Here is a 70513-nt window from a genome sequence, read left to right on the forward strand (position 1 = left end):
ATAATACGAGATAAAAAATGGATGATAAATGAGAGATGATAGATCAGAGATAATAGATAGCTGATAGATGATAGATCATCGATTATATATATGATATATGATAGATGATATATGATAAAAGATAGATGATAAATGATAGATGATAGATAATAAACGGTAGATGATCATCTATAGATGATAGATGATAGATGATAGATATTAGATGTTAGATGATAGATAATAGACGATAGATGGTAGACGGTAGATGATAGATGCTAGGTGATATATGATAGACCATCGATGATAGATGACTTATAATACATAATAGATGATAGATCATAGATGACAGATGATAGATGGTAAATGACGGATCAAATATGATAGATCAAAGATGATAGATTATTGATAGATGATAGATAACAGATCATATAGATTATTATGGATAGATGTCATGGGTTTCTATGCAGGTAGGACATCAAAAGATAAATACATGGTAGCCACATGAATAGGTGTATGAATAGCTTTATGGATTGCTAGAAAAGTGTATGCGATCTATCGACCATATATCCGTTGATGTGGCCATTTGGTTGTCGGTGCATCTATCGTTTATCGTTTATCTATCTTTCTACCATAAGAGATTATGTTTTTCTCCTCAGCTACTCAAGATTGCCGTGCTAATGATTATAAGGTATGTGCAGGTCGATCAGATGCTCCCATCAATTTTTACCAATTTTCCCATTTGTAGCTTCCTTTTCTCTGTACTTGTGTCTGTGTGTGTGTTTGTGTGTATGATGGTCGTGGTAAATTGTGTGGAGCAAGTGCTGTTGTTGGCGTCCTTCAATAATGCCCAGCTATGCATGCAGGGAAATTGAAAATTAAAACCGTAGCTGCCTAAACTAAATACGAAATCTGTGCATTCGTCGACTTCGTCGACTTCGTCCTTTGCCTTCATACACAGTTCACTTCTCTATTAATAAATGTATATGTATATATATATCGATATCTAAATATATATGCATATAGTTAGTGTTTTTTTTTTCAATTTACTAACGGAAATCCAAGCAGTAAAGCGCATTCAATCAACTGCTCCTAAACTTTGCTCATCCGGCGCTCAATGCCTGGACTTTCGGCAGTCGGGTGCTTGGGTAGTAGGTATTAAATTTATATGTCAATAAATCTCAAACGGAGCAAAAGGCAAGCGCGAATCGCTTGGCTTTACGAGTAGTTTGTTCCCATATCCATATCCCCGCCCACCATCGGTCCGCTGTCCACTTAGCTGAAACTTATTAAACAACGCCTGGCGAGAGGCATATGTTGGGGCAAAAGTTTCAGCTGCCGGGTCCCAGATTCGGGTCCAGTCCACAGCGCCAGCTGCAGGTGTAGGTCCAGTTGGGTCGCGTCGCGTTGCGCCGAGCTGCGTCGAGTTGGGTCGGGTCAGGTCAGGTCAGGTCGGCGCTTTGAGGCATATGTCTATAAATCAGCTAGTCTCTCCATCCTCGGAAGGGAACGGAACGGCACAACAGGCGAGCTATGAACTCAGCTTCGAGCGCTTTATTGGTTTCCCAGTATATATTTATCACTGTGTGTGTGTGCGAGTGTGCGTGTGTGGAAGATAGACAGACAACAGTTGAGTGTGTGCGTGTGTGTGTGTGTATTAAAAATGCCGGAGCAAATTGATAATCAACATTAAATAATGGCCGGGACTGCAAAAAAAGCAATATATTTGCGAAAAGTTTAATTAAATCAAATATAATAAGATAAAGAGACAAATAAATATGGAAGAGGAAATGTAGAAAAATATAACGTGGATAGGAAACATGAAGGAAAGAGAGAGAGAGAGTGAGAGAGAGGGAGAGAGAGCGAGAGAGAGAAAGGTAGAGCCCGGCTGGAATAAGTTGGAACAATCTGTGAAGGGGAAAAGATTAAATGTGCTCGGGGAGAAAGTCAATTTATAAGCAGAGTGAAGTGAATCACTATAATATGGACTAGAAGATATCCTGCAAGTTGTGCTATACTAGGCTGGCTATAATTATGGTAAGAGTACCTAAGAGTTCACATGTAATATTCAATTTAATCAACTCCAGAAAACCTTGAGATTCCTCATATCACATAAAGAGAGCACGGTTATCGTTGACTTTAAGTAAACTTTTACTGTAGGTGAAACTACATACATATATATTTCTGTCAAGTCATTCGCTTTTATGGATTTCGTAATTAATGGATTCATAGTTCCATTCTTCAAGTATAGGTTGCTTAGGCTCTAATAGTCATGAGGACGATTGATCTTGAGAAGAAATTAGGCTAAGACATTCACAGTTTCGGCACGAGGGAGAATATTCACAGCCACATTACAATTAAATGTCGACTTATCGATAACTTACACAATAGCTGCAGAGAACTATCGGATATGTTGGTCACCTTATGGTAAACATTCAAAGCAATAGAATGTCAATATAAATATCAGCTCATCTATCTATTACTATCAATAAATTTCGACTTATCGATAACTTAACCCGCAGCCATATAGAGCTATATGTACATAGTATCGCTCATTGTTGGTCAACTTATACATAGTAAACATTTATAGTAATATTCTATTACTATCTGCTCATCAATAATTGTTGAATTATCGATAACTTAAATCACAGCCACAGAGAGCTATCGGATATAGTATCGCTCATATTTAGTAACCTACTTAACATTCATAGCAATAGAATGTCAAAGTAAATATGAAAAGTTAAGCTATCTTCTGCCTATCTGTGCGTCCGTCCGATCGTCCGTCCGTCCATTTGACTGTCTAACTGTTGGCTATTTAAAAGAGTTTTAGCACACATGGAAGTAAACACATGTCAAGTGGCTTAAAGTCTTGTCTCGAAGCTAGTTCGCAGAGCTTAGGAACATGGATTAGGCAAACACACTCAAAGCACTCTCTCTCTCTTTCTCTCTCACTGTCTCTGTTTCTGTCTCTCTGTGGGTTTTGACTAAACGGTGAAGCTTCATAATTCGGCAATTCGTTTGCTGCTGGCATTAAGAGCTGCTAATTAATCAGTCAATACACCACAGAGCCCACACACACCCACCCACACACACACACACACACATATATACAGGCATACCGCAGGCCACATGCCCAACTCCCTTGGGTAACACGCATAAATCTCAGCTTTGCGAGGGAGGGGGGCGAGCAGGCAGAGGAAAGACAACGCATCGTATGAGTTATGTCAAATGCAGACTAACTGAGAGACTGAGAACTGCCGCCAGAGCTGCCATCATTAATAATATTTTTAGTTTGTCCATGGCTGGGCAGCCGGAAGCGGGAGGCGTGGCTGTAAATGGGCAGCACTCGCTCGTTGCTCTAACAAATGGTTTCAGCTCCGTCGCATGCTGCAATTAATCAAGAAGACAAAAATCTGGCAGCGCCCGCGGTCAGAGTTGACATTCCAGCCATCACATAAGGTGTGTATATCGATATTATGACGATGACGATGACGATGACAAAGATGGGGTTTCGTGTGTGCATATTATGTCAACTTAAGTTGCCTCACATGCAAAATGCCTTCACTTCAACTGATTCAGCTGCGCTTGTGTGTGTGTGTGTGGGTGTGGGTGTGAGTGTGCGGGTGTGTGTCAACTGCCTGTTAAGCTGCCTTAACCCATTTGGCTTGCAGGCAAGAGAGAGAGAGATAAAAAAAAAAAACAGTTTATTGCCTCATATTAAGCTCACATCGTACTCGAGTTAATGCAAATTTCAATGCCTTTACCGGAGTAAAATGGGAAGCAAAATGCTTTAAGGTCTTTGACGTTGCCTTTGACTGGATCAACAATATATATAGCATTTCGAATTGATTTAAGTAGACATTCAAAATTTACAGACTTTCATTGAATGAATTACAGGATATTTATATTGCATTATCGATAATTATATTAGAGTCGATGTTTCAGCTATCGATAACATCCCACACATTGAATACGATATCTATTTGCTTGTGAGGTATTTAAGTCCACAAATAAGTTAATATCTCAAATTATATTTCCTACTTCTACAGCCATTGCTCCCATCTTATCTTATAAAATAAAATTGAAAATTTGATTGGAATCTAAGCTGATTGGTCTGCAAATGTGCAACTAAAGTTGGTCTTAGAAGACATCTCATGACCCTGTCTCCCTTTAGGGCAGCTTCATCAGCAGCTACCCTAGCTTCCAAGGACTGTCTACCCGAGAACCTGTTCTAAAAGCTGCTTACCCAACATCTGGCAAAGAGCTCTCTCTTACTCTCTTCTAGGCTCTTATTTAGCAGCTTTAAACGAAAATTGTTGCAATATATATATATATATTTAGGGCTATTGAAGATAACGAGCATAGAGTGCACATAGCTCAAAGAAAAAACCAGTTATAAAGTATCAGAGCTAAAGTTGAAGAGAATATTTGATCGACTATCAGCTTCTATTCGATAGACTGTAACTTAAGATGCGTTTTGGTAGAGCTAAGGGGCGGTGCCGTTTGAGTTCTAATGTATGGCCAAAAGAGGTTTAAGCTGTATTACCTAGACACCTATGGAGACGGTATCGGTAAGGGTAAGTGTAATGTCTGTCGAGGTACTCAGGTCCATCTCTTGAATTCTTTCTTCGATTTCTGACAGCTTATGCAAACTGAGCCACCATAAGATTAATGTTTCAATAAACTATAATAATTTAGCTATTATTTAGCTATTAGTTTTGTTTTCAAGCTAGAATCTTCAATCTATTAGAAAATAATTCTAGCATTCATCTTATTGGGGAAACATTTATTTGTATTATGCTTAAAGAAAGTCAACTTCTCTACCACTTACAGGGTATTTTCCAGTCAATCATACATTTCATTTGAATATTTTGCTTCAGATTATTAACTGTAAATAGGAATATGAAATTTGCTGTGGTTGCCATGTGAAGCATCGATGGGCGCACATTTCGAGCCACAAATGCGAGTTGGTTGCTTAAGCTTGTTTGACCAACTTCTAAGGCGAACACACGCACAAACACACAGACAGAGACGAAGATAGAAACGGAGAGAGAGATAGCAAAGATGCCCCAAAGAAATTAAATTATTTGTTAGCAGCAAAACGTGTGGCAGCAGCACGCGACGACTGAAGTGAGTCGATGAAGGGCATCTAGAAAAAAAAAAACGAGCATGACAACAAGGACATACAGATTACATAACATACACACAGGCATACACTGACTTATATATATATACATATATACATACACATATTTATGTGTGTAATATATGTATATATAGATGGGGGCAACAAGTGAAAATCCATTTGTTAGAGGAAATCGTGCAAAAAGCTTAAATACAAAGCTTAAACATAAGTAGCAGCAAGCAACCCACACACACACACACACACACACACAAACACACATATATGACTGACCTGGCTGCCAACCACACACACATACACACACAGCTCAAGCATTTGGTTATGCATATGTGGAGCAGGGACTTAGGCTGGGGCCAAAGTCTAAATGAAGCTGCCTTCGTTTGCCTTTTTTGTTGTCGTTGTTGATGTTGTTGTTGTCGTTGCTGTTGTTGTTGTTGTTATTGCTGCCTTCACGTCTTACCTTTTAACGTGTTTTACCGTTCGTTTCTTCTTTATGGCAGCCTTCGTATGAAATGAGCAGCCACCCTATCTCTCTCCCCCCCCACCATTCGCCATCTCTTTCGCCCTCACTCTGTGTGCATACGGCTCGTCTCCCTTGGGTAAATTTTCGTATTTAAAATATATGACCAAGAAACGTTAAAACATTATTTTTTAATTTTATATGTATAAGCACAGAAATTGGTATTTTTTCCTGAGCTTTAAGAAAGAGTTGAGTTCAGTAATGCGTGTTTTTTCTCTTTACGTGTACTAAGTTCCTTCTGGCATTAAACAAGCGAGCGAAGGGTCTTAAGCATTGCGAGAATGGAAATCGGAAATTGCCTAAATTTGCATTGGATCGTAAACGGATAAACTATATAAAGTATTATGGGTATGGATAAAGACGGATACTAACAAATAGAAGTCGTTTAATATGTTGCAAATATAAGACTGAAAATGAAAACGGATAGAGCTAAAGATCGTAGATTTGACGAATAAGCTTCTGTATTTTATTCCACATTTTTATAGCCACATTTTTACAGCCGGATAGATCTGGATAAACTACGATACACTTGTCCACAACTTTAATATATGTTGTACGTATATCCTATTCTATTTTATCGTAAAAGTCTATAGCCGGATAGTCACGAATAAAGTAAAAAATAATATAAGTTAAGGAACCGAATGCATTAAATTAAGGAAATTTCAAAATTGATGTTTACCTAATTTTATCGCACTAGGATAACGCCGGATAAATATATGATTAACCTACCAAATGTATAAAAATTAGATTCAAAATTGCTGACTATGTATTTCAGTCAAACCAACTCGGATAAATGCGATAAATATAAAAACGTTGAACACATATCATCGATAAAAAACAGTAAATATTGATCCATAAAAGCAGCTGCTTTGATAACGTAATGTGTTGACTCTGAAAGGAGGTCGGGTGTGATGATATCAATATATCGGATAATTGCAATGTACCTTGAAGCGTGCTTCACGCGACCATAGCAGAATCGTAAACAAGTTGCTCTACCGTCCAATCTACAAGCCGAAAAGTATTTACTTGATATCAAATTGATATTTTCGATATGTCCAATTGCATTTATAAAATCTTAAATGGGGCCGTAAAGTCAATATCAGTCAATAAACAATATTCAAAAATAATACAAAAATTATTCTCCATAATCAAATTATTAACTGATACTCTACAATTTCTAGTAGATGGAGTCAATAAAAAATAAAATTGGTCTATAAAAATAAGATTAATTGTTATATTTTTATATCTAAATAAACTCTCGACTCCACTTGAATTCCGTTTTCTCTGAGTATCAAGAAGTCGATACATATACGATGTGTCACACATTTCAGCACAAGTTGGCTTTACCCTCAAGTAGGGTATACAGTATTGTTGCCAAGATCGATTAGATAAATGCGTTGGGCTGGTGGATTTCAGTTTATAAAAAGGTTCTGCAGCAGCAATTGTGTCCCAGTCGAAAGGCACTAACTTAAGCAGTAAACACCAATCGAGACATTCAATCCGAATGGCCAAGACTGTCACAAGAATTAACGGGCTGTGGCAGGCACTGCTGCTACTGTCGACTGCAGCCGGGATTAGCCACCAGGTAAGCCAGTTGCTCGGATAAAAGTTAGCAGCTAATTTCAAGATGGGTTTTTGCAGGCGTCCATCCGTGAGGAGCGAGCCAGCGAGGACTTCTATACTGCCGCCGTTGTGGAGTTTAGTCAGGCTGATGGGACCGATCTGACGGCGAATCTGGCGGATAACTTGGCGGGGTATCTGGAGCTCATCAACTCGCCCAATGCCACTGGGGCGGATATCATGGTCTTCCCTGAGATTACTCTGAATACCATGGAATCACTTACATATGTGCCTCCACCCGAGAAAAATGCAACTCCCTGTCTGGACGATCCCTCGGCCGAATACTATCATCCCTTCTTTGTGGAGATCTCCTGCGCCGCTCGTAAAGTCAAGAGATACATTGTGATCAACATCAACGAGAAACAGCTCTGCTCCGATACGCCCGAGGACACTCGTCCTTGTGCCTCTAATGGACACAATATCTTCAATACGAATGTGGTCTTCGATCGGAATGGAGCTGTTGTTTCCAGATATCGTAAGGTTCATCTGTACTTGAATGAGCCTCGGAACACGACAGCTCTACCAGAGGTCGTCACATTTGACACCGACTTCAATGTCACTTTCGGACATTTCATTTGCTTTGACATTGCATTCTATGTTCCCACCCTTGAGTTGGTCCAGAAACATGGCGTTCGGGACTTTGTCTATTCAATTAAGTGGCATTCGCAACTGCCATTCTTCACAGGTAGATACTCTAACTTACTAGCCTCGTTTCTTTCTTTGAATTTCATATTCTTATATGACTGTCTCATTTATTTGTTTCCTTACACTACATTAAAGCTCTACAAGTGCAGCTGGGCTGGGCTTATGCCAACGATGTGAATCTTTTGGCAGCTGGTGCCAGTCGCATAGAGTACGGCAGCACCGGCTCAGGAATCTACAATGGAAGGAAGGGAACTCTCACGAGTGTAATAAAGCTCAATGAAAACGAACGCCGCATCTACGTGGCCCAGGTCCCCAAGTACAAGAGAACAGAGCAAAGGCGACAGCATCGAACCGTTAGTCAGATGCGGAAACATGTACGGCAGCCCACACCAGAGCAGAAGACCCAGACAACCAGCTCAGGATTCGTGATGACTCGGGACTATATCGAGCAGTACAATACCACGTGGCTAGATCAGGAATTGGCGGGCAGCGCGAAAACCGAAGTTTGCCATGGAAAGCTGTGCTGCCACTTCGAGCTGGAGTGGAGCCCATTAGATACTGAAGTAGGCAATAAAAACAAATTCGGCTATCGCCTAGGTGCCTACGATGGCTGGCGAAATCAGCCAAATGTAGATCCCAACTATGTTCGCAACTGCGGAATCTTCGCCTGCAGCGGAGTTACTCTTGACGATTGTGGATACATGTTGAGCCCAGATCAACTACGCCTCAACTTAAGCCGAATACTCATTGAGGCCAAATTTCCGAAGAGTCAAGAGATTCTCCTGATGCCAAACAGTGTAAGGGATAATCTATTGCCCCTCGAGCCGTCGCAGTTCGAGTGGTCCATTCAAGAGGAGGAAGACAGGTGAGCTAGAAAGAGTTGACCCTTTGGATATTGAGTAGCTAATTCTCTTCTCTTCAGCCACATGTTGAATGTTCGCTTTGCACTGGCTAAAACCGAGTCGTTGTCCAACCTGTTGTCCTTCGCTATATTCGGAAATTACTACGATGAAGTTTGTACCTATGGCACGGGCTCACCGGAGAAGGATCTGGAATGTGGCTATAAGTCCACTGGTGATGGCGCTGCAGAGCTGCGATTATTCAGCAGTTGGCTGTATTTGCTTCTGGCTATGAGCACCGCATTCTACCTTAGAAATCAGTGAGATTATGATTATTTTATTTATTTTTTTTTTTAATTTATACGACGAGCAGCTTTTTTTTAAAGTCTAAAATCAATTTAAAAATTTGAAATGTTTATAGCTTGATAAGTATGAATAGGCCTAATCAAGAAAATGGAAAGAAGTTAAGTCTTGGGATAGGTCTTAAGTACTAATCTTTTCATACAGAATTTTAAACTTTCTACTTTATACACCGTTAATAAAATATATGTGGCTCGATTTAATCAAAGACTGTTTTGTGTTATAGATAAAGCTTTTGAAGTCTTTTTATTATTTCCTTGGGTGGGACTGATAAGAAGAACTATAAAAATTGTATGCCATTAATATTTATCATATTTTTAAAGTGCGAAGTTGGAAAATATTGATTTTTGAATCACTTGAATTATACCCGTTTATTCTTGTGTATGAATGCTTCGATCTCAGAACCTACAAGAGTTAGAGACTTGGTATTTGCTTTGTAGGTACTGCTTTAGCATGCGCTGAACGCTTTTCAGGAATCTACAATGGAAGGAAGGGAACTCTCACGAGTGTAATAAAGCTGACTGAAAACGAACGCCGCATCTACGTGGCCCAGGTCCCCAAGTACAAGAGAACAGAGCAAAGGCGACAGCATCGGACCGTTAGTCAGATGCGGAAACATGTACGGCAGCCCACACCAGAGCAGAAGACCCAGACAACCAGCTCAGGATTCGTGATGACTCGGGACTATATCGAGCAGTACAATACCACGTGGCTAGATCAGGAATTGGCGGGCAGCGCGAAAACCGAAGTTTGCCATGGAAAGCTGTGCTGCCACTTCGAGCTGGAGTGGAGCCCATTAGATACTGAAGTAGGCAATAAAAACAAATTCGGCTATCGCCTAGGTGCCTACGATGGCTGGCGAAATCAGCCAAATGTAGATCCCAACTATGTTCGCAACTGCGGAATCTTCGCCTGCAGCGGAGTTACTCTTGACGATTGTGGATACATGTTGAGCCCAGATCAACTACGCCTCAACTTAAGCCGAATACTCATTGAGGCCAAATTTCCGAAGAGTCAAGAGATTCTCCTGATGCCAAACAGTGTAAGGGATAATCTATTGCCCCTCGAGCCGTCGCAGTTCGAGTGGTCCATTCAAGAGGAGGAAGACAGGTGAGCTAGAAAGAGTTGACCCTTTGGATATTGAGTAGCTAATTCTCTTCTCTTCAGCCACATGTTGAATGTTCGCTTTGCACTGGCTAAAACCGAGTCGTTGTCCAACCTGTTGTCCTTCGCTATATTCGGAAATTACTACGATGAAGTTTGTACCTATGGCACGGGCTCACCGGAGAAGGATCTGGAATGTGGCTATAAGTCCACTGGTGATGGCGCTGCAGAGCTGCGATTATTCAGCAGTTGGCTGTATTTGCTTCTGGCTATGAGCACCGCATTCTACCTTAGAAATCAGTGAGATTATGATTATTTTATTTATTTTTTTTTTTAATTTATACGACGAGCAGCTTTTTTTTAAAGTCTAAAATCAATTTAAAAATTTGAAATGTTTATAGCTTGATAAGTATGAATAGGCCTAATCAAGAAAATGGAAAGAAGTTAAGTCTTGGGATAGGTCTTAAGTACTAATCTTTTCATACAGAATTTTAAACTTTCTACTTTATACACCGTTAATAAAATATATGTGGCTCGATTTAATCAAAGACTGTTTTTTGTTATAGATAAAGCTTTTGAAGTCTTTTTATTATTTCCTTGGGTGGGACTGATAAGAAGAACTATAAAAATTGTATGCCATTAATATTTATCATATTTTTAAAGTGCGAAGTTGGAAAATATTGATTTTTGAATCACTTGAATTATACCCGTTTATTCTTGTGTATGAATGCTTCGATCTCAGAACCTACAAGAGTTAGAGACTTGGTATTTGCTTTGTAGGTACTGCTTTAGCATGCGCTGAACGCTTTTCAGGAATCTACAATGGAAGGAAGGGAACTCTCACGAGTGTAATAAAGCTGACTGAAAACGAACGCCGCATCTACGTGGCCCAGGTCCCCAAGTACAAGAGAACAGAGCAAAGGCGACAGCATCGGACCGTTAGTCAGATGCGGAAACATGTACGGCAGCCCACACCAGAGCAGAAGACCCAGACAACCAGCTCAGGATTCGTGATGACTCGGGACTATATCGAGCAGTACAATACCACGTGGCTAGATCAGGAATTGGCGGGCAGCGCGAAAACCGAAGTTTGCCATGGAAAGCTGTGCTGCCACTTCGAGCTGGAGTGGAGCCCATTAGATACTGAAGTAGGCAATAAAAACAAATTCGGCTATCGCCTAGGTGCCTACGATGGCTGGCGAAATCAGCCAAATGTAGATCCCAACTATGTTCGCAACTGCGGAATCTTCGCCTGCAGCGGAGTTACTCTTGACGATTGTGGATACATGTTGAGCCCAGATCAACTACGCCTCAACTTAAGCCGAATACTCATTGAGGCCAAATTTCCGAAGAGTCAAGAGATTCTCCTGATGCCAAACAGTGTAAGGGATAATCTATTGCCCCTCGAGCCGTCGCAGTTCGAGTGGTCCATTCAAGAGGAGGAAGACAGGTGAGCTAGAAAGAGTTGACCCTTTGGATATTGAGTAGCTAATTCTCTTCTCTTCAGCCACATGTTGAATGTTCGCTTTGCACTGGCTAAAACCGAGTCGTTGTCCAACCTGTTGTCCTTCGCTATATTCGGAAATTACTACGATGAAGTTTGTACCTATGGCACGGGCTCACCGGAGAAGGATCTGGAATGTGGCTATAAGTCCACTGGTGATGGCGCTGCAGAGCTGCGATTATTCAGCAGTTGGCTGTATTTGCTTCTGGCTATGAGCACCGCATTCTACCTTAGAAATCAGTGAGATTATGATTATTTTATTTATTTTTTTTTTTAATTTATACGACGAGCAGCTTTTTTTTAAAGTCTAAAATCAATTTAAAAATTTGAAATGTTTATAGCTTGATAAGTATGAATAGGCCTAATCAAGAAAATGGAAAGAAGTTAAGTCTTGGGATAGGTCTTAAGTACTAATCTTTTCATACAGAATTTTAAACTTTCTACTTTATACACCGTTAATAAAATATATGTGGCTCGATTTAATCAAAGACTGTTTTGTGTTATAGATAAAGCTTTTGAAGTCTTTTTATTATTTCCTTGGGTGGGACTGATAAGAAGAACTATAAAAATTGTATGCCATTAATATTTATCATATTTTTAAAGTGCGAAGTTGGAAAATATTGATTTTTGAATCACTTGAATTATACCCGTTTATTCTTGTGTATGAATGCTTCGATCTCAGAACCTACAAGAGTTAGAGACTTGGTATTTGCTTTGTAGGTACTGCTTTAGCATGCGCTGAACGCTTTTCCATTTAACGGTGGATGAACTTTATCGATATTAAGCTATGATATTATTTTGTGGAAGATAAGTGAGATCAGATATAAGAAAATGAGCAGGTTACCTAGCGGAGTCCCAACTATAGCGTAATGCTATAGCTTTGAGAGAACTCAGTTGGGTTCAGAACTTACAGTGGAGTACGCTGCCATGTAATGGGCAGTTCACCCCGTTAATTACCCCAGTAAATTAACTTAAACATAGAAAGACCACTTACGAGAGTCGACATCAACAATCTGCGCCATAACGAGCATCATCGGATGTCTCAACATAGACTATGCAAGTCCGACTGTCGTGCGCTCAGTTTCGAGCACTCTTCTCACTTCTTAAGGCCTCACTGCACAATATTTGAATGATGTGTCACTTTGCCTTGTGGTATCGATCCCCTTTGTATTATAACTTTATGACAAAGCCGAAATAACTAGATAAGATTTTTTTATTTAACTATAATATTTTTTTATACCCTGAACCCATTGAAAATGGGAAATCAGGGTATAATGGTTTTGTTGAAATGTATGTAACAGGCAGAAGGAGGCGTGGCAGACCCCACAAAGTATATATATTCTTGATCAGGGTGACGAGCTGAGTTGATTTGGCCCTGTCCGTCTGTCCGTCTGTCCGTATGTTTGAACGCGTCGATTTCCGAAGATATAAGAGCTAGAGACTTCAAATTTTTTGTAAAATGTTCGTAATTACAGCGCGGATATCGAGTTTATCATTAAAACTCGATAACTCATCCCAATCTTTTTTTATCGATAAAAACCCTTATCGAAAACCAGTTATAAAATTATATCTTCTACACCTTTATTGCTAGAGTCTCCAAATTTTTTATATATGCTTATATGCAATTTATACAATTTCGGTTTTTGTTAAAATTTACCCCCCACCTCTAAATTCACCCCCTCACCCTCACTTTTGTAAAAAGCGTATTTCAAATACTAGAGACTTGTGCTTTGGCAATTACATGCATATTTATGTTATAATCATAATCTGAAAGTTTCATGAAGATCGTACGTCCACAAAAAAAGTTATTAAACAATTAAGTTCTCATAGTAAGCGCATACTGCAGCCCATGCGTGGGTGCTTGTGTGTGTATGTGTTTGTGTATGTGTGTGTGTATGTGTTTGTGTATGTGTGTGTGTATGTGTATGTGTGTGTGTATGCCTTTGTGTATGTATGCGTGTGTGTGTGTGTATGTGTGTCTGTATGCGTGTGTGTATATGTATGCCTGTGTGTGTGTGTGTGCGTGTTTCTTGTGTAAGCTGAAAGACGCGAAAAATTATTGAAATAGCTAGCACTCCAAGGGTTCAGGGGATCTCGTAGTCGAGCAGTCTCGACTAGAGCTTTCTTACTTGTTTTATATTACTACGAAGTGCCATATTGTGGATAAAAGAATAACTCATTTTATGATAAGTTAGATTTCTCACACGATATTATTGTTAAAGCTGATTAGATTGATAAGTTTCGCATATAATAAAAGAGGCATCCCACCACCGAAAACAGCGCAGTCGACCCTTTGCCAAGACTCGAGGCAACATCAAATCTAAACGGGAACAGATACAGAAACGAATGGCAAAAAATATGATAAAAGCTTATACGCTGTGGCAACTAGTCCTGCTCATGTTGATTGGAGTCCAAATAAGTCAGCAGGTAAGCATGGTCAGCCTTGATGGGATTTTCGACTCCCTTAATCGACGGATTGGCCTTTGCAGGCGTCCATCCGTGCGGAGCGAGCCAGCGAGGACTTCTATACTGCCGCCGTTGTGGAGTTTAGTCAGGCTGATGGGACCGATCTGACGGCGAATCTGGCAGATAACTTGGCGGGGTATCTGGAGCTCATCAACTCGCCGAATGCCACTGGGGCGGATATCATGGTCTTCCCTGAGATGACACTCAATAGCGTGAATTCACTTACATATGTACCTCCACCCGAGAAAAATGCAACACCCTGCTTGGACGATCCCTCGGCCGAATATTATCAGCCCTTCTTTGTGGAGATCTCATGCGCCGCTCGTAAAGCCAAGAGATACATTGTGATCAACATCAACGAGAAACAGGTCTGCTCCGATACGCCCGAGGACACGCGTCCTTGTGCCTCTAATGGACACAATATCTTCAATACGAATGTGGTCTTCGATAGGAATGGAGCTGTTGTTTCCAGATATCGTAAGGTTCATCTGTACTTGAATGAGGCCAGAAACACGACGGTTTTACCGGAGGTCATCACATTTGACACCGACTTCAATGTCACTTTCGGACATTTCATTTGCTTTGACATCGCATTCTATGTTCCCAGCGTTGAGTTGGTCGTGAAGCATGGCGTTCGGGACTTTGTGTATCCGACTAAATGGCACTCGCAGCTGCCTTTTTACACGGGTTAGTATGATCAATTACTCTCAAGATTTTTCTTTTTCATTCGCTCTTCGTTACCCACACTTTTCTGTATAGCTGTCCAGGTGCAGCTGGGCTGGGCTTATGGTAATGACGTGAATCTTTTGGCAGCTGGTGCCAGTCGCATAGAGTACGGCAGCACCGGCTCAGGAATCTACAATGGAAGGAAGGGAACTCTCACGAGTGTAATAAAGCTCAATGAAAACGAACGCCGCATCTACGTGGCCCAGGTCCCCAAGTACAAGAGAACAGAGCAAAGGCGACAGCATCGGACCGTTAGTCAGATGCGGAAACATGTACGGCTGCCCACACCAGAGCAGAAGACCCAGACAACCAGCTCAGGATTCGTGATGACTCGGGACTATATCGAGCAGTACGCTACCACATGGATGAGTCTGGAGTACACCGGAAATGCGACAGCCAATGTTTGCCATGGAAAGCTGTGTTGTCACTTCGAGCTGGAGTGGAACGAATTATTGAATATGGAAGTAGGCAATAGAAGGATATTCGGCTATCGCCTAGGTGCCTACGACGGCTGGCGAAATCAGCCAAATGTAGATCCCAACTATGTTCGCAATTGCGGAATCTTCGCCTGCAGCGGAGTTACTCTTGACGATTGTGGATACATGTTGAGCCCAGATCAACTACGCTTTAATTTAAGTCGAGTAGTTATTGAGGCCAAGTATCCGAAGAGTGAAGAGATTCTCTTGATGCCAAACAGTGTAAGGGATAATCTATTGCCCCTCGAGCCGTCGCAGTTCGAGTGGTCTGTTCAAGAGGAGGAAAACAGGTGAGCTAGAAAGAGTTGACCCTTAGGATATTGAGTAGCTAATTCTCTTCTCTTCAGCCACATGTTGAATGTTCGCTTTGCACTGGCTAAAACCGAATCGTTGTCCAACCTGTTGTCCTTCGCTATATTCGGAAATTACTACGATGAAGTTTGTACCTATGGCACGGGGTCACCGGAGAAGGATCTGGAATGTGGCTATAAGCCAACTGGCGATGGCGCTGCCCAGCTGCGTTCCTTCGGCACGTGGTTCCACTTGCTTTTGGCTGTTGGCTTCATGTTCCATCTTTGCAAGTAAAGCGTACCTCGAAAAGTCTTTGCAGACATGAAGCAATAAAGGGAAAAACTTGTGTTTCAGCTTTGCCTTAAATTATTGATCTTTCTTTTGTATAAAGTGATGCACTCTAAGAATAACAATGCTCAATTTATCAGACAAGCTATAGGAGAGAAGTTTTAGATGCTATGTCTAAAAGTATGCAATTCCAATATCTATAAAACGAATATAACAAAGAGAGAGCGAGAGAGAGAAAGAGAGAGCGAGAACGCGAGAGCGTGTGAATTAGAAAGGGAGAAAGAGTGAGTGTGCCCTCTCTTATGAGTCAGCTCAACTAAGGTGATTAGGCCGTGCATTATTCATATAATTCTAAGTGGTCGACTTGGACATACCCTGTACATTTATGTACCCTATTTATGCAATATTGTTCCATCATAAAAGTTCTCTTATCTAACAATAATTAGCATATTATTCCAGCACCATATAAATATCAAATTTTGAAGCTATTACAGCTGTAGTCGAACAGTTTCAATGGTCCCACCCTAGCCTAGAGGGCGTGACTGATAAGAACAGTTAATAGACATCCATAAAAAAAAAACTTAGATAAGAGAGAGTATCGACACCCGTAACGATCATAAATCCATTATATCGGATAATTGGACTGTAGCCTGATAGCTGACACACCAACATACATATATGTATATATGGGTAAAGCCAATCGAAATCGTTGCTTAAATAGTTTGCTCGGCTGTCCAATGTACAAGCGCCGAAAAAATAGCTGAGTTATCAGATTATGCATTCGCTATACGCATGAAAACATTGAAAAGAGGTGACATTATAAAAATTTGATTTACACAACAGTTTGTTGATACTCTATAATTAGAAGTGTGAAGCTTAACTGAGATACCTCAAGAGAGATACATATATCTCGCTCATCAGATGTTCTTTCAATAAGGAGAGTACTTCCCAGATGGATCTTCAATTGATGACACTGTATGCTTCATGGTATTTGTATACTTCTTGGAAGCACTGTGCACGGGTCGGCGATCATCAAACAAAATAAATATTGACATTCTTGTCGCGTGCAAAATCGAAAGGCGTGCAAAATTAAGCTACCAGAACGACATTTGTCGCACCGAAGTTGAAATACTCTTATATATCGCTCCTGATTCTCAAGATGCACTTTCAGATATTTGTGAGACTATACATTTTTGCCATCTGGTGAGGAAACGAGTTTTTCATCTAACCTATATGAACACTATGGAAAAATGTAGTGCAAGTTGTTGCTAGTGCTGATTAGATAGATGAATTTCGGTTTTGGATTTGGCTATAAAAGAGTTTCCGTATCGCCGACTGTATCCCAGTTCAACGTTTGCCGATGCGCAAGGCAGCAACAGCACATCCAAATGGCCAAGAATGTGACTAGCGCTAGCAGAGCGTGGCAGCTGCTTCTGCTGCTGTTGGCTGTTGGAATCAGGCTGAGTCAGCAGGTGGGTTAGCAGCCCCGATAAGCGTTAGCGGCTAATCGTAAGTTGGCTATTCGCAGGCGTCGATCGGTGAATCGGCCAGCGAGAGTTTCTATATGGCCGGCGTTGTTGAATTCCGTCATGCCAATGGGAACGATGCCCATGCGAATCTGGCCGACAATTTGGCTGGCTACTTGGAGTTGATCAACTCGCCGAATGCCAGCGCAGTAGACATCATTGTCTTTCCTGAGATGACTCTCAATGGCCTGAGCACTGCCAGCTTTGTGCCGTCGTCCGATGCGGAGGTGACACCCTGCCTGGACGATCCCTTCGCCAGCTACTATGAACCGTTCCTTGTCGAGATCTCCTGTGCGGCTCGTAATGTCAGAAGTTACATTGTGATCAACATCAATGAGAAACAGCTCTGCTCCGATACGCCCGAGGACACTCGTCCTTGCGCCTCAAATGGACACAATATCTTCAATACGAACGTGGTCTTCGACCGGAATGGAACTGTTGTCTCCAGATACCGCAAGGTTCATCTGTATGGCGAGCCAAGGAACAGCACTTTCGTGCCGGAGTCGGTGAGCTTTGACACGGACTTCAATGTGACCTTCGGCCATTTCATTTGCTTCGATATCCTGTTCTACGCCCCAGCCCATGAGCTGCGTCTGACGCAGGACATTCGGGACTTTGTCTTTCCTACTATGTGGTTTTCTCAGCTACCTTTTCTCACAGGTGAGTCCGATTTGTGCAACGGTAGACTGAATTCAATGAGCATCTCTTATTCCTCTTCCACAGCTGTTCAAGTTCAGCTGGGCTGGTCCTATGCCAATGATGTGAATCTTTTAGCTGCAGGCTCCAGTCACACGGAGTATGGCAGTACTGGAACAGGAATCTTTAATGGACGGAAGGGAACCATCACCAGCGTAATGAAGCTGGATGAAGGCGAGCGTCGCATCTATGTGGCCCAGGTGCCCAAGTATCCCAGCTCGGCTGCTACGTCACATCGACGTGTCTCGACTCAGAGACAGAAGCAGCGACTTGGGCAGAGTCTGGAGCAGAGGGTTCTAGCTCGAAGCAGCTCAGGCTTCAAGATGAAGCGAGACGAGAATCTGGAGCTGTACGAAAGCGTATGGCTGCAGCAGGAGCGTAATGTGACACAGGATGTTTGCCATGGAGGGCTGTGCTGCCACTTCGAGCTGGAGTGGAGCCCAGTGCAGGCAGGAGGAAGTCCTGAGAGCGATTTTGGCTATCGAGTGGGCGCGTTCGATGGCTGGCGCAATGAGCAGGATGTGGATAATAACTATGTGCGCAACTGCGGCATCTTCGCCTGCAGCGGACCCAACATTGAGGATTGTGGCCTGCTGCTGAATGCGACGGAATCAAATCGCAACTTCAGCCGATTGCTCATTGAGGCCAACTATCCGAAGTCTCACGAGTTTCTGCTGACGCCGAACAGTGTGAGGGACAATCTGCTGCCACTCGAGCCATCGCAGTTCGAGTGGTCTGTCCAGGAGGAGGAGAAGAGGTGAGAGGATCTACACTTAATATACACAATACTCATATATTAAAAGCTTCTTTCTTCCAGCCATCTGTTGAGTGTTCGCTTCGCACTGGCTGAAGGCAAGTCCCTCTCCAACATGTTGACATTCGCAATCTATGGGAATTACTACGATGATATTTGCACCTATGGCATTGACTCCCCGGAGAAGGATATTCAATGCGGCTATAAGCCCGCTGACGATGGGGCAGCCGACTTGCGATTTGGTGGCAACTGGTTCTATATGCTTAGCATTGTGCTCTTTATAGTTAGCCTTAGTAATTAGAAGGAATCTTTTTTGTGTGATTTTTACTATGGGATAGACATTTAGCAGAAGGGCAAGGGTCAGATTTAAGGATATTGATGAAATCATTATAAATCTACGAAAACTTATATTTCCTAGATTTGTCTAGACTAGTGTAAGAGAAACTCAACCAATGGGGGTCATAGATTGAGACGCTAAGTAGAACTGGTGATGTCATTTTAAAGCTCTAAAGAAACAAGTAAGAGAGCTCGACATTCTCCAGGTCTAATTGTATACAAATTAGGCTGAAAGAAATTAAATCAATTTATCGATTATTCTCGATAAAAAATATATCGGCCGAAGTATCGAAAAAAAATGATAAACTCGTACTGCGTATGGTATACGAGTATGTATGCAAAATTTCATCTTTCTAGTTTTAGACGGATGGACGGACGAACAGACTGACAGACGAACAGGGCTATATTGACTCAGCTCATTGCTCTGATCAAGAATATGTATACTTAATGGGGTATGCGGTGATGCCTTCTGCCTCTCACATACTTTTCACAAAACCATTATACCCTGATCTCCTACTTTCAGTGGGTTCAGGGTATAAAAATAAATATATATATATTTCATATATTTCTATAAAAACTACGTTTTGATGAACTATTTTGGTTTACTTCTTTCAAAATTTACTTTTTTGCTTGAAACTAGTTCCGTGCTCATTCCAAAATTATTGCTAGAATTGAGGGGTCTCTAGGCCTATCACCTAAAGTCAGCTCGTGGTATACTAGTTCAGTTCATGGCAGACTAGACTAGTTCATCTATTGCTTCCAATCAAATTGTACTAGCCCTTCAGTTCAGAGAACAAATAGAATGAACTGGAATTTGTGGAACTAGTTTAGTCCATGAAACAGAGTTAGTTTAGTTTATGAAATATATTCAAGTTTTTCAGATTATCAAAAATAGCTTGCTGATGATGGATGGAGCTAGCTCAGCTCATTTTGTATGTACTCATATGGAACTAGTTTAACTCATGGCATGCATAAATCTAGCTCCGCTCATAGCTTATGTAAAACTAGTTAAGCTTATGGACCATAATTTATGTAACTCTTTCAGCTTACTTAATTAGTATTTGTAGATGATATTTATAGAAAAAACTAGGAAAATGTATATCGAAGTAAACTTATGAAAGCTAGTGAAACTAGTTCATTTTAGGGCATAACCAGTTGACCTAATCATTGCACTATGGTCCAGATTTCGTTTTTTTTGGCATAAAGTCGAAAAATGTATTTATAAGATCCAAACTTTGCACATTTTATTTTTATGGCACTAATAATTTGTACACCAAATTTTGGATCAGTGCGACCACGTCCACTCTTGCCGCCCTTGCAAACTAGAAGTATATTTTTTGTAGAATTAAAAGAAACAATTTTTTTTTTTGTTGTTGATCTATTTAGTTACTATTTATATTTCATTTTCATCTAATTCAATATTATAATAAATATTATCCTCATTATCATCAGAATCATCCTCCAGTTCGTTGTCATTTGAAGCTGTACACGGAAGCTCTAAAAGATTTAGCACCTCTTGTGAAAATGTTTTTTTTTTTTTTTTTCTTTTTTGTATTTTTTCTTTCTCTTTCCTTTAAGCAAACACTTGATAATAGTGGATCCGATGAGTCCATAGCTCTGTAAAATATATCAGCCATAGCCATTGATCCGACTATTTTTTCGTGAATGTGACAATCTGTCTTTTTTGTAAATTTTATTGCGTGCTTCTGAAGCGTTTTCGCCTAATGATCCTAGGGTAACCAAACTCGAATTATTTATCTGGTATCGCCGAAGCTGGTAATAGATGCAAATAGGATAAGGTTGGGCGTCCCGTTTGCTGTGGGGTCTTGCAGTTTTCATTAATAGTAATTGATATTTTCGACGCCAGCCATACAGTATGCTTAGACATGAACCGTTCAAGCATATAGTTACATTTGGGTAGATATCTATGAATGTAACTATTACAATTACTGATTTTTCTTATCTATTTCTGTCTTTATCTCATATTCTATACTGTTTTTATTTATATTGGTGTAAATCCAATCCGATACCGATTGAATTTGCCGGTTGTTGCTGCGCCATATATCAATAAGTTCGTTGCTAGCGAACACGAACGTGCCTATAAATTAACAAAATGTGAGAAAAGGGGGACGAACGGGGATGAGTTTTTGGTTTCCCATGAAAGACAAGACTCACAAGTACAATCTGGACCAATTAGTTGCTTTCAGCATGGAACAGCTTATTAGTTATATTCCACGAAACACGGAGAACGCATGTTAATTTTCTAAGAAAATACACATAAATTGAACATGACACAAAACTAAAATTCACAAACTATACATAAAATGAAACATTACATTAGATAGTGCATACCTGGAAGTTCACTTTCCATATTTAAGTTTAATTTTCTGGATTAAATTTACGCGTGTGGCAGAACACAAAGCAACAGATGATTTTTGCGCCAATTTGTGTTCAATAATCAGCTGATCGATAGTTCACCTTTAAAAGCTCTCATAAAGCTTTTGTTTCACTTCTAAAGTTTTTTATTATCATTTTTATAATGTATGATGAATGTACTTTAAGACAACAAAAAATTTTAACGATTCATTAACATCGAAAAATAGACTTTATGCCAAAACAAACGAAATCTGGACCATAGTGCATTGTAACTGATATTGATCTCTCGTTTCATAGATCTGATTACTTCTCAGTTTATCTTGAGGGCCTAAAAGTATGCTCACTTCGATCTTCGTCTGAATGACTCCATAATTCACATATGCCAGAAACGATAACAATACACGGCGACCATAAACCGCAGTGTCCGATACGAACGATTAGATAGAAATAGAAGAGAGAGAGAGAGATGAGAGAGTGAGAAGGAGAGTGGGGAAAGTGAATTTGAATGAGGCGTATCGAGCGCAGTCTGTCGAGCACATCATGCGTGGCAAGTGCTTGTTGCTCCTCCAATTGCTGTGTGCCGCTGTGGTTGGCTGTGGTGCAGCCACCGGCGGCTACTATACGGCGGGCGTGGTGGAGTTTCGTCCGGCGGTCAGTGGTGGCAGCTCCGAGCAGCTGCTCGAGGAGAATCTGGCTGCGTATCTGGAGCTGATTGAAGCCGCCAATGGCACTGCGGACATCCTGATCTTTCCGGAGGGCACGCTGAACAGCCAGCTGCAATTGACGGCGGTGCCGGCGCCCTCGCGTCGCAGTCTCTGCCCCATTGTGGTTGCACCTGTCGATGGCGTGGCCACGTTTCTCAGGCAGCTGGCCTGCGCAGCTGTCGCCGCCCAGAGCTACTTGGTGCTGAATGTGAAGGAGCGCGAGCGCTGCGACCGCGAGGCCGACTGCCCCGCCCGCGGCTACCGACTCTACAACACGAACGTGGTGCTGGACCGCAGCGGTGCGGTGGTGTCGCGTTACCGCAAGTGGAACCTGTATCTGGAGCCGCAGCTGAATCGCACCAAAGAGCCGGAATACGCCATCTTCGAGACGGACTTCAATGTGACCTTCGGCCATTTCATTTGCTTCGATATGCTCTTCTACACGCCCGCCCAGGAGCTCGTCGAGCGCTACTCCATTCAGCATTTGATTGTCACCAAGATGTTCAACTCCGAGCTGCCCTTTCTCACAGGTAGGCCGTGTAACGACTAAAGAATACCCTGTTGTCATGTATTGAGTTGTCAAAGTGTAGCTATCTTTACTTATAGATAACTTGGAGTCTGACTGCAAAAGTAGTCGACCTGCATATACCCTATAATAACATATGCCAAGCTACTCGCGAGCTAGTTGTCATTTGATTATGAAATTTCAAGCTAAAGTTTCAATCAGTTTTCAGTTAAGGGTAAAATAGGAAAAACTTGTCGGTAAAAGACTCAAAGATACCCTGTAGTTGTATAAGCGGTATACTAGTCAGATTCTCCAGTCATTACGTCAAAGTTTTGAATATAGCTTACCTTACAGAGCAGCAGAGTAAGTAAAAGTAAGAGTAGTCGATACTCAAATACCCTGTAATAACATTACATAACATTACCTGCGAGCTAGCTCTCATTTGACTACGCAGCTTCAAACTAAACTCCGAACTATTTCAGTTTGTAGTGAAATAGAAAGAGAATGTTAGAAAGTTGACACACATATACCCTGTAATTCTACGAAATTCTCATAGATTATGGAATTTAATCATAGCTCGCAAAAAACTGTTAACACTTTTGCGTTGTCTGCAAAAAAGTGTCTTTCACTGACACAGTCAAAAAAACTCAGACAGAAACTGTTTTTGTCGCGTCTGGCTTAGCTCTCTCGCGCTCTGAGGGAGACAGTTGTTTCTGTTTTCGTTTCCTCAAGTCAAACACTGATCGTTTGCTTGAGTTAAATGAAGTAACGGTAAGTTGCGTTTGTATGGGTAATCACGCGCGATTGCTGCGTTCTTTTTGTATGTATGTATGCGTGTATTTACATGCACACGAAGGCAAAAACATTTTCTGCTGAGTTTGTTAGTCAAAGTGTTTCTTGCTGAGAGGCTTTGTGTGAGAGAAAATCGTGTTAGTTTTACGCGACACTCATGTGAGAGCGTCACACGAATGAGTCATCGCATTGCGTCTGAGCGAAACAGATGCTAAAGAAAAAAGAGAGTGACGCTCAGAGAGAGACGTGTCTACACAATTTTTTTTGAGTATGATGCGAGAAAGAGAATAAACGAAAAAACGCTCAACTCTCATTTGCAAGCTCTGAATTTAATATATTGTCAAGTGAACGACGTATACATTGCCTGTACTCATATAAGAGTTGACATATACACGTAGTTATCTAAAATTTCCTAGATTTTTTATTTTAATCAGATGATCGACTTTGAGATACTCTGTAGGATTAACTCTGCAATTACTGCTTTATTGCTTCATGTTATCTAAGCTAGTATGCCATTATTATACCCTATATAGTGAAAACAATTTCATGTGCACTGCACTGCACTAGAGCAGCTCCGTCCAAACGTGTCGACTTCGTAAATATTGTCTGTGATAACAGAGTATCTAAATTGTCTCGGATTATTCCGCTCTAATCAGTTGGCTTTATTTTGCATTCTGCTTTTCACTGGAATTTCTTATCGTATTAGAGACTTTCTCTCTGTCTATTCTGATTCTTCTTCTTCTTACATTATGTAAATATATTTTCTTATCAGCTGGGCTTCCGGAATACTTTCCTGATATTTAGAATTTATCTTGTTTTTTCAATTTATCGACATTTTATGTTCGTTCTCTCCTCAAATTATAAATATTTTTACAAGTGGCTTGTAACATCTTTGTAGATTTGACTGAATTCTTCGACATAAGTAGAAAAGGTGTTCAACTTATTGACTTTATCTTCCGTATTCATTGAAAGCGCTCTTTTGTCATACTTTAAAAATCTTCTTAGCAGAAAGTTCAACAGAAAAAACTTTAAAAAGCTTTATCTTAAACTTTCAATGAAAGCCCTCTTCTGGCATACTTTAAGGTTCTATTGTATGTTCCTTGTAACTATGACTGCTAACACTTCTTGCACCGTTTCTTTGAATATTCTTCAGCTTGTTCTATGATGCACTTGCAAAAGTCTTGTCCTATATTCCATCAAAGTTTTCTGAACGTTTTTTCTTTTATCCTCCTTGTAAAACTGCTGTTAAAGTTCATTGCAGCTTTCCAGCATAAGCTGGCATTTTCAATTGTGAATTTTCATTCACATGCTCTTAACTCTCTTGCAGCTAGCCAGTTCCAACAGGGCTGGGCATGGGCCAACAATGTGAATCTGCTGGCAGCTGGCGCGAGCTTGCCCCACGGCGGCATCAGTGGGAGTGGCATCTATGCAGGGCGTCGCGGCGCCCTTGTGCGGCGCATGGTGGGCGACACGCACGTTGGACAGCGGCAGCTGTTGCTGGCACGTGTGCCACGCTATTCCCAGTCGCTGCAGGAGCACGAGTCGGAGCAGGAGCCGGAGGCAGAGCTGGAGCTGGAGCTGGATGAGGAGCGTGCGGGGCCAGCGCAGAGGCAGCTGGTGATGCTGCAGCAGCCGCAGCTCGAGGACTTTGCCAGCTGGCTAGTGCCGCTGCTCAATGGCAGCAGACAGCATCGACGCCTCTGCCAGCAGGATCTCTGCTGCGACTTCGAGCTGCAGCTGGAGCTGCCCAGTGATGCAACACAGCAGCCGGAGTACAGCTATCGAGCGGGCGTCTTTGTGGGCCAGCGGCGCTACGAGGAGGAACAGTATAGCGTGGTCAGACTCTGCGGTCTATTTGCGTGCCGCAACGAGAGCATTCTCAGTTGCGGCCAGCTGGCAGCGGCGCCGGCAGAGGAGCCAGCGGCGGGCAGTCGGAGCATTACGTTCAGCTGGCTGCGCATTCGCGGAGAATTCGTGCGGCGACAGCGACGGCTGCTCATGCCCAGCACGCTAAGCGCGGCGCTCTACGCCCTGCAGGCCACCGAATTCGAGTGGGCGTGGCAAGACGACACCGACATCGAGACCGCCTCAACACATGTGGAGCTGGGGCTGAGCAAGAGCCACTCAGAGCTGCTGACCTTTGGCATCTATGGCAACTACTTTGATGAGTTCGCCGACGACGACAAACCGGGAGGTGGCGAGGGGGGAGGCGGAGACGGGGCCAGGGGCATGGTTGTGGCTAAGCGAGGGCAACAGCTGTTGATGGTGCTGTTGATGCTGCTCCTGTCTTATCACGGAGGCTAACCGCTAAACAAACACTTTGCTGATTAGTTCTAATTGGAAGTGCGGGCACAGGCGACAAAAGCGTCGCAAGTGTATATGAATCGGAGAGAGGGCACAGAAAGAGAAGAATCTATCTTTCTTATTATTATTATCATTTTTTTTTTTTTTTTTTTTCATAATAATAAAATTTTTTATCTTTGTATGATATACATTTATAAATATGCAGATGATATAAAGAACCCAATTTTATTGCTTTTTCAATCTGTTGTAAATTGGAGTTCGGGTTGGTCTCTGTACAGACTGAAGAAGGTGAGAGAGGTCCTATAAACTGTATATTTTTATGTGTCCACATATATTGGCATGATCAAGTCTCACTGTCTCGCTCTCTCTCTGAATGCATCTATCTCGGAACCTATGGACTAGCAGCTAAAGAATTGATTCGCTATAAGGGGTCTAACCCAAGCACGCGTTGATTAAGTTTGTTGCAAATAAGTACTACGTTTTTTTGTGTTAAATTGATAAGGAAATTTATGGCATTATACATAGGTATTAAAACATATCGCCTTCATATTTATAGCTAGTTGTTGGATTTGTACATTTTTTATACAGACATCACATATCACAATAGTCAATAAATACTAGCAATTAAATATCAGGTACAAAACAATAAATACGTGAAATGTATGTGGAATGATTTATATTCCAGAGAAAATTTAGATCATATGCTGAAAATTTCATTGAAATCGGTCAAGTAACACAGAAGTTATGAAAGAAAACGTATTGCAAAATCGAACGGAAAGAAACGCCAAGCACTTCATTCATGTGCACATACATACGTACATACATACACACAAACAAACTCGTGCAATCGTTTACGAACGCTATAAATAGAATAAGAAATGCGATTGAATTGTGCTTCAATACTTTTCGGCTTGGGCACGAGCAGGTAATGCGTACGATTTCGCGTGCGTAGACCGACGAAAACAACTTTAGTTATTTCAATAGTCTGCTAGTCATTAATTGTTTGTAAGATTTGCTTTATACTTAATTTAATTCAATATGAATAAGCTCAAAATAGTTATTTATTATTTTTCGGCAGGCTGCATAGATATTGCGTGTAAATCAGGCGCCTGCTTGAGCAAAACGTTTCTGTTACGTTTGTCGCCTGGCTGAGCTCATTAAAAGCGACATTGGCGTCGAGCCCGTTGCAATGCTTGCATGTTTGTGCATGTGTGTGTGTGCGTGTGTGCATATAAAGAAGCTGCGGTTTGCTCTTGTTGTTGTTGCTGGTAAGCTTGCAGCGAATAGTAATTAAGTGAAACATACACACACACACGCACTCGGAGAGTGAGAGAGAGACATGCATGCACATGCCAAATAACTGTAACGGACCAATTGACGTTAAATGCATGCAGTTAGATCGTAGGCGACGGCAATATCGAGAACAGTGTCAAGTTCATGTCATTAAGGTGTGATTAACAAAAATTAGTTGCTGCTTAACACACACACACACACACATACTCACACGCACGCAGAGATGAGCAAACACACACACACACACTTACGCATAATAGCGCAACAGTGCGAATAACTGCTTATGCGTGTGCCTGGAAAGCAGACACTCACACAGACACGCCGAGCAGGTGTATTAGAGACGCGCAACACATGAAGTCGAGCAGCGCTGCCAGCGTCGCAGCTGACGTCGCTGCCGTCGAAAACGTTTCATTCATCTCAACTGTTGCTCCCCACTTGTTAGCACAAATGAGACTGGAAAGCGCTGGCACGAGGTGGCCGACGCGCTAGCCGAACGCCGCATGCCGAGAGCCGAGAGCCGAACGACGAGTGCCGATTCGGCCGAGTGCCAAAGCATTCCAGGAGGCACTTTTGGAGAGCGTCCACCTGAAGCAGAAGGTCGTGCTCGGTGCGTGTTTCGGTGTAGACTTTTTGGGCGCCATAAACACACACACACACACCCATACACATACGCACACACTGGCAGCGACATGTGCACGTGTGTGCGCTGTGTAGACTGCGTTATATTTGCATTAAATTATTCAGCAGGAAAATATTTTATGAAGCGCAGACAAGCAGCAACAAACCAAAAAGCTGCTGCGCTTTTTGCCAACTGAAATGCAATTAAAAAGCGCAGCAGCAGCAGCAGAAGCATTGGCAGCAACAGCAGCAGCAGAAGCAGTGGCAGCAGCAGCGGGAACGACGCATATCGTGCGCTCTTCGGCTAACGCTACTCGCTGCCACGGCCGCTGTCGCTGCCACAGTCGGCGTCGCTGCCAATGCTCACGCGTTGCGTTGCGTGGCGCGCAACGTCGTCGTCGCATTCAGCGACTGCCTTCGACCAGTAGGCGTTCAGCCTCCGAGCGGATAACATTGCGTTGTTGTTACTTCTTGGAGACAGCCAATCAGAAGCGCTCAATACTCAAACTGACTCAAATACCGTTCAACTGGCGATTGAGTTCGATTTCGAGTTCCGTTACTTGAAGTCGTGCGTTCAAAACGAAACAAAGAGTCAAAGTAAAACGTTTTCTTGCGCCTGATCCTAACTGTGTGTGTGTGTGTGAGTGTATGGAGCAAAGATTCTAGAAAAAAATTTGAAAAATCCAAATTGGAAATTTTTCGAAAATCGTTAAAGGCGCGCCAAAAATAAGGAATTTCTTTTGCTTGCCATTTGAAAAACTCAAAGAAAATTCTTGCCGTTGTTTTTTTTTTGTTGGCTTTTTTTTTTGGGTTGTTGTTGATATAAAATAAATAAATACTAAAAGTTGAAAAGTTTGTATATTAAACAAATATACACACATATATCGAAATATATATATATACATAAATTATTTTGTGTGTGCGAGCGAGAAGGCAATAGACAAAAGTGCAAAGAGAGCCAAAATAAAGGTAAATTCTTGAAATGAAAAGTTTTAAAAATATGTATATTTTTTTTTTAAACAAATTTTCAGATGTATTTTTGAGTGAATTAAAAATTTTTTTTTTTGTGATTTGAGTTTCAACTTCTTTTTCTAGTACCTTCAATATGTAACATAGAGCTGAAGGTCAGTGTTGTGAAACGAGCTAAAATTTGCAAGAGTTTTGTGAAACATATCCAGTTTATATGGAACTTGTGTGAATATATGAGAATTTAAATACTGAAAAAAGGATTTTTAAAAATATGATTATATTGAAATAATTTAAACTTCAAAAAGTTTTAAAACTATTTAAAATTGTTTTTTTTTTTGTTTTTTTTTTTTTTTTTTGGTTTTAAATATTTAAAAATCTCAGTTTTTGTTGACTATTCTAACAATTTAATGTCTTAGTTTACGATTCGTTTTTGACCTTGAGCTACATTTGTGTTTGTTTTCGTTTTCGAACTTCGAAAATAGTTTCGAAAACCCTACGAACTTCTCGAAATCAATAAGTTTTAAGCTGCAGAAAAAGTTCAAATCGCTTGAATTAGTTCAAAATTTTGCACAATTTAAGGCTTAAGGCCTAAACGAAGGGCCATGAGAAGCTATGAAAATGTGGGAAAACCACAAATGCGAAAACTTAAACAACTTAACTAAAAAACTTGTAGAACAAAAACTTTTTAAGCTATGGACTCGAGTTACTTTTTTGAAGATGTGGTTGGAGTCTGTGTGCGGAACTCGAACCCTGATTTAGTGCCTCAATGGAGTATTTCTGGGAAGAGCTTGAAATTTAATGCAAATATATGTGAGGTATATTAGTGTATACCCAGCTAATGGGAGCATTAAGAATGTATATTAGTGTTGTCGTAACTTTTCAGATTCTTAGAGTTTAGAAAGCTATGCATAGCAAGTGTGCGAAAACGGAAGATCTAGAGTACCTCTAGTATTAGTTAGGGGTTTGTAATTTATAGCATATCAATAATGCTGATTGACGGCATTCTCTGTATTCTCTGTTTTATCTGCCAAAAGCGATAAAAGACCTTGCAGTTGCTATATATGTATCTCGTATATAGCTTCATATCTGAAGCTTTAAGCTGACCTTGCAAATGACTTTGAATACAACTTAAAAGATATCGATAGCCAGGAATTGCAGTTTAATTGTAGTAACTCTATAACAAATTTAGGAATTGAACAGAAAAGTTGGAAAAACGTGTGGAGCTATTTGTCAAGCTCATTCACGAAAGGGAAACGAGTTGATTAGTTTTTGCAATGTCTGTCTGGCTGTCCGCCTGCTAGGGCCCTGAAATTTTGAATATATACTCGTATATAACTTCGAATTACAGAGTATCAAGACTTTTCCGTATTATTGGGGGCGTGGCAAGTTAAAAAATTGTCCTGAATGCAATGAAGTAAGTCCACAAAACTCTAGACTCGTCCGTATCAAAGAGTTTATCTAATGAAAATCAAACAAACAACTTTTGATGCGAATATGAAAGCAAATTCTTAAATTTTAAGACATTTGAAAGGATACTGAAAGATAATATCGAAGTTTTAGGAGTAGTAGTGAAGGTTTACTTCTAATATCTAATGAAATCGATTGAAATGTTGTCGTCATGATTGGGAATGGGATCCATTTCTCGTGAATTATAATTGAAATACGAATTATTTATTCAATAAATAAATCGATATACATGTATCGATATACATATGTTTCTATTAATTTTGGCCACTTTTTTTTCTCTCAACTGAATCATAAAACTCTAAATTTCACGCTTAATCTAATTTCATATCGGGTTAACATCTCTGCTTCTTCTTCTGTTTTTCCTCTTCTTATTTTCCTCGCCATTTTCGCTTCTTCGCTTTTTGTTCTTCTTGTTGCTTTGTTAACCTTTTTATTTCGGGGGCATTTCCTGTTTCGCTTTGCTTCAATTGCAGATTCGAAAGACTTCCGGCTTGTTTTTTTGTTTTTTTGTTGGTCAATTGAGGGGGTGGCGCCATCTGTTGCTCGAGCAGAGAGTTGTTGTATTTAACATGAAATCGTTTTTGTTTTTCTTTTCTTTCGTGCGATTTCTCAATTGAATTTGGTGCACAGCCTGCGCTCAATCTTTCAAATAATTTATGTGCGTCTCGTTCATATCAAATCAATTTTTGGCTAACTGTGCGTATGATTAATATTTGCTAGTTGGCGGAAGAGAGACAGAGTGTGTGAGAGAGAGAGAGAGAGAGAGAGTGGGAGGTTTGGACAGAGAAAGGGCAACAAGACGATTGGGAATGCAGATGAAAACCCAAGCAAGTTAGCATCTGGCTAGTCGGGTATGCTCGACGACAACATACCCTGTAAAAGTTACAAAATACTTGGTAGACGTTCCAGAAGAGGGCGTGGCAATCAATAACTGAAGCAACTATACAAAACTCGGGTGTTTCTCTAACAGTTGAGCAAATTCAATGCTCCAGCTAACCCGGCAGATCTCGTATAATGAGTATAATGAGAGCAAGGCAAAAAAAAAAAAATAAGAAAAAAAAAAAAATAAAATATATATATATATATACAATATATATTGAAAAGTCGAACAACGCGCGCTGCCTTAATTATTGGCCAAACGGCATTAAATTTTCAAGTATTTACTAAAGCTAAACAAAACACAATCACAACAGCAGCAACAACAACAACAACAGCAACAACAAACAAACAACAATAACAAAAACAAAAACAACAAAATTGTGGAAAAAATTCCTTTTGTTCGATTTTTGCGATAATTCACTAAATTAACTCGAAACGGGCAATTGGTCCCGCCAGCTGCCACGCCCCTCTTCCGCCAATACCCCACTAGTTGATATACACACAGATATATTTATATACATATACGTGTAGGCCAAGACGTGTGAATTTCGACCATGTGCCGCAGAAACTTTTCATTCATTTAGCAACGATCGCTGAGCGGCGTCTCCAGACTGGGAAGAGAAATGGGCATGTATTGGGGGTGTATATCGATCACTTTATGGAGAGTAGTATCCAAGTACATATATGTTGGTATATAGTAGAGTATACATGTAGATGTATCTCATTCCAAAACTGGATCGATATACTGCCGCATATATATATAATATACTACATAATACATACTATATAGACCACTCTCCATAAACTGATCTTTATATACTCCCAATATATACTCATTGTTTATTACAATATATCTTTATTTACTACCAGGAATTTTGCATGCTACTTTGCTCAGTTTCGACCTTCATATATCTACATATATCTCTATGTGTATATATATATATCATATCAAAATAATTACTATATCTGTGTCGGAACCAAAAATATTGTCTCATTTATTTCTTATATCTAAATGTCTCTTCTGTTCATATTCCTATGACAAACAAGCGTTCAGTTTCTAAATATATTGAGATCTTGAGTTTCTATTATATTGTCAATATTCGTATACTAATTAGTATTCGAAATACTTTCTGCTGAAATTCAATAAATTCTGAATTTCCCTCATGAGTTCTAGTTATTTTCTATCTCTCTTTCGCTCCTTCTCTCGCAGTAGGCTTAGTCCGTTTCCTGATATATTTATCATATCTCATATCTCATTGAAACGTTGATCTGAAAATATGAAAATCTATTTTTCTTTCAATGAGCTGTTATCGTATAAATTTGATAAATATACTAGACAAATCTAATGTATATTATCTCTATCTATCATTCGTACACTCTACTCTATATTGCTCATACTTTATGTACATCTATCAAATAATGATTAACAATTGATCTACAAATTAAATGAATATTGAGTATAATAGACAGTTCATTGTTTATATATTGATAGATCAATAAAGTTGATATCTATTTATATGCCTGTCTATTATGAACTATTTAACACTCAATAAAATTCTGTATAAACAAATTATTAATCACAAATTCCGCTAGAAATTGAACTCTCTGAAAAATGTGATTCAACTTCGTGAACCCAATTTCTTCATAGAGTATACCTGGCATACACACATGTATATTTATACATATATAGATCGATAGATAGAGAAAACAAATCTAGTTGAACTTTGATAAACTCAAGATGAACTAATTTTGTGGAATTTACGCGCAGAACCAAACATATGTATATATAGATCGATGTGTATATGAAAAGAGAGAGAGAGATAGATAGAGCGAGAGCGAGAGAGGAGACGATTTATACAAATAATTGTATTGTTATAGAATTTGAATTTGATTTTGAATTTGGTTAGCAAATTTACATAAACAATTCAATTGTTGTTGTTTGTTTAAATTAACTTTAAGACTTAACCAAAAATATATATGTATGTATATTCGATATCGATTCATTTATGTATATTGATATGTACATATATCTCTTTACATATATACATATATGTATCTAAGAGGCAAGCGAAATTTTCAGCAGACAAATTGAATTAACGGTAAATGTAAAACGCACAGCGAAAACAAAAGCCAAAATCGTGCATATATATATATATATATATATACATATATATCGTATATGTCGATATCGAGGCGTATATGTAAACAGAGTCGAGCCAAAGGTAACAAATGGATTTTCAAATAAATTAACTAGCAGACAATTGTAAACAGAGAGCGAAAGACAGAGAGAAAGCGAAAGAAGCAGAGAGAGAGAGAGAGAGAGAAAGTGCATTGCACTGGTTATAGCTGGTTATGCGCGGGCTGCTTCCATCATTCGCCATAGTGGACCAACTCAAGACCTACGTCTCGCTTAGTTCTATCGCCGAAAAGCTTCTTCGGAAAGCTCAAAAGCTTTAAAAGAGTTGGGAGTTGAAGAATCTCCTAAAACTCTAAAAGAAACGACTCTTTCTTTCCCTCTCTTTGTGTTTCTCCTATGTCTCTTTATCTCATTCTCTATCTCTTTCTCAATCCACCCTCTCTCTTCGTCTTTGTCTTATTCTTCTGGTCTCCTCCATAATCTCACCTTCGTCTTATGACGATCCTCAATCTTGAAAGACAACTTTTGGTGCGACCCTCGCTGCGGCGTGATTGAATGCAAGTGCAGCGGTTTTTGCTGCAAGCAGTTGCAAGATTTTATGTGCCATGTTTTTGTGGTTGTCGTATACCCTGCAATTGGTCAGCAATTAAAGGGTATGATAGTAAACTTTTATATATAATAAATTTCAGGCAGTAGAAGCCTGTATATAGACTTATTTTTGGGTGTACTTCAGCCAGTGTAGGGTATATGCTAGTCGGTCATTGTTGGGATATACTATATTACTAGCCAAAAGCTTCTATATACTAAGAATATAACTAAATGTTACAATCTGGCGCAAATGTGTTTGGACGCTGCCCTCGTCAGTATAGGGTATACAGTAGTCTGTCAAGTCATCTATTTGCTCAAGGCGATACATGGCCATATCATGCTATTAAATAGCTCGGGCACTAAAGCAAATTGCTAATTAGAAATGCAAATCCACATAGGGTATACGTGCAGTCGTGCACTCCCTTGGGCTTGGCTCATTTACTGTTTGCTTTTCTCTTTTCTGGAGGCTGGCGATCTCAAGGACGCAGCCACCCAACGAGCATTTCAATTAACGTCCCATGTGGTTCGTTGGCCAGTGGATGAAAATTACGCCAAATGCGGGTCAGGTGGGTGGCGACTGCCGGTGGTTGGGCTTGGGCCTGGGGTGGCTCACTGGTTGGGTGGCTGGCTGCGGTGGGTGGTTGCACGAGAGGCAATTCATTAATTACACAATTAGAATTTGCCAACATACAGGCGGGAGAGAGGGAGGGAGGCAAGGAGACGGGGTGACAGCGGGGCTATGTGAGGGGAAGCTTTTGCAGCTGGTGCAAAGCAATTCGTTAAAAAGTTGTTTTCCCTTCTTCTTCAGCTGCGTCTCCTCTGGTATTTTCCGGTATTTGCTGGTATTTTTTGTACGAAATGTTTACCTTGAAATATGCCATGTCATTTAGCCAGCGCCGTCGCCCGGCCCATGAGCCCGCATTTGCCACATCTAACTGCATGATGGAGCTCAGTGGGTTTCGAGTTCGTTTGCTTTTTTGACGAATGCCAAAGGATGATGAGGGGGTGGGAAGGCGGGCGTGGGTAGAGGCATGGTAGTTACATGTTTGCTCTATGATTGTCTGCAGTGTCTTGCACTCTTTTGTTTGCTGGCACTCATTAAAGGCTCCCTTTGCTGTTTGCTCTTTTTGTTGGGCTCCACAGTGCCTGAGTTGGAGCTCGCTTGAAGTTGAGCAGAAACAGATATGCCTTGCTCATGTCACTTTTATGCTCATCGAAGTCATACTCTCCATTCGAAGTCGTACTCGTTTAATCTACACTGATATTGATTAGCTACTTCTAATTATCGGTGCAGCCATTCAGCATTCACATTCATTTTACTTTTTACTCGCTACTCCTTCCACGTTACTCGTCACTCGTTACTCGTTACTCGTTACTCGTTTCTCTTGACTCGTTACTCCTTACTCTTTACTCGTTACTCTTGACTCGTTACTCGTTTCTTGTTACTCGTTTCTTGTTACTCGCTACTCATTACTCGCTACTCATTACTCGCTACTCATTACTCGCTACTCGCTACTCTTTACTCGCTACTCGTTACTTTTCTGTTTGCTAAAGTTGAATTCCTCTTTGAGAGTGTTGCCACTGTGACTTTAGGCTGTATGCATCGATGCGCTGAGTCGCTGCTCTGTTAAGCCTACTCATTGGTTTTCATTACTCGTTACTCGTTACTTTTACAGCTCTTCAAACTAATCTTTGGCGGTTATCATTTGCCTATATTGGTCATTTAGTCATGCGTGCCCACTTATGTGCTAACTCTTTACTAGTCTATACTCGACTTTATTTCACTCTGAGTGTCTTTTGCTTTAGCTTTACTCGTTACTCGCTGAATGCATCCGCTTTCAGTTTACCTTTCTATATATGTACATATTTGATAAAGAGGAGATGTGTGGATTTGCGTATCGTCTCTTTAAGTTTGAATTACTTCTACTACGACTAATATAAGTTCAGTTCAGTTTACTCGTTGCTTTTGACCTTCTTTCATCTGCTTCAGTCTCAGTTATATGCTTTCCAATCTCATTTAGTTTACTGCATGGGAACTTTAGCTAAATACTATACATACTTTATATACATACTTTATCACATTAGCCTTAATTTCACCTCTCGCTCTTTTCCCTTCACTCGTTGCTTTTCCAAAAAATTTCCAATCAAAATCTTCAAGTCCACTCGTTACTCGGGGTCACGTTAGAGCTGCACTTGAGCCAGACGCACAGACATTAGTCTGTTAACCATTTCCGACACACACACACACACACACACACACACACACATGTGTACATATATAGCATTTGTAATCTCTGTTCGTTATATATGCTTCGACTCTCAGTTGCTTAGCTCAGCTGCATTTCATTGCCTTGCATTGTGTCTTTTGCAAATTCAATATGGCAGCATATTTCCGCTTGTAGTTAAATGATGCAACATGCTCTGCCAACTGAATGTCAAGCTGTTGTCAGCTGACCCGCCCCTCCGGCTACCGGCCATAGGCTGTCCTTCTCTCCCTCTCTCTCTCTCTGTCTCAGTCCCTCTGGCTCTTGCGTGGACAGTTTGACCATTGTAGCTGAGTTCTGTTGAGGCTTCTGATGTTCTCGCCTGCCCCTCGCTGGCTATCAGCCCCTGTCTCTCCTCGACCAACAGCCCTCTCTCCCCCTTCCCCCGCCCCCTGCTGTCCACGCCGTTGCATTGGCATTTTCTTGTTTGCTGTTTGTGAGGCCATGTGTAACGGGAACCGTAGCTGTAACAGTAATTGTAATTGTAACTGTAAATGATTGGCATTGGCCCTGACACACACACACACACCTACAGTCACACACGAATTTGCTTGCAATTACATTTCTGTGTTTATTTGCGGCTTCAATGCGAAGCCTGTGAAAAACTTTTCTCTTTCTCTCTCTCTCTCTCCCTCTCTCTCTCTCTGTCTTTGTCTCTTGCTCTCTCCGCTAAGCTCATTTTCTCGCCTCCTGTCAGAGTTGGAGCGGGCTGGGCTGGGCTGCTGTTCTTATGCTGTCATTGTTGTTGCTGTTATTGTCATTGTTGTTGTTGTTGTTGTTGTTGTTGCTTTGGCGTGTGCACGTTTTGTTAACCGCGAATACATTTTAATTAGCAGCTCAAATATTCAAACTCAAAATTGGCCTTTGCACCCATGGCCAGGCTCCCAATACAGCTGTGCAGAGGTGTGTGTAGGTGTGTGTTTAGGCAGGTGTATGTATGTGTGTGTGGTGGCTGCGTGTGTTTGTATTTTTGTTTTGTGCAAAACTTTTTGCCAGCCTCCAACAGGCAAAGCTATGAATTTTTCAAGCACAGCCCTTTAGAGTGAGCGAAGGAGAGTGAGAGAGCAGGAGAGTGCGAGAGAGATGGCACACTCTGCAGCGTCAGCTAACTCGCCCACGCTGTACCACCCCTCCTCCTGCCCCTCCCTCCTCGCTCCACTCTAGCTGGCTTTAAATGCCTTTGCAAAATATGTCAGCGAAAATGTTGAAGCTACCCCCGCCGTCCCATAGATGGCGCCACGCAGACAGCTTATGAATTTTAATTTCTCGCATTTTTTTGCCGCTGCTCGTTGAGAATTTCGTTTTTTCTTCTCTCAGTTTTCTTTTTTTTTTCCTTCTGTGTTTTTATTGAAATGTTTTTCGCGGTGGCAGATCAAACGAAATGCGTGCAACTTGTTCGAGCAACTATTCCAGCCAAAATGCTTACACATAAAACAACTTTGCTCCACCTTCCTTCCGACTCGGCTCTGGCAGCCACGCCCCTCTCGCAGTGCCCCCCTCCCCAAGCAAACTCTAGCTTACGTTTCGCGCAGGTAAAGTTGTTGGCAAACTTTTCATTTTTGAGCTTGTTAATTAAATTTAACTGACAATAGATGTGTGCTACAGCAAAGGAAAGAGCGAGAGAGAGAGAGAGGGAAAACTCACTTCAGACTTTGTGGACTCCTTGCGAATGGATATAATGATATATGACTGAGAAATTATACAAATTCAAATTCAAACTGCAGAGTAATTGAAGGCTGTCTGCGGGGAATCAATAGAATTGCGAGTAACTGGGAATGGGTTGAGGAAATGAAAGTTTGAAATGACTTGGCTTGGCCTGTGTGTGTGTGTGTGTGTGAGGGAGAAAGAGAGAGAATAGATGGAAGGGAAATTTGTCTAACTTCAACTTTTATACAAGTTGTTCAACTTCAAGAAAACACGAGGAGACTAGAAGTTTTCAGATATTTTTGTAGGAAATGTGAACTTTGACTAATTGCAACTGTTATAAAAACTGTTATACCAAAGCGCTGGGAGACTCGCAAGACTAGACTATGTATATTTAAATATTTATGTAGAAAATGTGAAGTGAAATTGAACTTTGACTAATTGCAACTATTCTAAAAACTGTTATACTATAACAAAGCACTAGAAGACTCAGAAGTTTTTCGATTTTGAAAATTGAAATAGAATGCTATCAAAATAAATATTTACAAACTCCGTTGGAGCACTTGCCCATAGATAAACTGATAATAGATATGGACAATCATCGATCAAAATAAAGTTGAGTAGCTTTGGTCATTTATAGATAACATTTGTTAAAGGACAGGTACATAGGTAGTTTTGAGAGAGACAATCAATTATGTAGTTATGACAGTCTAGATACCACAAATGCCAAATACTTGTTTTCAGCCTTATCCCAACGAAACATATTCCATTATGATAAGCTTTAGATAGGACCTGTGGAAGGAGTATGGAGTTCTATATGGGAAATCAATTGATAAACTAACTTAGTTTATTTAGGTGGATTAACCTGTAGAGCAATTTTAATGATAACTAAGTTGTCCTACGATTTGTATTTACTGGTAATATAACAGTATAATAGTGTAAAAGTATAACAGTATAACAGTATAAAAGTATAACAGTATAAAAGTATAACAGTATAACATTATAACATTATAACAATATAACAGTAGAACAGTCTAACAGTATTCCGGTAGAGCAGTATAACAGTAATAGCATATTAACTAGTGCTAACCAATCTTAGTTTATTTAGGTGGATGTAACTGTAGAAAAATTTCAATAATATAATAGACATATAGTTATTACAGATAACTTAATAATTTAATACCTTTTTAGCAATTTTTCGTATAACAGTTGATGGCCTGCTCTTAGTGTCTAAGATGTTATATCTGCTGCAAAGCGAAGTATAACACTTTCTAACAGTTTGTGCTAGAGTATTTCATATTCAGCAAGTTAAATATAAAAGTAATTCTTGTTTTTCTTTGCCTTGCCCCCGATTTGTAAGCAAAGCCTTGGCCAGCACACACAGACCCATATGCATTCACACACACACACACACACACACACACACACACACACGCTCTCACACGTCCACATTTAGCTGGTTAAAATAACAGCCAGCAAGTGGCGCAAGTACGCAAAAAGCAAAAGTTCTGACAACAATAACCACAAGTGGATGCCACATGCCACATGCCACATGCCGCAGCTGGCCGTCCAATTTTTTGTTCCTTCTGCTTCTCTGCACCACAAACGTCCACACCCACACATTGCCCACCCCTTGCTCTTCCCCTTCCCCTTCCCGTTCCCCCTTTTTTTATGGCATTTTTAGTTCTATTTGTTTTTGCGGTAACAGTTGTCAAAATATGGTCAACCAATGTTTCAGACAGGATCGCAGCGAGTCTTTTGCCTGAGTTGGGCGGGTAGGCGTACAATGATTTTGTTGTTGTTGTTGTTGTCGTTGGTTATTCCTCTATCGCCCAATAAGAGAAACATTTCGGGTATTAGATTCACCCAACGCAGCCAGCGCAAAGCCTGAGTAGATGTTAAATCTGTCTGAATGAAATGTTTTAATATTCGAAATGAAAAAAATATTTCATATTTCGTATGGCATTCAAAAGTGTTTTACTGTAAAAAGCATTTGGCAACATTGAAAAGGAAAATTGAGAATATATAAGATATCGTATTGATTATATTTATACATTGATTGTGCGAGTGAGTGGCTAAATGATTGACTGATTTATCAGTCATTGAGTGGCTAAAAGATGACAATTGAAGGATTAATGATTGATAGATTGACTTGCTGATTGATGACCGGTTGAGTCAGTCGACTGACCGATGACAAAGTGACAGATTTATTGATTGACTACAATTAACTGCAGTTGTCCGATATCAAATTAATAGACTGATGACTGATTGACTAATAGTCTGTTTGACTTGTTGATGACCGATTGACTAACTGTTAAATGCTGACAGATGGACTGACTAATCGATATATGATTGACTGATTTGGTTGGCAGACTGCTGTCTGATTGACAGATGGCTTGACTTGCTGATTGATCGATAGCTGATTGACCGCTTGATTTATTTTTGATTAGCTTTCCGAATAAAGACTGATTGATAGGAGCTTGATTAACTGATGATTGATTGTTAGTTATATGTTTAATTGATGATTGAGTTATAACTGATGGATTGTCGCATGAACCACTCAATCATTGCTTGATTGACTGATTGACTGGCAGATAAATGACAGTATGATTGGGTAAATCCTCAATTGGTGAATGATTGACTGATATTTTACAGATGGACAATCTGATTGATGGATCCATTGATTGACTGACTGAAAGACGGATTGACTGACTGTTGACTGTCTTACTGACAGATGACTGACAGTCTGATGAGATGAAAGACTGACTAATAAATTACTAATTAACTGAGTGACTATGACTGATTCGCAGACAAACTGACGGATTCATTGACTGATTGATGACAGAGCAACGGGCTGAAAAATAGATTGTTGATTGATTTGACACATTCGTCGAATAATAGCTTAGTGAACTTTTTATTTAATGTCCACGCAGTCAGCCTTATGCTGACTGTTTGCCTGGCTGCTTGAACACCTTCTCAGTTACTTAAAAAAGAGAGTGTGACACATATCGAGTGATCACTGTATAAGCAATTCCCACCTGCTTAACCAACAAAATGCGTTGCCTGCTTTTAGGCAAACGCATTGCTTTTGCAAATTAGTAACGCGCTGCTTAGCCAGCAAAGTTCAATTCCACAAGAGAACAAACACAAACAAGCACGCAAAATACACACACACACACAGCCACACACATACATATACAAAAACAAAGAAAAGCTCTCGAAATGCCTTTGTCGCCAAGCAAAGAAAAAAAAGTTTGTTCAAAACTCACAAATCGAAACTGAGAGGTAGCTACTCTCTGTGTGTGTATGTGTGTGTATCTGTGCGTGTGTGTGACAATCTTATACACATGTAGCCCCCCCACCATAAACACCCACACCACAAACATTTGCAGGCTTTTCAATTTCCTTCTTCTGCGCTTGTTGTTGCCAAAAGAATTTTCTCGGTGTTTTTATTTTTTTTTTTTATACTTTTGTTTTGTTTTTTGCCTAACTTTGTTAGCCAAGTGTGGCGTGTGTATGAGTGTGTGTGTGTGTGAATGTTGGCATTTGGTTGGGACAACTGTTGCCACAAGAACTTGCACCCACGCGCACACACAGCGAGGGGCAAGGCAGCCTGAATTGCTTGCTTGTTGATTTCGCTGTCAGCTGAGCTACCTTCTGTCGCGCTCTCACTCGCTCTCTCCCACTCCCACTCACTCAGTTGGCCTTGCATAGCTTTTGCCAAACAATTCAATTTGCTGGCGCATGCCTCTGCCACAATAACATCATTATGAGCGCTGCCTATAAGGCAAAGTTTCTCCTCAGCTGGCCCTTCGCACAGCCCCATTCCCCAGCTCCACGCCCACTGGGCGGGCTCTTCGACTATCTCAGGCAACACTTAAATGCAGTTTATTTGCCATTTATTTATTTATATACAAATACTTTTTTTGTCTAAAGCCACCTGCATTTGGTTTCGGTTCTCATAACCCACTCAAAACTTCTCCAACCCTCAGCAAGAATCGGGGAAAATAAAAATAATTTGTTGCTGTCTAATAAATTGTGCATACCCTAAGCTCAGTGAATTAGGTGAGATGGGCGTGTTGGCTCGCTCGGATAGCAAGGGATGCACTTGTCAAGAGTCGTATGTTCGTAGTGGTGGATGGACCCTTCCGTCAGTCCTTGCTCGTTCCTTCAGTCTTTCCCTCGTCCCTTCTATTCGGCTGCTTGTTAGTCTGCTTTTCCCTCTGTCCCACAAACTGTGGCTTCCTTCATTCGCTCTTCCTTTCTTCCGTCCTTTCTTCCTTTCTTGCTCCATCCAGACCTCTATATTCACCTATATACTCATGCAACCGTTCGAGTCATATATTCATCCATCCGCTCATCCGTCCGTCTCTCGATCCCTGCATTGGCTCGCTCTACCGCTCTACCGTTCGTCCATTCCAGACTCTATATATCCGTACCTCCGTTTGTCGATCCATCTGTCCGAACCCATCTGCTTAATTCATGTATACCTTTCCTTTACATCATCGATATTTTTCAACACGCAATCTATCGGAATTTTCAGTTATTCGAACCTTTCTCGAATCTGTTGAGAGTTAGACCTATCTACATAGTAGTCCTTGGAAAGGTATACAAGAACTAAGCACCCTCCGCTTTTTGCCTCATAGACTATCTCGGGGTTGAGCACTCCCTACTGGAGCATTCACACTTGTTCCGCTGTTGTTGTTTATTTCCTGTGCTCTGCTGAGTGTTTTGTTTATGGGGCCCCGCGATTGCCACGAGCGTGAGCGCCACAAGGGCGAGAGGTTGCCCGTGTTGCAAACGTAGGGGCGTTGGGGCTGGGTCTGTCTATGACGCTGTAAATTTATTGGCACTTCGATTGGGCAACAACAACAATAACAACACAACGACAACAATACACAAATTTATAAATAACAATGAACTAGCATACTGTTGATTGTCGAGGTAGGGCACGCCGAGGGGTGGGGGCTGTGCTGGGGCTTAAGTGTAACGAGGCGCATTGATATACAACTAGACAAGGGCAAATGGAGCAAATAATAAGCCCAAGTGCCGTTACCTAACGAACTATTTATGTGTGCAACGAGAGTGAGAGAGAAACGGAGAGGGAGAATGCAAAAAAATTAGAATTTTTGAATATTTCGAGAAGCAAATTTATGTTTATTGATAGGATATATGCTAATATGCTGATAGGAGAAAAGTCCTCCCACTTTTTTACAGAGCCGAACAAAATGCTGTAGAGCTCTAAGCTCTGATTGCCCAATTTACAATAAATTAAATAAACCTTAGACTGTCTCTATATGCTGAGCTCCGGTCGCGTGAGCTGAAACATTTGGGTCCCCTAATTCCAGAACTTATTTCGAAATATAAAAAGCTACCTCTTTTGCTAAGGGTCTGAAAATAGAAAGGTCCTCCAAATTCAATTGGGACTTATCTGGAATCTAATATCATTTAATTGCCATTCAATAATAATAAAAGTGAAGTCAATTGAGAGGAGCTTGTTTTTGCTATGCCCGCAATTGGATTGGATCGCTTTCGAGCGCTATGTAAATACATTTGCACCTACATTGGGCCCCGGCCCCCCGGGCCCCGACCCCGCTTCGTCCGGAAACCCGTGGGAATATAGTGAATTTTCAGCTGAAACTCAAACAAGGACAACAATTGTAATTGAGCATTAACATAAGCTGACACCCAGCAATGCCGCCCTCTCCCGCTCCCGCTCGCTCTCGCTCTCGCTCTGCTTCTCTTGCCCCCTGCTCAGATGCCATCAGGAAAGCGCTGAAATGTAAATATGCCCCAACTACCCCCATTTGCGAGCCCAGAGCGGATTTCCATTTGAATGTTGAGCTCCGCTTTTCATTTTGAATGTTTCATTTGGGCGTCAATTTATTGAATTTTAATTAATTTTATTGTCAGGTGCAAAGGCGGGCAGGAGGCGCAAAGCTCTTTTAATGTCTGCCGCCACGCCCACTCGAATGTTAAATGGGGCGCAGAGAGATGCGAATTTCATACGAATGCGAAAAATTATGAAAACTCAACATAAAAACGAATGTGAAGCGGAAGGGAAGGAGGCAGCGGCGCATGGGGCTTGCTCGTGGGGGGACTTACTGTTTAGGATAGGTCTTTCAGCCAAGGTCGAAACAATTGTCGAGGCCATCCGAGAGGCGGTGTGGCACGGTGTTTGCTGTTGGTGTCTCACTGCAGGCGCGTGGCTCATTATGCCAAAAGCCTTCGCGGCTTTTTGCCACTTGGCATACATTTGGCAAAGAGGCGAGATAACGGTCGCTGGCGGCACGGCTCCTCGTAAAAGGGAAAACGGAAACGGACTGCGCTAGGAAATTCTAGCTGGAAAATGTGATCACTGCCCCAGCGATAGGCAGCAAGTGAGAAGCTTTTGTACCTGCAATGAGAAGCGAATAGAGAAGCTGTGTGCTTGGAGAGGAATAATACACTTGACAAAAGGAAACTGATGTAACATTCTTTGCTTTTAGCTATTCTCCTTTGCTTGCTCTTGATTCCTCTTTACTTTCTTGCTGTTCGCTTCTTTCCTGTATCTTTAAGCTTCTTCTTTACTGCTTCTCTTTGTTCATTTGTTTATAGTTTTTTGTTTGTCGCTTATTTGTCCTTTTACACATGATACTTCGACTATCTCTGCTCTACATCATCCTTCAAGTCTTTCGCTTTGCGCCTCCTGTCAAACTCTCCTAGGACTTTCGCTTTTCACCCTTATCACACTTCGCTTCTCTCTCTCTCTCTCTCTCTCTCTCTCTCTTTCTTCACATATACCAGCTTAAAAGTAGTAGATTAAGTTGTAGCAACTATAAAATGTATCTGCAAATAATCCAAGTATAATTTTCACCGTTGATAAATGAGTAGATTTCCTTCAGGCTCTATTGGCCTTTACTCTCTGGCTCCCTCTCCCTTCCTCTCCCTTCTGTGCCACACCTCGTTAGATCTATTGGTAATGCCTCACAGTTTTGTTCTTCTTTCAAATTTAAGCCTGTTCAATGATTCCTTTGGCAAAGATAAGCTCCTTCCCGTTGACTTCATTCAGGTTGGGCTGTCGTGTTTTTCTTTTTCATACTTTCAGACCCATTCGGCCCCCGTTGGCAATTCACTCAATTTTTATTCGTTATTTTGCCATTAGGTTCAAGTCATACGGACCCAAGCCCCAATAGATCGCCCGGTTAAGCTTTCCGCCTTCCTCCTTCCTCCATCTCTCCCTCTCTTGCTCCTCTCCCCAATTTATGCCCAATTTCATTTGCGTATTTCCATTTGACGTTTTTATGTTTTCTACGTTTTGGCCTTAGCTCTGGGTTATGATGAAGTGATTGAAGTGCCTCGATATGCGACTCCAACACTTCAGTCCAGTCCCAATGACCGGCAGACATGCAACAGGACTCTGAAAGAAGAGAAGGAAGGAAGGAAGGGACTTAGTGGGACGTTCGGGCTGATAGAGCTGCTCTACGTGTTGGCATTTGCGTATTTCTATTTTCTGTTTTGTTTTGTTGCTGCTTGTTTGTTTTATATTCCTCTCTCTTTTTTATGTGCATTGCGTGCTAATTGGCCACGTGATGGCGACAAATCGAGTTTAAGTGGCCCTCAACCTAAGCCGCACCCTTAGCCCCCCTTAACCCGTCTCTTATGCTGCAGCTATTTATATCGCTCAACCGAACGTTGGGCTAGAGCTAAGTGCAGCAGCAACTAGGAAAATAACTGGGTTCGATAGAGAAATAAATGTGTGTGACTGATGTGAAGCAAAGGGAAAATCGAATGGATGCTGAGGGAGAGACGGTGCTTAGTTCAGCTGAATAGACGGAACGCAATAGACGGACGCGATAGAGGAAGAGAGAGAGAACTCAGGAGTTAGAGAGAGAGAGAGAAAGATAGAGAGAGAGAATGAGAGAGAGAGAAAGCTAAGTATCAACTGTTGAAGGAGAGACGGTGCTCAGCTCAGATGAATAGACGGAACGCAATAGACGGACGCGAAAGAGGGAGAGGGTGCTCAGGAGTGAGAGAGAGAGAGAGAGAGAGAATGAGAGAGAGAGAGAGAGAGAGAAAGATAGAGAGAAAGAATGAGAGAGAGAGAAAGCTAAGTATCAACTGTTGAAGGAGAGACGGTGCTCAGCTCAAATGAATAGACGGAACGCAATAGACGGACGCGAAAGAGGGAGAGGGTGCTCAGGAGTGAGAGAGAGAGAGAGAAAGAGAGAGAGAGAGAGAAGGTTAAGCATCAACTGTTGAGGGAGAGACGGTACTCAGCTCAGATGAATAGAGGGAACGCAATAGACGGACGCGATAGAGGGAGAGAGAGAGAGAGAAAGAGAGAGAGAGAGAGAGAGAGAGAGAGAGAAGGTTAAGCATCAACTGTTGAGGGAGAGACGGTGCTCAGTTCAGCTGAATAGAAGGAACTCAATAGATGGCCGCGATAGAGGGAGAGAGAGAGAGCTCAGGAGTCAGAGAGAGAGAGAGAAAGTTAAGCATCAACTGCTGCAGGAGAGACGGTGCTCTGCTCAGATGAATATAGAGAGCTCAGGAGGGAGAGAAAGAGAGAGAGAGAGAGAGAGAGGAGAGAGAGTTAGGTATCAACTTTTGAGGGAGAGACGGTGACGCCATAAACGGACACGAGAGAGAGCTCAGGAGTGAGAGAGAGAGAGAGAGAGATAGTTAGTCATCAGCTGCTTAGTCTATCAGAAAGTCATATTCAGTTTCCATTGAGTGTAAATGATCTTTCCCTTAAATGATGGAAATTTGATCTGTGAAAGCGAGTAGAGTAAAGTCGCTAGACTCTCACTGAATGGGCACAATTTAACTATAAATCGTACTTAGTTGAATTACAAGAACAATAAACGATCAATCTTCAGCTGAAAGGCTCCAGTTCATCTATCCTTTATCCATATCATAAGAGCTAAATTTAAATGAGTTCTTTTTTTCCTCATTCACTTCCGAAATACTTTATTTGAGAGTATTCCTTAAAGAATTAAGGTTGATACAAATATTTAATCGCTGTTCCATTTCCGCTTCATTTCAGTCATGTTTCTGTTTCTCCACCTCTTTTCGCATTTGTCTTTGAAAGTTCCTTATCGCGTTCCAAACAACACTCGGGATCTCTAAGCGCGTCTGTCCAATCAACTGGCGAGCGCACATTATGTGCAGCTCATTGAATCCGTAAAGCAATTGGCGAACTAGCTCCGGAACCAGTTCCATAGCGACAAAGTGTCGAGGCGGGGAAATGTCATTTGACTGCGATTCTTTTCCTCTATCCCACTTTCCTTCGCTTTCTCACCGTCTCTATCTCTCTGCTTGCCTGTGTGTGCGTGTGTGTCTGTGTGTGTGTTCCATTTCAGTGTTTTATTTAGTGTGCTGTGCCTTTGTGCTTCCGGCATTTGGCACTTGTTTCTAGACTTGCATCAACTTCCGGCACGACAAACTGGCCAGGTCTCCTGCCTCCCGTCTCCTGCTTCTCTCATGCTGCGCCACGCCCACTCGCACACCTCGGCCGCTGTCGCCTCTGCCTTTTTGGACATGCCGGCAAATTTACGCGAATTTCCGCTTGACGGAAATGCACAAAATGAAATTGAAAGCAAATCGTAAAGGTGCGGGCGGTCGGCACGGGCTGCGGGGGCGTGGCACACACAATAAACAGCGACAACTTGAGCTGTCATCATCATCATCATCATCATTATTGCCGTCGTGGCAGCCATTCCACACACACACACACACACACACACACCTGCCCCTCACCTGTCTGCGTTGTTGTTGTCGTTGCTGCTGCTTTTGCGGTTGCAGCTTGCCACATGCCCCACATGCCCCGCATGCACCACTTGCCTCTTGCCAACAGCCGTCAGCCGTCAGCTTGGCATTGACAGTCAACGCGATAAAGCGACCTCTTTTCGCTGTTTACACATTTTGCGGCCAAGTTATCAGGCTTAACACGAGCTTAACTCGACATGCAGATACCCTATGGAGACAGTGAAGTCACATTCGGGAGGATTTTTGTTTAACTCTGTTGTGCTTTCGAGTTGATCAGGCATATATAGATATATATATATAGTATACAGTACTGAATAATCGCCTTGTTATTCGGAGTACGTTATCAAGATTGTCAGTTCTATGTATCTCAATATATTACCTTTAAAATAGAGAATACGAGGTATCTTTTAGTCGGGCATATACGACAAAAGTATTTTTTCTGGCCATTGGCGGCGATGTAGGGCATCTACATACACATATACAAATTTCTGTGTATATTTTTCTGATAAATTGATAAGAAACTTATTTAGTTTAGGATATTATGTATGATAATATCGATAATTATCGAAAGCGAACGTTTGGGAACATAAAGTCGTTGATAAAAAAAAATATATATATGTATATATATATATATATTTATAGCCTCTACAGACCCAACACCTTTGCATAGATGACCTGCTTCAACTAAACAGAGTCAAAAGGCTTCAATTGAAGTTGCAGCATAAAAAAGACGGGAAATCAATTCAATATTATAAACTAAGCAGTAAATTAGCTTGAAGCACTTAAATTAAATTTATGCGAATGCAGTGTGAACGCCTTTTTTATGTAAATACCACAACAACACTAGCAGCAACAACAACAACTACTACAACAAGCAGCAGCAATTCACCGCTGAGTTGCTTATTAGCGGCCGCTTAAAAGTATGCAATAGAAATTCGCACGAAATGGCGCGAGGCACGTGATCAGAAAATACAAAAAAAAAAAGAAAAGCGAACTCGCATACATCAATAAGAGGAGCGAGCAAGAGAAAGAGAGAGAGAGAGAGCGAGCAGCAGCAACGCCACGAAGACAGTAAATAAACCTGTAGTCATAAGCAAGTCAAATGGTGGCCAGCAAAAAAATAATATACACATACACACATAAATACATATACAATATTCAAAACTAATCCGCTAAAGTAGTCAAACACAAGTGCAAGAGTGAGACAGCTAGAGAGTTGGGCATAATGGCGGAGTAGAGGGATTAGTTTCACAGCTTACAGCAATTTGTTGTGAGCAGCAGTCAACAGCCAGCAACAACAACAGCGGCAGAAATAAAAAAAAAAAAAAAAACCAAAAACAACAAAAATAACAAAGTTGCTCATATTGCGCTGAGCAAAGCGAAAGCGAAAGCGAAAGCGAAATCCAAAAGCAGCTGCAAACGTCGTCGTCAACATTTGGCTTAGCCTTGCGCTGCTGTGGAGTGAGCAGAGCGACAGCAAAAATGTGCCATGCAGAGCGAGGGGAATGGCTTACTAGCTGTAACTGTAACTGTAATACTTTAAGCCTTTACGCAGCGACAAAACACACACAGCAGGCAGCCAACAGCAGGCAGAGCAGCAGAGCAGCAGAGCAACGGAGCAACGCAGCGCTGCCAAGGCGTATTGGGTAGAGGAGGGAAGTGCAAAAGAGGCAGCCGCCGACCGCAGGCGACAACCGCATAATGCAATGGGGCGACTGCGACGCTAGCAGCGACAGCGATTGCCGTTGCTGTGCTATTTTTATGCGACGCTGGGTAAACACTAAAAGTAGGCAAACAACACGGAGAAGAGAAACAACAACCGCAACAACAACAAAAACAATACATAAAAGGGATAAAGGCAATCACGAGAGAACAACAATTGTGCAGGGGGTCGACTTGCCGCTACCCTGTTGTCATCTGACTCAATGTGAAAATGAGATATAAAATATGCTACTGATTGATGGGAAGTGTGACCAGTTGGAAGTGTGCTAGATACCCTGTAAATAGTAGACTGCATATGCACTAGTTAAGCAAATGCCCTCGTAGCATAAAAGGAGTGGCTATTATTGTGCCTCTTGTGCAGTATGTAAAGAGAGCTACTAGTTGCCTTGTGAAGGAGCTCGCCTAACAAATACCCTGTAAAGGGATATTGTTTGTCAGGCAGCGCAAATTGAAATAGGCTAATATAAATCGGGTACTTCGAGCAATTAGCCAATCGATGCTAACTAGATAAATTAGTCAAGGAATACCCTCTAAAGCAATATACCCCATTGCACTCCATATGCATGTTACCCAATGGATTTGCACAAATGGAAGTGAACTAGCGACGTCTTGGCAGCAATTCAAGTTGTTTGCGAGAACGAGACGAAGCGAGAGCGCGCAGTGTGCAGGGAGAGTTAGTCGAGAGTGCGAGTGCGAGAGAGACGCAGGGGGCGCAGGCTAGTTTGTTGCTCGAAAGCAGAGCCCAATCTTAATAGCCCAACCAAATCCTGTTCGTTTCTATCTGTGTGAGTGTGGGTGTGTGTGTGTGTGTGCTGCATATGTTGCCTGTCGGTTGGAATATGTTACCTGCTCTCTCCCTCCTCTTCTCCCTCTCCGCTCCCTCTCCTCTGTTCCTCTTTGTGCAAGCTGATGGCCACTTGCCGTGCGGCGCTAATCATATTTGGTGCGACTCTGCGAATTTCGCTGCTGGGCAACTTGTTAGACATGCGCTTCCGCTTTACGCTGTTTCCGTTTCCGTTTGCGTTTTTTTTTTGTCCGTTCCACGAGTGGCGCAGAGGCAGTTGCAAAATTTATGCGTGTCAGATTCTCATGGACACACACACGCGAGACTTGGTCAGAAGCGAAGCAGCAGGTGAGCAGGAGATGGGGCAGAGAGGCTTACAGATAAGCTGAAAAGCAGATGGAAGAGCAGGAGGAGGCGGAGGCAAAGGAGGAGGCAAAGGAGGAGCAAAAGATGCTTCGACATGTGTGCTGTTGCCATAACTCAAAGCCAAAGCATTTGGCTCGCGGCGCACTGCCTGTGCCACCTGCTGCTCCAGTGGGCGGGGTTGCCAGCCAAGTGAGATGCTTTTGGTTTGCCAAGCCACCCCAAAATATCTATATGTAACATATATATATACCTCTGTCTCTCTCTCTTTATCTGTTGTGTGTTTGTAGGTGGCCAATTAGCTAGCGCTAATGATCTTAGGTCTCTGAATTGGCCAGCGTTTTATTTATTTCCGCTCTTCCCTGTGTGGGGCTTTCGGTAATTGCTTAAAGCATCTGCAAATTACACTCGAAAGGCTTCGGTCAGGACATGGCAAAGGATATTGAGCATGATGTTTGGAATGGAGATTAGTTTCACGATCATTAGAAAGCGAGAGTGCAAGAAAGAGAAACTATATAGAGTCTGATAGAAAACAGAGACAAAGAGACGAGAAGAGTGATGAGCTACAGAGAAACATAAAGCGAGAGAGGGAAAGACAGAGAGAGAGAGAGAGAGAGAGAGAGAGTGATGCATAAAGAGAGGTTATATAGAGGAGAAAATCGAGATATAGATTGATAAGTGTATAGAGACTGTTTCTATCTACATAGATCGATAGGTATATGGAGACTTTTTCTCTCTAGAGATAGAGAAAGATAGAGTGAGAAAGTGATTGTGCGAAAGAGAAAGAGAGCTGACTTCGGTTGCGCTATTGAAACATTTATTAACTCTAAATTACATTCTATCCATTTATTATATTTACCTTTACTCATGCACTTTTGGTGCATGCTGAACAAAGCTTTGACCACATTCAAATTTTGATTTCCTTTGCCGAATTAATTATTCTATTTTGCATTCAATTATTTACTATGCAATTATCGAATATAATTTGGCTGCATCCAATTTACAATTCATTGGAATTGGTTCCTGTGCCTCCCTGCTGACTGAGCCCTTGATGAGCCACAATTTGCTGCCCGTTGAAAGGTGAAGTGTCGGAGTCTCATAGCAGTCAGCTAGCTGTCAGCCATTTGACGGGGATTTCATTTATTTGTTTTCTTACATTATTTATTCGAGCAAAAGTTAGAGAAGAAGTGGAAAGTGGCGAATGGGAAATGAAAGTAAGCACACACAACACCCATACACATACACACACTCACACATACATATATATGCTCTGAATGAAATGAAAGCAACTTTGAAAAAAATCTCTGATTAAGTGGCTGCCGCTTGGGCTTGAAGGGCACGGTGTGTTGATGGGGGGCGTGGCATAAGGCAGGGGCGGCAATTAATTTATGAGCCAGCAGCACACACTCGCACACACACACACACATTCTAACTAATTAATTACTGTGATTTCTTTCTTTATTTTCTTTTTTTTTGTTATTTATTTTTACTTTTCTCTTGTATTTTTTCTGCTTCTTTTTGCTGCCTCTGATTTATGTGCGGCGACTGCGACGTTAGCTGCGACGCAGGCAGCGCGTGCCGCTTATTAATTTGCCGCAACAATAAAATGCTGCAACAACAACAAAAGGTCGCTTGAAGCCGCTTTACACGGGGCGTGAGGCGGCATTAGAGGGTTAAGCTGAAGGGAGCGTGGCAGGTTTGGGTTGATGTTGTGGGGGGTGAGGGCCACAATTCTTTTTTATGTTTCGTTCCCCGCTTTGTCTGATCTATGGCTATGGCCAGCGGGCGGCTCTCTGGAGCACCCACAGACAGAGTCAGAGCCAGAGCCAGAGCCAGAGCCCTACCCCAACCCCCCTCGTACGCTCAACAGCCCACCACGCAAACAATTGTCAACAGAACAAAACGAAAAACAGGCAGTCAAGTTATCCTAAATAAACACATTGTCCAAGCATTTGTATTCCACTGTTGCTTCTGCTGTTGCTGCTTCTTCATTTCTCTTTTATTTTTTGTGTAGGTGCAACCCCTAAGCGAAGCAACCCTCCCCCATCTCCACGCCGTCTGGTTGCTTATTCAACAAACTGTTGCTGCGACCCACAGCAACAACAGTGAGAGGCCGTGGTTTGAGTATTGGGGTTGTTTGGTCTTGCTATTGCCGCCCCCTACCCCACCCTTAGCCGCTAGCCCCTAGCCCCACTTGTGCTGCTTTCCAAATGAAACTTGCAAGAAAAACAAATTAGAGGCCATCGGACAACGCATTTGTCAGCTGTTTGTTCGCTGCTTTTACAGGGTATACAAGAGTGTGGGTCTAGGGTGGTCCTAGGGTGGTCCCGGCGTGGCTAGAGGAGCCCCAGGCTTGGAGTCTGTGCTTTATTTTTGGCTCAAGCTGTCGCATGGCTCGTGCGCTGGCATTTTAAAAACGCTTTAATCTTGTCTGTCTGCAGCATTTGTCAAGCTCACGCTGTCTCGCTCACTAGCGCCATCTCGCTCGCACAGTGCCATTAACTGCTGACCTGCGGATCATGTGTTAACAGTGCAATGAATTAGAAATTAACCTGAATTACAATTCAGTTCCAGTTCTTCTACAAAAATGAATGGCAAACAGCTTTAACAGTTAGTTTAGCTCGTCTCAGCTGGTGCATAATCTATATGGACTACCTTGTAAGCCTTAACATGCAGATTAATGTAACACTTGAGCAAGAACGAGGTGATGAATGCTGAAAAGCTCAACTTCAGTTAAATATGTTTAAGTGGAAGACAAATTTAACATGAAGTTGTAGTAAGTGATGTTGGAAATACAGAGCTAAAGGTCCTGGGAAATTCTATATATATTTAACTATTAGATAAATTAAACATGTAGTTGAAGTACCTGGTAAATTTTATCATGCAGCTTGACTTGAAGCTAAAGAAAATCGTTGTATAGCAAAGCATTCAAGTGTCCGATTCAAGTATCATTTGAATAAATTTATATTTAACAGGCAGTAAGTCTGAACAGTGACGTTGGGCCTGAAGTTTTACAGCTTATAGGGAATTATAGCCCAGTCGAGTAAGCATTGTAAATAAATTTAAATAGCACATAAAGTTTACGAGGACTTTTAAAGTAATTTCTGATAGTCAACTCTGTTGGGCTGTTGGGCTGTTGGCTGGATGCTGCTGCAAGGCTTTTGTCGCGTGTCAAGCGTGAATGGATGAACATAAATGGGTCATAGATGTGCATATAGAAGGCCGATAGCTGGCTGACTCCAAGCTCAAGCGCCCGAGTCAACTATAAATGTTCATTGAGCCTGCAGCTGCAATAAATAAAATGAGAAATGAGAGTAAGAAGGAGAGAGGGAAGCAGAGAGAGAGAGTTAGAGAGGGGGCATATCTATATATACATATATGTATGTATATACCGATACAAACGTTGGTCGTTCGACTTTTACCTTAACCCGTATGCTACGCTGCGTATGCGTTATTTCTTTTACGCAATGACCAGCACAATTTTCTCTCCTTTTTTTATAGTTACCCCTTGAGCAGTGTGCGCCATGGGGTGTATATACGAGTGTGCGTGTGTGTGTGTGGGGTGGGTGAAACGTAGGTAAACTAACTATGGCATGGCGCACACACTGCACAAAATTCTGAACTGTGTTTAGCCTACGGCTTAGATTCAAAACATGAAAACGCATAAGTGAATTTGGGTTTGAATTTTTTTCGACTGCTAGCTGGCTTTTGTGAGAGCAAGAGTTTCAGCGCTTCACTGAACGATTTTGCTTGGAAAACGCACAATATTGCATATGAAATGAAGTGAGCGAGAAGAGGCAGACAGCATTCAGGAGCATTTAATGTCTACCTTAGCTATGCATAAATATACATGTAAATCAACTCCTATATACATTCTTAGACTGTTACAGCCTCTACAGGGTATCTCAGTAGTCGCCATGCTCGCATAGCTGCAATAGCTTTTGCAACTCTTTACTTTTTCATTTCATTTTTTACAGCTGCCTCCTGTGTTTGTTGTTGTTATTTAAGTTGATGTCTCTGCACACACACATCAATCGTGCTGTGCATGTGTGTGTCTGTGTGTGTGATTCTGCATATGCATAATACATGCATGGGCCGCCGGCTAGCGACTGCGGCTGCTGCTGCTGCTGCTTCTGTCTCGTCTGTCTATCTGCCATGCTGCGTTACCTCCGGCTTTACCCCTACCGCCTCACCCCCACTCTGCCGCCTCCCTTTTCCACTGAGAGCCATATCATTTTTAATAGTTTTCAGCCGCGCAGTCGACGTCGGCGTCAGCGTCGACGTCGTTTCATTTGCCACTTGTTTACTTTGCAAACTGGGTCTCTCGTTTACCCAGCCTACCCCTACCCACACCCACACCGTCACGGCTAACCCGCAAATCAAACAATGAACTTTGCACAACAACAACAGAAAACTCAAATCAAAAAAAAAAAAAAAAAAAAAAAAAAAACTTGCAAAGTTTAAAAAAAAAAAAAAAAAAAAATAGTCAACAAAATTAGAAACAAAATTTAATTTTTTTTTTTTTTTCAAAGTGTTATGGGCCTTTGATGAACTTTTTTTTTTGGCCAGGCCGATTAGCATATGGGCGCCCTGAGGTGAGTGCAAGGGAAAGACTTAGCAGGAACTGGCTTATAAGGAACTGGAACGCATAGGTTCAAAGACCAAATACTCTTCATAAACAGCAAGCCGGGGCTTACAAAGTGGGTAGGGGTAGGGGCAGCAGTACGAGAGACAAGAGGTAAATGTGGGCGGTCGGGAGTAGATGGTATGACTTAAGGCGTAGCGACTAGACCAAGAATTAGGTGCTAAAGGGTCAGGGGTAAAAATAAACAAGGGTCCTATAAGGTAGAGGGAAAGTACCTTAAAAAGAAAGGAGCTTGGTAGTGGCGATAAGTACTCCCAAATGGGATGAGGTGGAGTGGAAGCAGAGGGAGCTAGAAGGTAGATCTTACTAGGGAGTAGGATGTTATTTTAAGAGGTAGGCGAGAAGGGGTAAGACGTTGGGAGGTAGGTCGTCAGAGGTAGTAAGTCATTAAAGGGATGAGAGCTAATAAGTGTGACCCAGAAGAAAGTAGGAGGTAGGGTTAGAGGTAGAGCTCAAGCGAAAGAGGTAGATGAACAGTCATGCTAGCTCCTAGACCTCTGGAAAGTCAAGGAGGTAGGGGGTAAGAAGGTCCTTATTGCCGTTCATATTAAAGTCTTCAACTTCAAAGAGCTGTCGGCGCCTTCGTCTCAATTGAATGATGTCAGACGTGCGACGCGCTATAAACAAACAAATGACAAGCCTGCATAATACATAAATCGTGAAACACACACATTCCAGCAAACACGAACACACACACACACACACACACACACACACACACAAATATTGCACTTGTGTGGCAGACAAAGGGCTTAGCGAAGCGTTACAAGACGCCAAGATGCATGAGTTGATGGCAGAGGCAGCGATGTCACAGTTGATGCTAACGGCGTAAGCGAGGCACACACACACACACACACACACACACTCAAGCTCACACGCCGCATCACACGTTATTTAAAGACTCTGAGGAGGATGCGCCAGCCGGCTGCCGACAAAAACAGCAGCAGCAGCATACAAAGGCTGACAAAAAACGACTGTTATCGATAATCTCTTTGTGTGTGACAGAGAGAAAGGGGAAAAAGCGGGGAGAGAAAGAGAGGAATAGATAAAGGCAAGCTCCGCCATGAAAATGTTTGACCTATGATCCAATTAACGTGCATATGTTTGCTTCACGCCATTAAGCAAAGACTTGTCGTCTTTTATCGATAAACGTCGCTTAAGTTATCGGTTAGTTTAAGGAGCAGCAAGTGCTTGGCGTGCCAAAATGGTGCGAAAGGCAATGCTGTTTAAGTCCCTAACGTTATTTGAGTGTGAACATTGAGAGCATTTTATATAAACATATGGCAAAGTATCGTTTATGTTATCGATAAAAATTGTAAATGATTGTCTTGCTCATTTTAGCTGTGCAAATTGTTTATTTGGGTTTTCTAATGAAGAGCATAGATTTCAAATAAGATAAAGCAATTTTAGTATTATCGATAACTTTTACAGGCTTTTAATCTATATTTACTAAGTACATACAATAAACGAAAACTAATGAGCTTTGATTTTTTGTCTCTTCTCTTTTCAGCAAGTAAGTCATCGCATAACCATCGAGCTATCGATTAATCGAAGCGTGCACTGCATCCGTTTTAGTTGATTTCAATTAATCCTAGGCGTTAGAAGGTAACGAAAATGTTGTATTTGTTCAATGTATTATCGATGTTCATCGATAATATTTCGTACTGTGTAATGTATGGAAATCCTTTGGTAGGCTATCGATTTATCGATAGCTAAAGGGCAGACATTTTTAAGATTGCTTTGGCAATCTTAATTAATTTAATTGGAATCAAACTTTATATATTAATTAATTCATAAACTTGTACATGTATCGATAATTTATCGATACACAGAAACATGCAGCTAGCATCACTTCAGTTCAGTTTTCTTCACTGCCGAATATGATCCTCTCTGTATCTTCCTCTCTCGCTCTCTCCCTCTCTCTCTTCATCTCTGTGTGAGTGTGTGTTAATCTGCTCCCATTCTCTGCTCGCATTAGGCCATAAAATCAAAATTAAAGCCCAAAGCGAAAGTCAAAGGCAACGCCAATGGCAATGGCAATGCCTTAGGCAAAGGGCACAGCCAATGCAATATGCATGGATGGCAGAGTGCATATTCCACTTATGGCCCGAGTCGAGTGCTCCTCTATGTGTATGCAGGCATATATACATATGAATATATATGTATATATATGTGCATATGTATATGCTGAATGCGCTCACATATTCCGAGTTCTAGACACGAATCACATTTGCATAAAGGCTTAGGCGGCATTTGCATTTAGATGATAGTCTCTAACAGCGGCTGATTTGATGTTTGATGCTGTTGCTAGTATTCTGGCTGTTGTTGTCGTTGTTGTTGTTGTAAGTTTTGACATTGTTGCCTCATGCGAAGCAACGGTCTGCATCTAATGCAAATGCACAAATGCGATTTATGACAGACCTGGACATGAGCGCGTCGCCAACTTTTCAGCCAAAAGCAAATATGACTCGACCTCTGTCTCTGTCTCTGTCTCCGTCTCTGTCTCTTTCACTCTATGTTTTTAACAGGCAAACATTTACACACACACACACACACACATGCACACACACACTCTAATATGTCATTCATCATTTCGCTGAGCATTTGCTTGTTTGGCACATTGTCAGCCGGCCCATTAACGCGCCCAAGGCTCAGCCAGCTGCCTATGGTCATCAGCCCCTAGATACCAAACAGCCGATGGGTCTTCTCCCTCCCTCCCACACTCTTCCTGTCTTTCTCCCTCTCTCTCTCTCTCTCTTGTCATGTGATATGGCAGCTTAACCCAACAATTGTCGCTGGTTTTGCTGTGTGTTTGCCAGCCACACACAAAAATTCAATAAAAATATTTGATTAATTGTGCTAAATGCACAATGTTTGCATAGTTTTCGCTTACACAACAGTCCCAATTGAGAATGGCAGAGAGGGGCGCTCGTAAAGAGAGAGAGAGAGTGAGAGAGAGAAAGAGAAAAGGAAAAAGAGACTGAGACTGAGCGAGCTTTAAGTAATTATTGTTATTACATGGCACACAAAGATGGGTAGAGCTCAAACACCGTTTAATTGTTCTGGAAAATTATCTCTGTTTACTCTGCTGTTTCCCTCTCTTCATTGCTCTTTTCCACTAGCTTTACATGCTTCTCTCAGTTAAATATCATTCATAATTAGCTAGACTCACATTTGACTAAAAATTATGCCAAGCCCTAGCTAAGATCGTTAAGATGAATAGTTATACAAGTAATACCCATTATAATTCGAAATATGTATGTTTCTGTATATTGTATTATATGATATATTTATTATATTTAATCTATACATATATATAATACCAAGTTATTTCAATTAGTTTTCAATTCTTTGGAATAATTTGATATGAAGAGCCCCATCAAGTCTAACTAATCATAGCAGGAAAACTTCTGGTATGTGATTGAGTTTACGAAGGATATATGTAAGTTCAACAACCTGAGCTGAGTCCATATAGCCAACAGTCGATTCGCCTATATAAATAAATGAGCCTATCTTTCCAACTATCGTACGTAGACGTTCGTATTCTTTGTAGCTCTAACATATATCTTATAAGAACGATCTAGACTTTATTCAAATCATCGATATAATATAGTTTCTAAAAAATCGATAAAAATCGATCGATTGTGAATTCGTATATTTAGCTTTTAAGGCTTATATTGCAAGTGTTACAGTCGCTTATATACGTAGGCATACAATTTTTATTTATCCAGCGCTATGCCCTCTAGGCTATCTGTTAGTTGACCACTCCCGACTAGAACAGTTTTGCTTGCTCTTGTTCTCTTTTAGCTATTTTGCGACAGCTACTGCTCAAGCTGGAGACAACGAGTGGAGAGAGAGTCGAGGGAGTCAAGAGTCAGAGAGAGATAGAGTTAGCGTGCGAGAGAGATAGAGATGGCATTTCGATTTAAATATTTCATTGAGCAAAGTTTGCTGATGTTGCTGAAGAGCAGCAGAAGGAGGCTGCGTGGCGGGGTGAGGGCGTGGCATGGTCTGCTGGCTGCTCATCTGTTTTGTCAGTTCATCTGTTGCATTATTCATTAGGACAGCGGCGACGCCACCTGGCGGCGGGGGGCAGAAGCGTGCAGCAAAGGGGCCATGACATTGGACAAGCTTCCGTGTTCCGGTACAGCCAAAGCAGAGTCAACTACATAGATGGATGACACCAGAGGGAGAGAGACAAAGAGCGAGAGAGAGAGAGAGAGAGAGAGTGAGTGAGTGAGTGAGTGGGTGGGTGGGTGTTTGCAAGGGGGATGGGGCAACGGAAATTGCAAGCATGACCAAATAATGACTCACACACACACACACACACAGAGAGAGAAAGAGAGAGAGTGAGAGATAGGGAAAGGGAGAGAGAGAGAAAGAGAGACAGACAACCACAGTGTTTGCTGCCTTTGCATAGGGTATACGCAGCGAAGCAAAGCAGTGGAGAAGGGGAGGGGGAGGGGGGGCTTGGGTAAATCAGCGCACTTGTCAAATATGATGATGGACACTTGAAAGGCGCAAAGGCTGGCGAGACAGGCAGGAAAAGCCAGGCATGCCAAAAAGCCAAATTGCTTTTCGAAATACATATATTTTTCATAAAAATATTTTTAATACCCTGCAGACAAGCGGGAACATGGGTATATGACGAACTAGAGTATTTACTTATGCTCCAAAATGCTTTATTTATATTGGAATTTCAACTCATAGAAGAAATTTGTTAAAAAAAAAAAAAAAAAAAAAAATAAATAAAAAACACCAACAACTGATTTATCCAATATATAGAAACTTCATTTACGATTTAAAGGGTATTGATTAATTCACTCGATTTGTGATTTCTTCATGTGTTTCAAAATTCTTCAGTTGCATGGAGAATGGAAAATGGAAAATTCTTTTCAGAAACCAACGTATTTATATAGAGAGCTAAAGGCAAATCTCATATATACATTTATATATATATCATTCTTTTGTTAAATGTTTCAGTCTAAAAATAGTTCACTGTGTGTGTGTGAGTCATAAAAGCGCAAGATATGACATACACCCACACACATGCATATATACACTCGCACACTCGCACTCTCGCATATCATATGGCATATCAAAATATCAAGTATACGCCATGTGTTACGTGTGGTAGCTGAGCCCAAAAGGCGCCAGCGCCAGCGTCAAATTGTAGCTAAGTTCAATTTGCTTTCAAGTGTTGTATGTGTGACATGTGTAGTGCTTGTTGTAGTTGTTGTTGTTGTTGTTGTTGACCACCCACACATCCATCCATCCACCAGCCAGTCAGCCAGCCAGCCTGCCAACCACCCACCATCACCCACACCAATTCTATTTATCGATATATATCGCTGGCTATGCACACAAATGATTTATTTATTTATTTACTTATTGCCAATGCCAGTGACGCGAGTTTTTCCATGACGCAGCTGCCACATGCTGCCAACAAAGCAACAACCCCCACCCGCCATTCTCTCCATCCCACTATTTACCACCTCACTCTCTATCTGCACTACTCCAACACCCACCGCAACCGTAACAAAATAACTAAAAAAAAAAAATAATACTTGTATATGTTATTTCGAGTGCGAGTTTTGTTCAAATTTATTGAACATTTGTCGCAACAAACTTTTATGAACTTTAGTTTGATGAGCTACTAATACCCTGTAATAGTGTGCTGAGAACCCTATTGGAGACTTGTATAAAGTAGTTTATGGTGAAATTTTATTGAAAACTTTTCTCTCTTCATGACGATTTATTCAAGCGAAATAATCTTTTCTCTTTGCTTCGAGTTTCCTTTTATATTTGATCAAAATCGAATCAGAAATTTTGGTAGCTTGGATCATTTGTTATGTCAGACTTCTAGCGTAAAGACACAAGTGTACCAACTTTTAAGACTAGAACTTCTTGGAGAGCTAAGTTCACATAGATCGTAAGCAAACTAGAAAGATATCGAAATAAAAGAAATGTCACTAAACCTAACCCTGTTTATAGAGTAGATATAGTGCACATATAGGTTAAACTTAATTTACGGGAACTTATGAGAGTTGAAACTTTTCCTAGGAATCATCTATATAGCTAAGTGTACATGGCGAGAGTTTAAATATCATACGTAAGGCTTAGCTTTGTTTATAACTATATCAAATAGCATCTGGCTAGTGCATCAGCCAACTCATTTGCCCACATTATGCATATTGCGCAAACACGTGAAACCAATTTGTTGTCAGCCATAATTAGCTGCAATTAGAGGCCGATGATCCGTAATGCAGGCTCTAGAGTGGAAAAAGCATATGCTAAAAGCATATGAAGCTGATGAAATTTCAGCCCAACTATAGCACACCCTCTCTCACTTTGGGCACAATTCGATGATTGCCAATAATGATAATGCGATGCAATTATGCATGTGAAACAGCTTTTGTGAAATGTAAGTGTTATCGATATATTCAGTGTCGATTAATGTATGTATATATATATATAAAAGTTAAATTCTATGAATTGCATTGCTTTAGTATGCATTCAGAAAACTTGGGGAACTATATGTAAATGAGAAACTTTCAGCTATTGATCGATAAAAATAATTGATGGTTGCTCAAGGGTTGCTCAAGAGCAAAAGAGGCAATTTCCATCAGCAAAAACTTGGTAATTGATGACTATTTTTATGATTTATAATCGTCTTTCGATAGAAATAGATGTATATCGGTATATCGATTTATCGAAATTTTATTGAGCTACTTTATTATTAACATTTGAACATACCTCTGACTAAGGGTAGCCTTAATATATACTTCAATCCATCTCACAGCTTGCCTGCCTTGTTTCCTAGCAAACAGACCCATCTGACTATTCGAAATTAGTTTAAAACTCAACTAGTGCTTGGCGTACAATTGTTGTCAGACTCATTGAGTCAGCAGGCAAATGAATCATTCATTTGGCATTCAAAGTTAATAATGACTAATCGACAACGACGACGACAACGACGAGAACGAGGACGACGAGGAGGATTCTAATTGCCTGGCCAAAGGCAAAGGCAGAGAGGAAGCGGCAGGCAATTGAGGAGACAGGGAGGAGGTATTCGAAGCGTGGACATTGGTTTTGGCATTGTTGGATGAGTTGTGGTTATTCCATTAGCTCATTAGTCTAATGTGATCACATCCATTTGCTACTGCTGTGTCCTTGTTCGACTCTCCTTCTGCTCCAGCTCCAGCTCCAGCTGCAACTTATGCTGTTGACTCAATTAAGTGAGCGTTTGTTCTCCTTTAGTATATTTTATGCTGGTCTGGTATCTTTTCCCGCTGAATGGCAGCTCTTGACCACTTTGTTAATTTTCTCTTTCTCTGCGTTATCTACTTTGCTTTTCTGCTTTTGTATTGGCAATTTGTAAAATTTGCTAGTTGTTTGTTTACTTTGTGTTTGTTGGTATTTTTCGTTGGTATTTTTGGAAGTGATTCCTTCTTGCTTTGTAGCTTTTGACAATGTTGTTAAACTGTTGACTATCAACTTTCCCTGAGGGATTTCTTTTGCTTACGTAATATATTAGGTCGATTAGGTTTTTTTTGTATTGTTGGTATATTAATATACTCTAGCTTTATTTATTACTGTCAATTTGTTTTAATTTCCCTTTAGCTATTCTTTTGTGTTTGTAATTTGTTTTTTTTTTTTTTTTTTTTGGTATTTAATTGATATGTGTGTTTTTATTGAATATTGTATTTTCTAAAGGTCACTCTGTTTGTCGAGTATTGGTATTTTCTATATGGTACTATTTCGATCTTTGCGAAGCAAAGACTCTGAATAGCCGGAGTTCCAGATGTAGTAAAGTTTCAGTATTTATGCAGGCCCACAATCAAGGTTAACAATCGTATTTAATACCAGAAATATACTTAAAAAATTACCTTTAAGGTGAATACGAGTACCTCTATTTAGTACCTCTATTTAAATTAAGTTCATCTGGTATTTTTTGCTGTTGAGCATTCCTATGGACTGCAGTATTTTGTTTAGTATATTTGCTAGGCGGTGCAAAATATTTGCACAAATTAATTTCGCAATCTTAGACACGGCGCAAACTTTGTTTGCCAAGTGCTTTGGCAACAAAGCCAGCAATTGCCATTAAACGCGCACCCACACATTGTGAATGTGCATATGTGTGTATGTGGGTGTGGGTGTGTGTAGCACATGTTGCTGGTAGCCCCTAAGGCAAGTAGTGGCAACCCAGAACATACCGACAGAGTCAGAGCTCATGTCCTTCCAGCTAGAGCAACAGCTGCTTTGCCTGCACACACACACACACACACACAGACAGTCTAGCCTAATTGCGTATATTTTTGGTCGGAACTGACTTACAAGACGTTGCGGCTAGAAGTTTGCGTATCTCGAGTCGCGACTTTCGCAGCGCGATGCAGACTTTCGGCGTGGGGGCGAAATGAAATTTACATTTTTGACTTCATTTAACTTGGCAGCTGTGGGCGTCTTTGGGGGCGTGGCGTGACGAGGGACCGGGAAGCGCTAGTGCTGCTACCAATTGACTTGTAGCTGGCGCTGAGCGACATGCAATTTAATACGCCTGCCATGCCATGAATTTGCACAATTGGCCAGGACTGGAACGGGAGCGAATGGAATCTGAATGGACTGTACGATAGTTGAGGACTGTCAAATTTCGGATAGATCATCATTATCTGTGCGTGTTAGGGATATAACGGGCGAATACATTTGATATAAATCGAGATGATATAGGAGGGAAGGGAGCTAAGAGAAGAGAGAGAGAAAGAGAGAGAGAGAGAGAGAGAGAAAATATTGAGAAGATGCTGAAAGATAGGAAGAGGGGAAAAGCAGAAGATGGTAGAGGAAAAGTGGTGAAGGGAGATGTGGGAAGCGGAAGGAGGAAGGAAAGAAAGTAAGGGAAGAACAGAAGAGCAAAAAGAAGACAGAAAAGGTGATAAAATAGACAGGAGAGGAGAGGAGAGGGAGAAGAGATGAGGAGGAAGAGAAAAAAGAAAAGAGAGACGAGAGATAGAAAAGAGAATTCACAAAATAGAAAAGCGAATAGAGAAGAGAGAACAAGGATCTTCGAATATAGAAAAGAAAGAGAGTAATGAAATGAGATGATGGAAAAGAGACGACGCTAGGCAGGGGACGTGGGGAGAGTGGGGTGGAAGGAGAGATACTATCACAAAAACAGAGAGAAAACGAGAAGGTATAGATAAGGAGTAGAGAAAGCAAATGAGAGAAGGAAGAATATATCAGGGAAGGACAGACAGTACAGTGAAGCTTATCATCTCAATTTAAGGTCTTAAATAGATTAATCAGTCCGCGAGGCGCATCCTAATCTCCGAATCTCAGCGATTCACTGTTAGCGAAAAGCGGTTGTGCATCTTCTGATTTGGCTAAGGCAAGACAATTTAGTATCTCACACTTGATGGGCTTAAGCCGCCTGTCACGAAAATCGATAGAGAGTCAGGCTGTGGTGCAGGGCCTCTATGAGACCGGCTAGCTAGATGGCTGACAGGCTACCCATGGCTCAGTCCATTTGTTTGTTTGCCTTGTAACCGCATCCGGCAAGGTCTCATATTGTTCGCTAAAAGATTTCTCACTTTCCGGCTGGGCGGCCATTGTTTGGCCTCCGTTTGAGATGGCCTTATGCAACTTTAATTGAATTGCATGTTAAGCCACGGGAGGCTTTGCCAATGCCTCCAAGTGCCGACACTTTTCCGACAGGCTGAAGGTCGTTGCTAAGAAAATTTCATTAGTTTTATTGAATGGCAACGCCTAGAGAAGAGAGAGAGAGAGAGAGCGAGAACGAGAAAGAGAAAGAGAAAGAGACAAAAGAGAGCTTAAATCGGACACTTTGGCATTTGCCTTTGGCATCTCGATATTGCGACTCAACTTTTCAAATTTCAAATTTCTCAATTCCAATTGAATTATTTAGCATTCAAGCTGTCGCAGCTGTCGCCAGTTGTTCGTTTGTTTGCCTCTTGTTTGTTGTTTTTGTTGTTGTTGTTTGTCGGGCTGCGGTTATTTGTTTACTTAGCTGTAATTAGCATTAAATAATTTCATTATAATGCAACCTATTTAAATATGCCACCAGCGGATTCGCCGGCCATCATCAATGTCGATATTTTCATTAGTGCTGTGCAATATTGGTTTAGCTGTGCTAATGGAGGGACCCGTTGAACTGGGCGTGAGTTTTATGAGAGTCATGGGACACGATTAGACGTGATATAGTTTGATTAGAAATGTTATACAAGTGATTTGAGGAAGACTTGGACAACTTCAAATATAGATAGTATTTCATAGGAGAGCTGGATGAAAGGAGCAGAGAGTGCGAGAGAGGGTGAGTGGGAGGGAGAGAGAGAGAGAGCGATTGTTTATCAAGTAAGACTTGTATTTATTGCAAATCTCCACTACATCTCTTTTCGATATAAATCGATAGCTTTTGATCGATATATTCCGAATGTGTTGAACTAAATACGATTTTAATACGATCGATATGCAACAAACTAGATACGTATATTGATATGCCTATGCCTATATTCTAAATTGCTGCATCGATATGCCCGCGTTGCTTAATCGATAAATCCAGTTTGAGATTCAATCGATTAGTTTCATATGTTGGACGTTACGCTGTGTCTCGTGCTCGTGAGCCATTCGATATACACGAGGCACGCGCTCAGCTCTAATGCGCTGGCTGAACTAAATCGAATGCAATTTTTGCAATTTTGATTTATTGCCACAAAACAAATTGTGCAATGCAAGCAGAGAAATTGTTGCTTGTCAACGTGGCGTATGCGTGTTGCGCGTGGTGCGTGGCGCGTGGCGCATTGCATTCACCACGATTGCCGGATTGATTGTCATTTTGTGGCCGCACTTCGGTTGGCTAATTATCGATTTCTTTCTGCTCTTTTGTCGTAGTTGCTGTCGTAGCTGCCCTTTGCCACAGTTGCTTTGACTGATAACAGCACACAGAGCGCAGTGGAGCAACAAGCGGGAACAGTTCAACTACATGAATTCTGGCAGCCAAAGCAGACAGTTATAAATGGGGACACACACACATGGCCCCACACAGGTGTGCAGCAGCAGGTAGATGTGTGTGGGTGTGCAGTAGCAGCGGCAGCAGCAGCAGCTGTCTGTTACTCTGCTGACCTTGCAGCTCTGTGGCAAAAGTCAAAAGTGAATCGAGAGAGACAGACAGAGGGAGAGAGTAAGTGAGAAGGAGAGAGACAAAAAAGTAAAAACCAAAATTAGAAATGAAATTGTCCTTGCATGAAATTTACAGTTAAAAACAAGAGAGAGAGAGAGAGAGAGATATATATATATATATATATATATATATATATATATATATAGTGGGAGAGGCAGGGAGACTGGGGCTCGCTCAGATACGAGTCCATATTTTGAAGGTCCTCTGGCTTTGTTCCGTTAACAAAACATTTGCAAAGGAAGCCAGCCAAATGCTAATTGTATTCCAACTATGCAAAATTTAGTAGCCAAAGTCTACATGGACTTAATATGGCCGTGAGGACAAAGTATGCCAGTAATAATATTTGCAGTCATGGGAATACCAAAAGGTTAGCGTCAATGCTGACAGAGAACGGCTAACAAATTGGACTTTGAAAGTGAAAGTGAAGCCTGAATGGGAAATAAAGTGGAGGAGCAGGCAATCTAAGAGACTCTAAGGGAACTAGTTTAAAGATGCTCAAGTTCTCGCATTATGATGATTCTGGGTGTAGTCTCTCTATCTCCCTCTCTTTCCCTATGTACCCTTCTCTATTTGTCTCTGGCTGCTTCATAATGCGCGGCATATGTTGCATGCCACAACAGCATCGATCATCCATGTGCAGTTTACCTGGCGAAACTACTTAGACGACGCCAACTTTTGCCAGCTAAGCTGCTTGCAAAAATATGAAAACAAACGGGAGATGGGCAGAGCCGACTGCATCATGCTCTACCAAGAGCGCAACAAAAGTGGAAGTAGCTCAGATTGATTGCAACTAAATGATTTTGGCTAGGACCTCGTGTTTCAATTGTGAACTAGCCGTATAACAGTTGTATAACAGCTACACGACAGTCGTCTATCTATGCTTTACCTTAACTTTTCGTCTGGCCTTAGGATTCTCATTGATGTAATCGTATATATATTTCCTTTACAGTGCAGACGTACGTATAACAGTTACATATTAGTGTGATAATTGTCTTGCTAACAATGTCTCTATTTATACACAGCTCAATATAGTCAGCCCAATGGATATACTCTCCTGCACCTAGTGAATAGTGTTGGAATAACACATGTGCCACAAATGCTGGCTGTATTACACGCTAGAGATGCATTATCTGAAATTTATACCCCTCGCTCCCTCTCTCTCTCCCACTGTCCCTGTCTCGCTCTGGAAATTTGCATAGTTTTATAATTTATATATAGACGAGTCGCGTTTGCATCTTAGCGTCTAAAGTTAGATCAAGAGTAAAAACTTGCAAGTAGAAAAGAAAAGAAAAGCAGAAGAAGAAGAGGCAGATAACGAGGAAGAGGAAGAGGCAGCATCAACAGCATCAGCAGCTGCTGCTATTCACTTGTTATTGTGTTTAAGGCCAGGGCCGTAGCATTTCAGTTGTTCGACGAAGGCAGCAAACAATGCCAGCCACCCCGGGGCCGGCCGAGTGCCTGCGGTTGTAATTATAACGTACCCCATGCGAAGGCTCTAGAGACCGGGCAGACGAGGCGGACGATGGCGGCCAGCGCAGGGGGGCAGCTTCAATTGGCCATTGTCCGTGCAGCAGGGCAGGTGCAACAGGGTCAGCAGCTGGGAGAGAGGCAGGCGACTTGTCTCATTGTTGTGCCAAACAGTTGCAATGGGCTTTAGTAGCTGCCTCCAAACAGCCGGAAGTGTTGTTCTTTCCCTGTCTCCCTCTCATGCTCTCTCTCTCTCTCTCTCTCGCTGCTTGGGCGTGGCATGGCATGGCGCTATCTTCAGGTTTGTTAGCCGTCATTGTGGCACGCCCATTTGGACTGTCTGTCGGTCGTGTCGAATCGAGTCTCTTGACATCCATTGTTGGCATCAGTGCTGCGGGGCGCATCTAAATTGATAAATGCATCACTGATTGCCACGCCCCACCGCCCAAATGCCCCATTGAGCATTGTTCTTGGATTGATTTGCTTGCGGCCAGCTCCAATTGTCTAGTAGTTTGCACAGTGATACAGACGAGGAGAGTGACCCTCCATGTCGAAGGTGAAGCCGCGAGGTTGGAAGCTGAGATTAATTGTATAACAGTTGAATTGTGGTTGTATAACAGTGAATTGCTTGGGTTAACAATGATGTATGAGCTTAGCATATAGCCACAGCTACCAGGATTAGTTGGTTGGATGTCTGGTATAACAGTTTAAGTAGAATTTTTGCGAACGACGCATAATGTAAGCTTCTACAAATTACATTTTTAAAGAAGTATAGCATATAACATTTCCATCACGCGAGCTTAGTAGTTGTATAACAGTTGTATAATAGTCGTATAACAGTTGTATAACAGTTATACAACAATGTGGAAAAACTATGTGCTCCATATTAACTATATCTCATGTCTTTTTAATTAGATTTAAGGAGATTTTATAACCGTTATAACTGTGAGAAGAGTATAACAGTCATTTAAAATGCTTGCTCATTTTGTGAGTTACAATCTAACCAAAGCCTGCAAATGCACATTCTACATTTTTGTTTGGTGCACACGTCAATTATATGACAGTTGTATAACAGTTGTTAATCAATTAGCATTTGGTCGAGATAGCTGTCAATGGCACTTCAGCTGTTGATTTCTGGCACTCGCTACAGCCAGATCAATTGAATTTTGATTTGCCCTCAGCACTCAAATGGCATTCGCATCCATTGGCTTTGGTTCAACCGAAAGGTGGGGGCCAAAGGTCAAGTCCCCAGCCAAACAACAGCAATATCCTTGTGTGCATGTGTACACGATTGAGTCAGGTTTCTCCATCAGCATCGGTAACGGTAACGGCAATGGTAACGGTAACGGTAGCGGCAGCGGCATCAACATCGACATCGCATTGCTAAATGCCTTCATTAAAACGAAAAGTGCAAAGCCAAAATGAAAGCGTTTGCCAAAACGCGTCGACTCATTGGAGCTGAAGTGGGACTCAGAGCAGGGGGCGGAGAGGGGGGCGTGGGACACGGACACGCCAGTGGGGCCTGAAGTGGAGCTGATGGTTGATGGCGACCTTTCCGCCAGAAACAAAGCACACGAACGGCACAAAGGTGGCTAAAAGTGCTTCAACATGCAAGAGCCCCAGGTGTGCATTAGTGTGCGCATGTTACGAGCACACATATCTCCCGTTCCGTCTTCCCCTCTTCTCACTCACTCTCTCATCTCTTTCTCTTGCTCTGTGTACGTTGGTATGGTCGTCGCTGTGTCAAAGCAGCGCTTTTCCCGGTAGCTGTTTGCAGTTTTGCTGTTGTCCACATTCACATGCACATCCTCATCCTCATCCTCATCCTCAACCTCATTCATGTTCCCATTCGCATCTTTGTTCACATTCAGCTGTCAGCTTCTTCCCTAGACTCATATATGATATGCTTTTTGATACACTAACATAGAGAATACTCAGCGTTTTATGGCATATAATTATATGGTCGATAGGTCAGCTCGATAGTCTACTAAAAGAATGAGCTTCTATATGTATAACAGATTAAAGTAGATATTTATAGAGATATGTATAATCTGTACCTTCAGCTAATGCAGATATAAACGGGTATGTGGTTAAGCACATCATATTGAATAATAATAAAAGCTTCCCAATATATATGATAGCTAGTCTACACAATATAGCTTCAATTATAACAGATATGGACTCTTTGACCAATATCAATGCTACCTAGATTTACGACAGATATTTTATATAACACATTTTATCAGACTCCATATAGTATAACAATTTCATATTTTCATTGATATTTTATAATCCAGCTAGCGTATCTGATAGTTCACAATCCACAGTTACATGCGTTATGGCTATATATCTTTTCATGTTCGCTTCAAGTGCGTTGACAGGTTCCTAGAACTAGACAAATTTCTCGTATAAGTCAAATGGCAGACGGATCAAGCTGTATTGGGTGAGAGATTGGACATGTGAACTGGCGTAATCGAAGGCTACAGCTGCTGTCAGAAGTGAGCCGACTTACAGTTGGCTGATATGCGAGAAGAAACGGGCTAATTCGCTTGAAAGTTCCCTTTCCTGACACTGAGGGGATCATCATCAAGGCTGACAGCTGTTAGCTTGTTGTATAACACTCAGAGTAGCAATCAGACTACTACAACTATTGTACAATTGTTGTGCATGACTGTTACAGAAGTATGTGAGACTATGGTAGTGGTATTATATGGTATTAGGTTCTAGAAGCCATAAAAACTGTGTTACAATTAATCCCACTCAATTGCCCATATAACTGGA

The 70513-nt window shown here is 41.4% G+C and overlaps 6 protein-coding genes and 2 long non-coding RNA genes across 8 annotated transcripts; 7 read left to right on the forward strand and 1 right to left on the reverse strand.

Moving 5' to 3' along the window:
- Positions 1-7064: 7064 nt before the first annotated feature.
- LOC149267795 (vanin-like protein 1) lies at positions 7065-9311 on the forward strand. The gene is made up of 4 exons (XM_089474214.1): positions 7065-7224; positions 7281-7944; positions 8040-8769; positions 8827-9311. The coding sequence occupies exons 1-4, from the start codon at positions 7144-7146 to the stop codon at positions 9065-9067; spliced, it is 1716 nt and encodes a 571-aa protein (XP_089330340.1). The 5' UTR covers positions 7065-7143; the 3' UTR covers positions 9068-9311.
- A 281-nt stretch (positions 9312-9592) lies between these two features.
- Positions 9593-10755, forward strand: LOC149267796 (vanin-like protein 1). Its single transcript, XM_089474215.1, has 2 exons — positions 9593-10213; positions 10271-10755. The coding sequence occupies exons 1-2, from the start codon at positions 9711-9713 to the stop codon at positions 10509-10511; spliced, it is 744 nt and encodes a 247-aa protein (XP_089330341.1). The 5' UTR covers positions 9593-9710; the 3' UTR covers positions 10512-10755.
- A 282-nt stretch (positions 10756-11037) lies between these two features.
- On the forward strand, positions 11038-12199 carry LOC149267797 (vanin-like protein 1). Its single transcript, XM_089474216.1, has 2 exons — positions 11038-11657; positions 11715-12199. The coding sequence occupies exons 1-2, from the start codon at positions 11155-11157 to the stop codon at positions 11953-11955; spliced, it is 744 nt and encodes a 247-aa protein (XP_089330342.1). The 5' UTR covers positions 11038-11154; the 3' UTR covers positions 11956-12199.
- A 1800-nt stretch (positions 12200-13999) lies between these two features.
- LOC149267798 (vanin-like protein 1) lies at positions 14000-16036 on the forward strand. The gene is made up of 4 exons (XM_089474619.1): positions 14000-14138; positions 14201-14864; positions 14937-15669; positions 15727-16036. Exons 1-4 carry the CDS (start codon positions 14058-14060, stop codon positions 15962-15964), a joined length of 1716 nt encoding a protein of 571 aa, XP_089330745.1. The 5' UTR covers positions 14000-14057; the 3' UTR covers positions 15965-16036.
- A 1037-nt stretch (positions 16037-17073) lies between these two features.
- Positions 17074-19850, forward strand: LOC108620148 (vanin-like protein 1). The gene is made up of 4 exons (XM_018017039.2): positions 17074-17430; positions 17487-18144; positions 18208-18937; positions 18998-19850. Exons 1-4 carry the CDS (start codon positions 17245-17247, stop codon positions 19233-19235), a joined length of 1812 nt encoding a protein of 603 aa, XP_017872528.2. The 5' UTR covers positions 17074-17244; the 3' UTR covers positions 19236-19850.
- A 942-nt stretch (positions 19851-20792) lies between these two features.
- On the reverse strand, positions 20793-21760 carry LOC149267799 (uncharacterized). The gene is made up of 3 exons (XR_016270958.1): positions 21623-21760; positions 21446-21533; positions 20793-21368 (listed from the first exon to the last, which is right to left on the reverse strand). It is a non-coding gene; the product is annotated as an uncharacterized LOC149267799 (long non-coding RNA).
- Positions 21761-22150: 390 nt separating this feature from the next.
- Positions 22151-26174, forward strand: LOC108619611 (vanin-like protein 3). The gene is made up of 2 exons (XM_018016287.2): positions 22151-22880; positions 24975-26174. The coding sequence occupies exons 1-2, from the start codon at positions 22187-22189 to the stop codon at positions 25949-25951; spliced, it is 1671 nt and encodes a 556-aa protein (XP_017871776.1). The 5' UTR covers positions 22151-22186; the 3' UTR covers positions 25952-26174.
- A 1846-nt stretch (positions 26175-28020) lies between these two features.
- On the forward strand, positions 28021-60638 carry LOC149267800 (uncharacterized). Its single transcript, XR_016270907.1, has 2 exons — positions 28021-28831; positions 56585-60638. It is a non-coding gene; the product is annotated as an uncharacterized LOC149267800 (long non-coding RNA).
- The last annotated feature ends 9875 nt before the right edge of the window (positions 60639-70513 follow it).

Source organism: Drosophila arizonae, chromosome X (assembly GCF_054131065.1).
Source record: "Drosophila arizonae isolate 15081-1271.41 chromosome X, UAZ_ARI_1.0, whole genome shotgun sequence".
In the NCBI taxonomy this organism is placed as follows: Eukaryota; Metazoa; Arthropoda; class Insecta; order Diptera; family Drosophilidae; genus Drosophila; species Drosophila arizonae.

Coding starts and splice junctions, on each gene's coding strand:
- LOC149267797 (XM_089474216.1), top strand. CDS start 11,155: ATGCGGAAACATGTACGGCAGCCCACACCAGAGCAGAAGACCCAGACA. Junction 11,658..11,714: donor ATTCAAGAGGAGGAAGACAG/GTGAGCTAGAAA, acceptor TCTTCTCTTCAG/CCACATGTTGAATGTTCGCT.
- LOC149267796 (XM_089474215.1), top strand. CDS start 9,711: ATGCGGAAACATGTACGGCAGCCCACACCAGAGCAGAAGACCCAGACA. Junction 10,214..10,270: donor ATTCAAGAGGAGGAAGACAG/GTGAGCTAGAAA, acceptor TCTTCTCTTCAG/CCACATGTTGAATGTTCGCT.
- LOC108620148 (XM_018017039.2), top strand. CDS start 17,245: ATGAATTTCGGTTTTGGATTTGGCTATAAAAGAGTTTCCGTATCGCCG. Junction 18,145..18,207: donor TCAGCTACCTTTTCTCACAG/GTGAGTCCGATT, acceptor CCTCTTCCACAG/CTGTTCAAGTTCAGCTGGGC. Junction 18,938..18,997: donor GTCCAGGAGGAGGAGAAGAG/GTGAGAGGATCT, acceptor TCTTTCTTCCAG/CCATCTGTTGAGTGTTCGCT.
- LOC149267798 (XM_089474619.1), top strand. CDS start 14,058: ATGGCAAAAAATATGATAAAAGCTTATACGCTGTGGCAACTAGTCCTG. Junction 14,139..14,200: donor GAGTCCAAATAAGTCAGCAG/GTAAGCATGGTC, acceptor TGGCCTTTGCAG/GCGTCCATCCGTGCGGAGCG. Junction 14,865..14,936: donor GCAGCTGCCTTTTTACACGG/GTTAGTATGATC, acceptor TTTTCTGTATAG/CTGTCCAGGTGCAGCTGGGC.
- LOC149267795 (XM_089474214.1), top strand. CDS start 7,144: ATGGCCAAGACTGTCACAAGAATTAACGGGCTGTGGCAGGCACTGCTG. Junction 7,225..7,280: donor CAGCCGGGATTAGCCACCAG/GTAAGCCAGTTG, acceptor GGGTTTTTGCAG/GCGTCCATCCGTGAGGAGCG. Junction 7,945..8,039: donor GCAACTGCCATTCTTCACAG/GTAGATACTCTA, acceptor ACTACATTAAAG/CTCTACAAGTGCAGCTGGGC.
- LOC108619611 (XM_018016287.2), top strand. CDS start 22,187: ATGCGTGGCAAGTGCTTGTTGCTCCTCCAATTGCTGTGTGCCGCTGTG. Junction 22,881..24,974: donor CGAGCTGCCCTTTCTCACAG/GTAGGCCGTGTA, acceptor ACTCTCTTGCAG/CTAGCCAGTTCCAACAGGGC.